The following is a 71,421-nucleotide window of genomic DNA, read 5'->3' on the forward strand; positions in this document are numbered from 1 at the left end:
AACGTGATGGGTGACCTAGGGAGAGTTAATCTCTCTCAGATCGGGTTTAGGCCCAATTTGGTCGTAATCCGTAGCGACTCCCAGGGCGGCGATGCGATCCAAGAGCTCGTTTAGGGAAGAGAGCTCCATTGGATCTAGCTGCTCAGCGAATTCCGAGCTGACATGAAGATTGCTTTCGATGACCCAAGAGGTCATCGTCGGTGCAGCAGCCGAACAGGCGGTCATAAGGAAACCACCTAGCCTGAGAGTTTGGCCGACAGCCAAAGCTCCCTTAGAAATGGTGCCATCTTTAAAGACGGGATGAGGCATCCTTCCTGATGGCGACGGCACAGAGGAACTCTCAATGAAAGCACCAATGTCGGTGTCAAAACCGGCGGATCTCGGGTAGGGGGTCCCGAACTGTGCGTCTAGGCGGATGGTAACAGGAGACAAGGGACACGATGTTTTTACCCAGGTTCGGGCCCTCTTGATGGAGGTAAAACCTACTCCTGCTTGATTAATATTGATGATATGGGTAGTACAAGAGTAGATCTACCACGAGATCAAGGAGGCTAAACCCTAGAAGCTAGCCTATGGTATGATTGTTGTTCTCTCTACGGACTAAAACCCTCCGGTTTATATAGACACCGGAGAGGGCTAGGGTTACACAGAGTTGGTTACAATGGTAGGAGATCTACATATCCGTATCGCCAAGCTTGCCTTCCACGCCAAGGAAAGTCCCTTCCGGACACGGGACGAAGTCTTCAATCTTGTATCTTTATAGTACAGGAGTCCGGCCGAAGGTATAGTCCGGCTATCCGGACACCCCCTAATCCAGGACTCCCTCAGGGGCCTTGGTTGGGGAGAAATAGGTACTTTGGTCTAATTTCCTAGATACATGTGCTCGTGTTACTCTAAGTGAATCCGAAGACAAACTGTCTTGGATTCTAGATAAATTTGGAGTCCATAGTGTCAAATCTTTTTACTCTGCTATGCAGGTTGGATGTAAAGTTCCTTACAGGTTCTTGTGGAAAGTTAAGATTCCTCTTAGAATCAGAACGTTTATCTGGTTAGCGTTAAAAATTACATATTAACTAGGGATGTCCTGTTACATAGGGGGGAAAGTGTGTGTCTGAATGCTTGTTTTGTGGGCAAAAATAAACGATTGATCATCTTTTCTTTGAATGTCCTCTAGCGAGATACATTTGGTGTGTGATGAAATGTAGTCTTGTTTTTGACTGTACCTACTTGGACACAATTTTATGCTTTAATGTTTGGCTTAAGTGCTTACTTCCCTAGAGAAGAAAGCTATACTCAGTGGGTGTGGCTGCTGTTCTTTGGGGGATTTGGAAAGCCAGGAATCTGACATGTTTCGAACATAAGTGGCCTTTTGATCCATCTTTTGTGATGTCCATGGTAGCCCATTGGAATACTGACTGAAGTTCATTTTAGGTGAAGGAGGACGCAAAACTGACGCTACGACAATCACAAAAAATTCTTGGAACGAGTTGCAACTGAAGTGTTTCAAGCGAGGAGAAGCTATGCATTATTGATTTCTCGGCTGGAAGATGTGCCTCGAGTCAGGAGAGTGTGGAGTGGCGTTATGCAAGCTCAATTATGTGTTGTGTTTTTCAGTTTAAGTGGTGATTGGTTGTTTAAGGTCTCCCCTAGTCTGTTGACTAGCTAGGTTTCGTGTGTGGGGGGGAGGGGGGAGGGGCTCGGTTAAATTGTTTCCTCTGGGTGGTGGCTACGTTTTGGTTGTAATGACTACTTAATTTTTGATATGAAATTGGGGGAGTGATCACTTTTAGTTAAAAAAACATAAGTTTGCCATATACTCACCGTTACAAACATAAGCGTAGTTCAGATGATTTTTTTTGTGCTCGAACCGCTCCTTCAAGATTTAAGTTCCAGACCTTGCCCAAGTGCTCATTATTTTTTGAATTAGTATCTTGAAAATGCTCATGAAGGTATGGTGCGCATATATGTGTATATGAGCATCCATGTTTGTAATGTGTTAACAAACGTAAAAAAGACCGTGTTCCACATAGGCCAAGTTTTAATGCACATTAGGATACTTTCATTAGGATTACATGAATCTAAGCTCGCAATTTTTTTCATCAATACATGCATTATTAGTTTTTTTAACACAGTACAAACGCAAGTGCTCGTACTTACGCGTATACACCTATGAATGCACACATGCATACCCTATCTCTATGAACACCTTCGATACACTGAGCCGGCATATCATCTTGAGATTTACAATGTCACTATAAACGCCTCATTTTCGACGGGAATGTCTCCTCCCACCGAAAACTTCTTAGTGGTGTGGTCGCAGGCTCGCAGCATCAAATATCCACGATTACGTAGCTAAGGCCTCGGTTAAATTGTTTCCTCTGGGTGGTGGCTACATTTTGGTTGTAATGACTACTTAATTTTTGATATGAAATCAGGGGAGTGATCAATTTTAATTAAAAAAACATAAGTTTGCCATATACTCGCCGTTACAGAGATAAGCGTAGCTCAGATGATTTTTTTTGTGCTCGAACCGCTCCTTCAAGATTTAAGTTCCAGACCTTGCCCAAGTGCTCATTATTTTTTGAATTAGTATCTTGAAAATGCTCATGGAGGTATGGTGCACATACATGTGTATATAAGCATCCACGTTTGCAATGTGTTAACAAACGTAAAAAAGACCATCTTCCACGTAGGCCAAATTTTAATGCATATTAGGATACTTTCATTAGGATTACATGAATCTAAGCTCGCAAGTTTTTTATCAATGCATGCATCATTAACTTTCGGAAATGTTAATGCCCACACGTGTGGGCGTTCACCATCCCAACCACACGCAAGCATCTCCGTTGCCAACTTTGTGCACGAATCTTGGAACAAACTGGCCGGTTTTCTGCGCCACGTAGGACGAGGCGCGTGTGCGGTGTGCGAGTCAGTTCGCCCCCGCACGTTGGTTGCCATCCCGCGGTCAGCGGTTGCCACTCGGAGGCGTGCGGTGGAACTGCTATGCGCCCGCACGCCACGCTCCAATCGCGGTTGACGTCAAACACGTCGCACACCTCTGCCCCCTCTCCCTCACGGTTCCATTTACTCACCCGCACCGCAGTTACTGGCACAACCCACTCGCATTTCAAACCATTGGAGGAGAAGGCGAGGGGAGAAGGTGACGGCGGAGGCGGAAGAATCGACGGTGTTCGCGGCCGTCGGTGGTGCTCGCCGGAACGGAGCGGCTTCGCCGGAGCGCCTGCGGGTTGAAGGTAATGCTCGCTACAACTCTCGCAATCCCTTCCTGCATTTTTCCCCCTTCCCTCCCTGTTCCATTCCTCGATCGAGATTCGTAGAGATTCAGGCGATTCGGCGATGCATCGGCGTTCCCGCCGGCGCCGAAGTCGTCTGCTAGCCGTTTTTGGTGGCACTGGGCAGTTTCATCGCGGCCGCGGCAGCGGCATCGTCGGTGTGGTTATGCCTGTTCGGAGGCACGCACTAGTCTTGCCTATGGATTGGGCAGGTGTCTCCCGGTTTGTTTGATGCGCATTGGTTTGAATTTGTGTTTGCAGTCAGTTCGTGGGAGAATTTTGAGGGTGAATTTGAAGTCGCGGTAGTTGCCATTGAACCCTAGATCTAGTTAGTTGGTTTTTGAAACTGCAGTATGAGGCAAACTTGATAGTTTCATTAACTATCATGATTGTGTGGCAACTAACTCCCTAAACAACTGTGATAGTTGCCACAAACGTGTTTCCCCTTGCGGCAAAAAATTACTGAAATGACTGTGTTAGTTGCCACATATAAGCTTTCGCATGGGGCAACTATTTTTATTGAATGACTGTGATAGTTGCCACACACGCTCTTCCATGTGGCAACTAAATTTGCTGAATTACTGTGATAGTAGCCACAAACATGCTTTTTCATTGTGGCATCTAATTTTTCTGAATGATTTGTGATAGTTACCACATTGTGATAGTTGCCACAATTGGTAGTCAATGCAGTTTGAGGAGCCAACTGCACTGGACGGCAACTAATGTGCACATCAAGTGTGCCTGTTGCCACTTGGATAGTATATTCATGTGGCAAATAGAATGTGAACACATTGTCTGTTGCCATTCTGCAGATAAGACAGTGTGGCAAATTGGATGCATAATGTGGCAACCAAATTTGCATATCAATTGTGTTAGATGCCATACATATGCTTGGCACGTGGCAAGTTTTTGGCTGACCACATCATGTTTGTTGCCATGCCGCAGTCAGTACAATATGGCAAATTCATTGTACTGTAGGCGCAATTTTTTTGTTTTGCCACAACGACTTTGTGATATCTGATCACACTGTGGCAATTTTCAGGTTCTTGATTAGATGTGGTTTCATCGATTTGTTGTAGTATGTGTTGCATTTCAGTATGACAATTTCACCCTAGCACATTTCTGCCGCTGAACAAGTGGCATTTGATTGGTGTATTTTTAGGACAGTGTGTGAGCTGCCACATCTTAGTTTTTCTGATGTGGAGGATTCTGTGACTTTCTATCGTACTATCTTGGGCTAACATGGCAACTTCAACATTTTTTGTTTTCAAGTGCATCTACCATATGTACACTTTTTTTTACTTGATAATGCAACCAACGTGCTTACTTGCCACGTTTATGTTTCCGACAATCATAGGAGGGGTGCTTGTGTGTTCATGTTATTTTTTCTGCATTCACTAGTTGACATTTTCTGTTAGGTGGCAACTGCTTACCTCTTGCATTTACATTTCCACCATGACAATTTGGTCTGTTCCTATCTTAGCAGAATGGCTCGTGGCGATCATCAAAACGATGATGATGATTTCATGGATCCACCACAGCGTAATCGAGCAACTGGACAGAGAAAAGAGGGTGATGAGGTAATTGTTCACACATCCCCCCTTCCTCCTGCTTTATGTTACTGGTTGACACCTCGAGCTTGCAGTCGTCTGACACGAACTAAAATTTCATGACATTGCAAAACATGGCAACAACTGATCACTTTTTGCAAAAACATGGCAACAACTGATCACTTTTTGTCTGTTTTTTGCAGAAGAAGAAACGTATTCGCAACAGAGCCTCCCAAGAACGACTGACTGCGTTGACTGACAAATTCACCGACAATCAGAAGGGGGCTGCTGCTGAGATGGGTATGCAGTCTATGATGGATGTCCGGTGCACGAACCTTGTCAACCCTGTATGCGACTGGCTTGGTGAGATCTACGACCCCGCCTCTAGGGAATTCGTGATTCCGGGACGTGGAAGACTACCGTTGAATGAGGAATCCGTGTTCTGCACTTTGGGTGTGCCTCGTGGACATATCAAAGTCCCGTACGAGGTCAACAATGAGATTGAGGAAGCGCTGTTCCCCCGTTTGTTTCCTGGGTCGGAATCCATGCCGAACATGTCTGCAGTGGCAGATTCGCTGCAGGCCATGACGACGCATGGAGATGTTTTCAAGATGAAGCTACTCATGTACCTCATCTCAGCTGTTTTCGCGCCGACCACCTCTCTTCGCCCAAGCAACAAATGCTTCCCCATCCTGGTGAATGATCCATCTTTACTACTTTATTTTTCTTTGATCTTTTTGGCTCCGATGTCATGTGTAAAGCTAGTGACTGCCAGCGTTTTCCGATGTTTTTTTCCATTTGATTTCTGATGCGGCAACCTTTTTTTGTCCTGAAATTTTGTGTGGTGCAGGCGGATCTGGAAAATGTGAAGAACATGAATTGGTGTAAGTTTATTGCCGACTTCCTGCATGATGCATTCTCAAGCAAGATGTACCAAAAGGGTTGTCGACTACATTTAATGGTATTTTTTTACCAGTTCTTTCTGTGAACACTGTTTTTTTAACACACTTTTATTCATGCATGGCAACCTGATCATAACAAGATGGCAACCTGATCATATAAAGATGGCAACTGCCATAATGACAATATGGCAACTGGCATAATGACAATATGGCAACTCCCATCATATTAGTATGGCAACTGTCATCATACTATGATGGCAACTGCCATCATAACAACATGGCAACTGCTATCACACTATGATGGCAATTAGCACATGTAGATGGCATCTTCTTCTTTTTCTTCTCTTCTTTCATGCACCTCAACTTGATTATGATGGGAACATATATTATCCTGTTTTCCTCCACACAGTACCCATGATGGCAACTGATATTTCTTTCTTTTTAAAATTGTTTTGCATCAGCTCATGTACGTCGACTGTCTTGATCTGTCCATCGTGGATTTCACTGGGACAGGAGGCCCACCGCCTGCGCACAAGTTTGCTGTTTCTGCATGGACTATCAACGCTGTCAAGGTTGTGCTTGCCGCAGATAAGGCTACTGACACCAAATATGGAAAACTACAGGTTAGTTCTGGTTTCTTTGCCCACACGGCATGCCTACAAATTTGCATGAGGCAACCGTCTGTGGGTCATAAGAGATGACTACCTTTGTTATCCATGGCTGTCTGAGTACTGTATCCATGTCTCATTCCACATGGCAACTCTTTTCATTCGTGCTTAAACTTACATTCTCTCTCTTATGTCCTAGCTTTTTTTCTTTTTTTTTGTTCTTTCCAGCTGATGGCCAAGCATGCTATAGACTACAGCGTGTTTGGGAGGCCTCAAAACTTTGGAAAGTGGATGGACGTGCACTTGGCTCCGTCTTGCCCTGCCGAGGTAATCAAAAGATCTACATCTATGGTTTGCCGTGGAGTATTTTTTGATGTCGTGCAAGTGATTGCAATACAGGTGGTCATTGATGCTTCTTTGTTTCGTGCACAGGAGAGGGCACCTGTTGAGCATCTAATAGGGCAGTTTGCATCTAGAATGACCGGCTTGCTCGGGAAGTTGGTTGAGGGGTGGACGTCCCTCAGTGGCTCTAACAGCGACGCGGTTGCGAGGCAGTTCACTTCATTTGTCCCAGAACGTACACACCGGCCAACCGGTTGCCGTGGCCGGTATGACTACAATAGTTCCCAAGAGCCTGCTGACACACAAGATGAACTAGGTGGAGATGCTGGTCTCAGTAAGGATGACGACGATGTCATGGAGAATGTGCAAGAGGACACCGATGATGATGATCATGCTGAAGTTCGCGCAAGTGGTAACAAGGGCAAGGATGCAACAGATATCCCCCAACCGGAGAAAGTCAAACAACATACGGCTGCGAGAGGCGAGGGGGTTTTGCCATCAAAGAGGGGGAGGGCTCCAGAGGGTGTTGGGCAGGGTTCTGCTAGCAAGAGGTCTAGGACCGACCCCGTAGCTGCCAGGAAGAGGTTTGACTTTTATTTTAGTTTTTTGCTTTGTCTATTTTCTTCGAACAGACTCATCCTTTTTTTGCACTTGTTTTTGTCAAGCGCGGCAACGAGTTTGCTGTCTGACAATTGCCACCGTTTTTCCCTCCATCTCATACGTGCAGCGAGCCGATAGCTGGTGGACGAGCAGTTATGAAGAAACAGGCGCCAACGCCAACCCGTGTTTCTGCTCGGTTGAACAAAGGCGCCCCCATTGCCGGTGACACCCCTTCCACCAGGTCATCTCCTCGCACGACGACGACCAACACCGGGGATCCTGTCATGTTGCCAGACCTGAGGAAGGCAGTCAAGAAGTAGGTTTTTTCATCCGCTTTCATTGACATAGCGCTATATTTTCTTGATTTTCCAATGCATCCGTTTAGCTTGTCACATTGTCTTCTGTCATCGCCCCCCACGTGGCAACTGCTATTCTCCAAATGATTTTTTCCTTCCTTTTTAAGTGTATGGCAACTCCTATCGTTTTTTACATGGCAACTGGAATCTAGGCCAAATGGTAACTTTAATGTACCTAATGGCAACTGCCATCTTTACCGTTGGCTTGTGAGCTCATCCCACACCTAGGTTTGAAATTGCATTCATGGCAGATCAGACATTTTTATCATTCTTCAAGTTGGCTAACATGTTAACTGCTGCTGGATGGCAACTGCTAATTATGACACATGGCAACTCACATTCCCCTTACATGGCAACTACCAGCTTTTCCACTTGTTTTTCATTTTTTTAAGATTTCTACCAAGGCAAACATATTTTTGTTCATTTTTTAATACCTTTTTCATGTGCTTTATTTTTATTTTTTTGCAGGGTGAAGAAGACTACTATGCGCGGGGCCAAGCATATCAGTAAGGACCCGCTCGAACGCCTGCATTCAAAGTTGTCAACAGGGGGCAACTCAGATGTACATGAGGCACCAGGTGACAATACTGCTGCTGCACCGTTGACCGCTCCCACCAACTCTGATGCAAGTGGCCGACCATCTCCGTCGGCTGCAGATGTGCAGGCTAGAACAACAGGCATCCGTACATCGGGGAGTGACGAGTCGGTATCTGCCAGGACAGCTGAAATATTGCCAACTCTTCTGGCAATGAAGGATGCTACTGTGAGCCATGCCACCCCATCAGCAAGCGTTGAAGTGGACGCTCCCGAGATGAACCTAAGCAAGGAAGATTCCCACTCATCTGACACTGATTCCAAGCACGTGCGTGGTGGCACTCCTGTGTCCACGACAGAAGCGGCTGAGGCGGCAGTTCACAAGGATATGCCATCTACAGGTGAGAGTCCTGGCACAACAGCTCCAGCTCTTGTCGGTGCAGATACTGCTAAGGCGACTGTTTCGCATGCTGGTCTTCCACCTAGGCGTCGTAGCCCCCGCAAGCAACCAACAGACATACCCAACGCACCGGCTGTAGCTAGGAGTAGGAGAGACGAGTCTGGTTATGTTCCTACGTCCACACTGTTCCCGCCACCTGCCAAAAGCAATGTGATGGAGAAACCGGAAGACCAGAGCACAACTGATGCAGGTGTCAAGCCGGGCACGAGTGACGCAGGTGAAAAACCGGAGCAGACTGCGCCTTTACCCGCAGTGGAAATCCCCAGCATAAATCTGCGCACTTCGAGGCTCCCAGTCAATGTCGGTGTCCCCTACAGCCAAACAAGAAGATTGTCATGAAAGCTGCGGCTGATACCGCTGACAACACGCCCCGCCCTGCAAATAAGGCCGATCATTCTGTAGCGGCCGATTCAGATATGTTTGTCGATCTTTCACCCTTGGATTCTGCCCCGCAAGTCGTTCGTGGTCCGGCCAGTAGGAATGAGAGGCAGCCAATGGCCTTTACCCCACCGAGCTTCAGCCTTGGCATCAGTCAAGATCAACCGGTGGTGCAAGATCCTATGCCAGTTGCCTTTGCTTTCCCAGGAGGCATGCCCGCAATGATGGCGCAGCCAATGGTCGAGGGCAGGAAGGCTGTCAAGTTCGCAGAGCCGATTGTGCAAGGTACACTTGTCATGTCCTTATGATTTTTCTTGTATACATCTTTGTAGTTTGACTTTTGTCCCAATCATATTTTTTGGGGGTTCTCACTTGTGATGGCAACTGACATGTGATGACATGGCAACTGGATTTGATGCACCATGTCACCTACATTTTTTTTGCTGCCATGCTGCATTTGACATTTGGGCAACAACGTGGCAACTGAAGTTGATTCAACATGGAAACTGTAGTTGCTATCACATGGCAAATACAGTGCATTACACATGGCAACTGGATTTGCCACACCATGTCACCTGCATTTTTTGTTTCCATGCTGCATTTTTTCATACGGCAATCACATGGCAAGTGGAGTTGACACAACATGGCAACTGTAGTTCCTGTGACATGGCAACTAGAGTCCAACTAGATGGCAACTACAGTGCAACTACATGGCAATTGTAGTTGCTATGACATGGCCACTGTAGTTGGACCACACATGGCAACTGCCCCACTTTTTCTACCTACATCTCACATCATGCACCCTATATTCTCACAATCCATCTGTTTTTGATTTTCTAGGTATCCTAACCCACTTTTTTTATCATTGCAGCCACCCCTGAGGAGATTTCGCCGTCACTTGACGAAGCTTACCGCATGATTGAGGAGGCAGCATTGCAGAGGAGGTCCTCACGAGGGCAAGGGCAATCAAGTTCCAACGTGCCTGCAGATACGGTATCTGAGGATACCATTAGGAGTGCCACTCCTAGTTCTGTGAGGCAGCAGAGGGTAGTTCACCCACCTCCCGCGGAAGACTATGAGCCCGAATTCAAGGCCACTAAGGAACAGACCCAGCTGTACGATATCATCAAGCGGTTTGGAAATGCGAGGGCCAGTAGCAAGCACATGAAGGAGCTGAAAGCGTAAATGACCACACCCCATAATCTCTCATTTTGCTTTGCTCCTTTTTTACCATTCATCTTCTTCGTAATTTCTATACACGATCCGCTTATGTTTTAGTTCTTTCATTTTTTTTACTTAGTAGGCATGATTCTTCCATGTCATATCGTTTTCATACAACTTATGTTTGGACAGAACCAAAGTCATTCAATGCGGAGCGACGTACGTCGAGCTGGGTGATCTTGCCGAGTTCGTGAGGCCAAACGGTAAAATGTCGACGAATGTAGTTGCATGCGGGATCGACTACATCAACAATCACACCGATGTGTGTGCCGACAAGATAATCATGCATTACAGTGTGACCTGTAAAATATGGGATGGCGACTTCCACCACAAAATCCTGAGGAAGAATTTTGCTCAACACGGTGAATTCAAGCTCACACTGAAGAAATATGTGAGTACTCCTTCCCTATCTGCAATGTTTTTTCACATGGTGTGGTTTGTTGCCATCATCTGCACTTATGTTTATGTGGCAGATGTTTTCATGTGGCAACAGCTGCCGTGCACACTGACTTCTTGATTTTTGCATCCCGTGCAAACTATGTGGCAACTTGATAGTAAAATACACGGCACATTTTGTTCATACATGGACGGCAACTTTCTTTCAACTACCCCCACCCATAACCAAACATTCTACGTGATTCTAATTTTTTTGTCCCTCTGTTGTTCTTTATGTGAACTCTGCTTCTCATTTATTCACTTTTAAATGCAGGTCATGTTCCCCATGTTCCAAGAGCTTGCACCACATGACCCACATGACAAGTGTGGTCACCACTATGCGATCTGTCTTGACCTGAAGAACCAACATTTTGAGGTGCTTGATTCAATCCGTTCGGAAGCTGATGCATACCTTACTACGCATGCCGAATTCTTCATTAACAACCTCAAAGAGACATGGAACCGTCACTACAAACATTCAAAGGTCCAGATCAGGCATTTCCCGACTGAGTATGTGGCGACTGCGAAGCAAGGGAACACGTAATTTCTTCCTTCCTTCATGTGCCATTTACATCAATCCAACCCCTCTTTTGTTGTCACATCTGAATTGAAGTCTATCTTTGTTACGTCTGTCCTTTTTGCGTGTTCACTTGACTCTTTTCCTCGTGCAGGACGGACTGTGGCTTTCACGCGCTGGAATACTTTGCAAAGTGGGAAGGCAGAATTGTCCCCCCTATCACAGCTGCAACGGTCGTTGAGCTCCGAAAAATCCACACATGGAACTGGTTGATGAATGAAGATTTCAACAAGCAGTCCGGAGCACGCGAGTTCGTGGAGGAAGCTGTTAAGAAAGTCATCAAGAAGTACAAGCGATCACGTGGCGTTACACACCGGACACATACCTTACATTCTGTTGCCGAGGAATGTAAGGTACTATCTCTTTGTTCTCGTCGAAAACTATGTTTGTGTGCTATGTTATGACTGCAACCCCGCGTAGCCTACTATGTAGTGGTGGTGTGTGAGCGACATTTGAATAGTTTCTGTAATATATGTGTGGACGTGAACCTATTTTAGGCGTTACAGCAGATATGTTTTTATGTTTATCATTATTACAATGGTTTCATCGTTCCTAGCACCGGTTTGCTGTTTCGAATGCGTCTATGATGTTTTAAAAAAGATGGCAAATGTAGTTCATCAGACATGGGTAGTGAAAGTCATCGTCGTTTTTCATTTTGGCTGTTTTGCTTCTTCTTTTTCATCGCTAACTGCACCGGCTAGCATGGGTAGGTTGATCATGTAGCCACAACCTTTGCTGCGGTTTATGCACGTTACGCTTTTTCCAACTTGTTTCCCATACATTGCACACAACACACTATGTGTCTCTAAACCGCGTCGTATTGTCATGGAAATATATGCCATGCAGAGTCATTACAAATTCCATGGCATATTTTCAGTACAGCTAACATGGCAGATACAGTACAAACAACATGGCAGATCCAGCATAATTAACATGGCAGATACAGTACAACTAACATGGCAGATCCAGTACAACTAAAATGGCAGATCCAGTACAACTAGCATGGCATATTTAGTATAAAATAGCATGGCATATTTAGTATAAAATAGCATGGCATATTTAGTATAAAATAGCATGGCAGACTAACTACACATAGCATGGCAGATTAACTACACATAACATGACAGATTAAGTACCCATAACATGGCAACTGCATTTATCCATTCAATGAATTTTCCTTCCACTTCTGATGCCCCTCAAGAGTCATTCTCCCAATTTTTTTTAAAAAAATTCTCATCATCTAGGGTACAAAACAAAATGCCCACAAGGACCATGTCACATCGCCCCAATTTTTGCTCATGGATTGCCCGCCCCTTTCTTCGTTTTCTTGTGTTTTGCTTGGATCTCCAATCCCGACTTGTACCTTATCTCTCTTGGACGACCCTTTGTGATAGAACGGGGTGGGTTCCTGACCTGGGTCTGTGTGCTTGCTGTTCCAGATCCTATCTCCGAGTTTTCAGATGATGGCCCCGTGGATGAAGGCACACTTGATGTGCGGGGGAACCGGTGTAAGGCTTCCTTAGCTTTCCTCTTCTTGATCTCATCAAGCTCTCTTTTCAGTGCTTTCCTGTGTTTTTCTGCGACTCTCGCTGTCTCATCACTCTTGCACGCTTCATCAATTAGCTCAGCATAGTTCTTTGTCAGCACAACGTGCCTCACGGCTTCCATGGTTGACTCGGGTCTCTCGTCATGCACAGCCAGAACTGCATGTGTTGTCTACGGTGCCAACGCGTCGTCAGTGTCCCATGTCCATCACCGCCTTATGAAATGGCGGGGCATCCGTGTCACAGTGTTCATGTCCATTACTTTTAGTATGTGACAGCACACAATGCCGTCCTGTTCGAACTTGCAGCATTGGCAGTAGTACTCGCCTTCGCCTATCGAGGCTTTGACGAAGTAGTTCCTTCCTTTGTCTGGGTCTTCAGGTTCTGAATCTGACATGCCCAAAATAGAACACACCTTGAACGTATGTTCGTCCACCTGGAAAGCCGTGAACATGCTGGCACGCTTTATTTCTTCCTGGAATCTGCAAGTTTTGTGTGTTTTCTGTTAAACTATCGTGCGCTCTTTTCTTGTACCACCTTATGCTATCATGGAAATAGAAATACATTTTGTTTGAACATGGCAAACATAGTTCATTGAACATGGCAAATATAGTACGTTGAACATGGCAAATGCAGTACACTAGACATGGCAAATGCAGTACACTAGACATGGCAATTGTAGTACACTAGACATGGCAACTGTAGTACATTTTCAACTGGACATCGTCATTTTTCCACACCAACATTCCCCAATGGAAGCACATTGCATAAAACATGGCAACTGCCCTTTTATTTAAACATGGCATCTACAGTTGAGTAAACATGACAATTGCATTTCAACAAACATGGCAGATGCATTTTATTAAACATGGCAACTGCATTTCAGCATATGTGTCGCCAATATAACATTTTTTCCAGTTGACATTGGCATTTGCATGCCAACATGCCCCAATGGAAGCACAGTGCATTAAACATGGCAACTGCACTTCATTCAACAAGGAAAATGCACCCGGGCAAGCATGGCAAAATAGAATTTTCATTGAACATGGCAACATGCAGCTGAGTAAGCATGGCAAACAGTATTTCATTAAACATGGCAACTGCATTGCACTCTATAAGGCACCTACTGACTTGGTGCTTTTTCTGCAAATAAGACTGTAACACAATTGACTTACTTGTTAAAGATATTGTTGGTGTATATCTTGCTCATTTGCCTCTCTATCGGTAAATACGTTAGCAATTTTGGCTGCTTTAGTGCCGTGGTCGCTTCTTGCTGTAGCTCAGATCCCAGAATTTTTTGTTGCAAAGTTGTGTACTGCTTGGCAAACTGTAGCAATGAGTTGCCAGGGCTGACGTACCGCTTCAAAACAGCATTGAACCCCTCGCTGCGCTGCGTAGTCTGCAGAAAGGGGAAGAAGCATTGCATGAAGTAGGCCGGCACCCAGTACATTCGCTTCTCCCACAGGCTAACAAGAGTCTCGTTGTCTTGGACTTGATGTGTTTCAGTCATGGCCATCCAGCTCCTTTCAAACTCCTCCACCGTCAAGTTGTGGTCCATGCACAGCTCGAATGCCTTGTGCAGCTCTGGACGGTCAGCAAAGAACGGTCCTAGCGTCTCCTCAGCCTTCTTTATAATGTGCCACCTGCAGTGTCTGTGCACTGCCAACGGAAAGACCTCCTCTATGCCTGCACGCATGCTGAAACCTTGGTCTGTTATTATGTTCATCGGAGCAAGTCCATCCATGCACTCCAAGAAGGTCTTGAACAGCCAAACGTAACCATCCGTGTCTTCGTTCCAGACGAGCCCGCAGCCGAACTGCAACGACTGATTATGGTTATTTATTCCTATGAACGGAGTGCATGGCATCTTATACATATTGGTGAGGTACGTCGCGTCGAATGAAATGCAATCTCGGAAATGTTTGTAGGCTCTCCTTGCAGCACCATCCACCCAATACATGTTCCTGACACGGTTCTCATCGTCCAACCTTATCCTGTAGAAGAAATCTGGATCTTCCTTCGCTTTCTCATCGAAGTAGGCCATTGTGGCCTCTATGTATGCCAACTTGCTCTCTCTACGGTACTTGGCATGTAGGTTTGTGACGTCAGCTGGTATGTACAGCATGCTACTCAGAGTCCCCTTTTTGCTGTGGATGAGAGATAGTATATGTACCATTCTTGATGGACCGACGTTACAATTATGTAGCAGCTTTACGAATTGCCTTTCGACGGGGGTGAACCCTCTGTGGGCGGTCAGAAATTTTACCAGGTCAAACTTCTTTATGAGTTGGTGGTTGTGCTCGTCAAAATATTCATTGACCACCCACTGTGCTCCATCTACGTTTAGCTTACACCGGACAGGGCACTCAGTCTTGAGAATGATACCTCTCTTTCGTTCCGGAACGACAGGCGCAACAACTTTCCCCTTCTTATTCCTCCGTGCCTTATGGCACCTCATCTCACCTCTGCTGTACTCGTTAGTTTTCTTAATTTTCCTATAGTACTCGGTGTTGACCGCAAATCCATGGAACTTTGCATATGTCTGGTGGTATTCCTTTGCTTCTTCGAACGATTCAAATCTCTGCCCAATGTACGGTGGTTGAGGTACCACGATCTCTGATTGCCCACCATCTTCATCCTCTTGTGCGTCGTCATCAGTTTCATCATTCACTTCAATATCGGCGGCAGTTCCATCTACTTGAGTGTTGCCAGTGCTTGTGTTCAAAGGGGTGCTTGTCGGCATTGCTGGAATGATTGCCATTCCCGACTCTGACTCGAAATTGTTTGCGGCATGATTGTCTGATGGCTGGTGGAACGCGTCTTCCGTGCGCTCAGAGCTCCCCGCAGTAGATGTCCCCACGCCGCTGTTCAGTGTAGTTGTAGGCCCTGTAATAGAAAAAACAAGTACGAGAGTAAGATTTTTGTTTGGATAACATGTGTATCACAATGGATCACACCATCTTCGAGTGATTTGGCATGACATCATTTCAAACAGCAAGCCGTGAGTCTGCGCGTGGACATGTATGGCAGCTATAGTTGTCCAGTCATGGCAGCTACTGTTCAACAAACATGGCAACTATTGTTTTGCCTACAAATGACTACAAATAACAAATGTAGCGCTGTTTTTTGTGATTCAGTTTTTTCCTTACCTTGTTGTGTTGCATTTGACCATCTTGTGTGGTCCGTGACACCATAATGACGTGCTCCACCTGCAATTTGTGAAGCTTGCCACGAGACGTTTGTCAGGTTACCACCAGCGTAATAACCTGTAAGCATAGTAGTGGTTGGTCAATTCATGGCAAATGCAGTTTGTGCTAGCACGGCAACTGCAGTTGCCCCTGATGTGGCAAATGCAGTTTTACTGGCATGGCAACTGTAGTTGCATCGGTATGGCAACCGCAGTTGTTCCTTCATGGCAACTGCAGTTGCCATGGCATGGCAAATGTAGTTGCACTGGCATGGCAACTGCAGTTGTTCCTCCATGGCAACTGCAGGTGTCCAGGGATGGCAACAACAGTTGTCCAGGGATGACAAGTGTAGTTTTTAATTCATGGCAATTGTAGATGTCCAGTCATGGCAATTGTAGTTGTCAACTATGCTCCTTCTGCTAATTGAGCATCCGCAACTTCACTTTTTTTATGGACTCACCTGTGTATGACGTCGATGGCAGGTACATGGGTGCTGCCTGATGCCACGTGCTGCATGAAGGCTCTGCATTTTCACCCGTCATAACTCGTGAGTCCTTTTGCCAGTTTTTTTGCATGTTCATTTTTCATGTCCACAGCAGTATGTGCTCTTTTTTCGTTTTGCATTACCTTGATTAGTCATACTAGCTAGTTGAAGTTGGCTGTCCGTACATTTGTCAGTGTTAGCGCCTTGTGACTGAACTTGCCACGGGGCCCCCCTAAGAGTGTTTTGGTCATAAGAACCTGCGAAAAAATGATAGTGTATGACATAAGTAGAATGTCATCTTCATCGTTGCGAAGATGGAAACTGTTCTCCTCTTTTGTTATCACGCATCATACCTATGCCTGCATACTGTTTTAGTAGTGGCATCAACGGCCCTGCAGAGATGAGTTGACTGTACTCTGATGCATGCCAAGGGGGCGTTTCTGGCCTTTGAGAACCCCAAGCATCAGCGCCATCTTCGTGATTCATTCTTTCCGTGTCTCGCTTCTTTTCGATGTGTTCTCAATCACTGGATGAACAAGAAGGCATCAACAATCCACAAGAATTGTATTCTTCTGCTGCTTGCACATAGAAGATAGGGATGGCAAGCAACAGATCAAAATAGGTGGCAGCTACTGACAACGAAAGGTGGCAACTGTCGTTATACACAAGTGGCAATTAATTTTTCCCACCCTCTTCATTCCAAAAATTGTCCTTCCTACCCTTTTTTAGGGATTCCTACTCATCCATTTCATACCCAACTACTTGCGTCAATTAAACTATGAACTTAAGTTAATCTCAAACGTAGTACATGGCAGATCTAGTGTATTCTGCATGGCAATTGCGAATATACACTGAACCATGCAGTGTTCTACCCCTATAGCATGGACCCAGTACAAGATCGGGAGATTTTCAGCCTTAAGAATGAGAAGGATGAGATCGGGAGATTTCACCTGCTTTTAGATGATCGTCTCTGGAGGGCTGGGTTGGAGTAGGGGGCTGGGGGTGGGGAGGGTTGGGGTGTGGTTTGCGGTGGGAGCGCCCTACGGATCTGCCCTGGTTGCCATGGCAACCACAGATGGCCGACGACGGAGGTCGGGGTTCGAGAGGTGGGGGGCGATGGAGGCAGACGAGAGAGGGGATGGATCGGAGGCCGGAAACGGCTGAGTCGTGTGGGCAGCGGGTCGTCTGGCCTGGACGGGGCAATGCGGGCGGGGTTGCCACACACCGGACGTGCGGGCCGTGTTTTTGTGCGCGCGGACGTGGTCGTGCGGGCCGGTTCCCGTCCATGCCACACGAGGCGTGCGGGCGGGTTCCCGTCCATGCCACACGTGTGGCAGTTATTCGGACCCTTAATTTTTTTAACACAGTACAGACGCAAGTGCTCGTGCTTACGTGTATACACCTGTGAATGCACACACGCACACCCTATCTCTATAAACACTTTTGATACATTGAGCCGGCATATCATGCTGAGATTTACGATGTCACTATAAACGCCTCATTTTCGACGGGAACTCCTCTCAGCGAAAACTTCTTGATGGTGTGGTCGCAGGCTCCCAGCATCAAATATCCACGATTACGTAGCTAAGCACGAGTTTCATGGATTAAGCTCCGGATCGACCGTGGATCAAGCGACGCACTGTTCCTTGTCGCGAGAAACCGAAACCAATATTTTCTCTCCGTCGATCACACGCGTCCACGTTTCCATCAGACGGACCACAGCGCGCCAATCTTCCTTCTTCTCCTTGACCCATAACAACTGTTGATACGAGCGGAGTGAGCAGTTACGAGCGGAGTGAGGCGAGGCAGGAGGAGAGATGAGCGGGGACGAGGTTGCGAAGGCCAAGGCTGCCGCCGCGGCCGGCGGCGGCGTAGGGGAGTACGGGACGTTCCACGGTCCGCCCAGCTACCCGCCCCCGCGCCCGCCCGTCGGGTACCCGCAGCCCGCCCCGCCGCCCGGCCTCCACGGCCAGCGAGAGCCCAACTCGCGCCACCGCGGCGGGTACCAGGCCGGGAACGGTAAATGTCCCGATCCTTGCTTCTAATCCGCGGTTCTCTCGGGGAGGGAGGCGCGGAGGAGGGAGATGTCGGGGCGAGGTAGTAGAATTTTGGTGTTGCGATCGGGATCGATTCCCCCGGGATTTAGTTGATCCGACGCGGGTCGTTGAATGCCGATCGGACTTGGGCGTGGGACCGGCGGGATCAAAGGCGGAATTCTCCCCGCGAGATCGCTGGCAGGATGCAGTCGGGGTCACAATTTTGGGATGTTTGATCTAATTCTGTTTCGTTTCTTGGTGTCAAAACTCTGATGGAATCAGAATTCCTGTTACAGCCCTGCAATGTTTCTTTCAGTTTCTTGATGTCTTGATCCAAATTGGCATGTATTGTGCTGTCCTGTTTGATGTAGGCGATGTCCTTCGGTCGTATGCTAGTTGTTTCATTACCAGATGATTTCTACCCAGTTGCTCTATATCAAATCTGGAAACAAAGGATTAACTATGACTGAACCACCCTGACTATAGATTGTGTAATAAGTGGTGGTAAAGCTAGCACATTTGCATTTCTTAGCATGGCATGGAGATCAATTGTCTCATCAGCTTCCCCCGGTTAGCATCGATGCATTTCTTAGCACAACATGGGGTTTGAATGTTTGATAGATCTGAAAATCTGATACAAGATAGTTCTGCCCTTCTGATTCCATTGACCATTTGGCAAATATACAGAAGTAACAGATGTAGCAGTCTACTAGTCATGTTCTTGTCTTTGTCCTTGATGATTTTAGGGAGTCCCCATGCATACGTTGGCTGAATATGACTATCGTAATTTTTCCTAGTTATTTCACTTGATGTTTATAATAAGAATTTTACGTGCACACTCAATTTTCTATTTCTGTTTTCAGCTCAAGATTACGAAGCTGGTGCCCGTGGACATAGACATGACCGCCTTCCATGCTGCGGTATTGGTATGGGCTGGTTTCTGTAAGTGATCATTGTTTTAACTTTTGCCTTCTGATCTTAGTTTCATGTACAGCCGCATTGTACCTGGATAATTACTCTGACATAGATTATTGTGAACTATGCTGTTGCTTTAGCTATATCTAAATAATCCTAACGACAAATTTCTTGTTCTGAAGATTCATACTCGGTTTCTTTCTTGGTGCCATCCCCTGGTATGTCGGAGCATTTCTGTTGTGGTGTTCCAGAGTGGATTACAGGGAGAAACCAGGATATGTGGCATGCACAATAGCGGTGAGTAAAGAATTTAGTGTTGAGTTAACAACAAGCCTTGCTTGTTCCAATTGCTGATATGGCGCTTGTGCTTTCTATACCATGTGTCACTGAACTTGTGCTATGATTGTCAGTATCTAGGAATGTACAGGCTATGAGAAGGTGCTATTTTCATGTTGTTGTTTCTGCGTTTTGAAATGTTTTTATGACATGCTGATGTGGTTCTTAACAATGGTCCAAACATATGGAGCTCAGGATTATATATGAAATTTCTGCATGTTTGTCTTCTTTGTACCTCATTTATCTGTTTGCAGAAACAATATTATACCAGAAAACCAAGAATTGTTGAGCATAACATATTGCCTATTATGTCACTATTATTCTTGCATGATTTATGAACTTTTTCATGTGTAAGTTTGGATCATGTATCAGGAGCACTTAGTGAATAAAGAATCATATTGATGTTCATGTTAGCTCAAACAGAAAAGGCTAATGAGAATAATTAGTTTGGTACAATGAAGTTGGATCTGATTATTCAGAAGTATTTAAATATCAGATTCAAATGATAAAGTATAGCTAATCCAGTCACATATAGGGTATCTAATTAGGTGGGTGTTTCGGCATACTTCAGCAGTTGCACAACATATCATTTTAAGTTGTGCATGAACTTTTGGACACTTAAGTAGCTGAAGCATATCTATGGAGTGATTCAGAGAACATGGGCACCCTCATCAAAGAATGCATTAAATTTTGACATATATGCAGCTAGGGTATATCTGTGTTATTACAATAACAAAGACTGATCCAGAGAGTAAGCACACTTGATAACAACATGCATGATGGTAGTGTCATATACTAGTTAGTATAGTTTTATGTTATGTAAAGGCTTCATGTAGAAATCTTCTGGTGAAGTCCAGAGTAGACCACTTTTCTGGCAGTGACATGCCACCTTTATTTTTCAAATTCTGATGATTCTAATGAGAACCATTTGCTGTAACAGGCTGTCCTTGCTACAATTGCCGTCATCATCGGGGCAACTGCTGGAGCTCACGTTTATTGATGTCAGTCTACATTGTGTCACTGTACATATTGTACATTTCATGGATGAAGATGTCATGTCGCGTCTTCTGCACTGTATTTGATTATTAACTTTGAATATTCAATGTATGACAAGGAGAACTAAGTCCTTGTTATGGTCACAAATAAATCAGATTGAGACTACCTTGCCTTGTGAATGCTCAATAACCTTGATTTTGAAAACAAATGACGTAAGCTTCGCTTGGCGAGCAATGGCTTCCTTGTACTGTACTAGCAATGGCTTCCTTTTACTGCACTTATCTTCTGAATAATAAGCCCCAGGTTCTGTGGTTCAGCCAGCAGGGCAATTTGCCAAAGGAACCACCATTGTGATATTCTGAGTAACTTTCTTTTTTGGTTGCTCTCTGCTCAACGCCATTCTACGCACGTGTACATCTGCATTTGGCATTATTCAAGTGTTGAAATGTGATGCCACAAATCACAGTTCTTACGGTTCTACTCCCTCCATTCACGTATATAAGATGCTCAGGATATTTCAATATGAACTACATGCGAACTGAAATGAGTGAACAAACACACTAAAACGGGTCTGTATACATCTGATTCAGAAAAAAAGTTAGAACATCTTATAATTTGTGAACGGGGGGAGTACATTTTACGCTTCCTTGTATTATGGTTCTGAATATACCATATGTTTTTCTGGTTCAAGGATAAAGAGAACTTGCATGTCTTGCCAGAGGCAAAGCAACACAACAGTAGAACGCCTGATCCTTCAGTTGAAGGTACTCCCTCCGTCCCATAATATAAGATTGTTTTTAAAGCTATGTTAGCTTGAAAACTGATCTTATATTGTGGGACAGAGGGAGTAGTATATAATGTAGTACTCACATTTCATACTGACAGTTACTTTTGATAAGCGTCGACTGACTAAAAGGTTTGCAGGAACTGGATAGCTTCATGAAAGCTTTTAAAAGCATACTTGACTACAGAACAGGAGAGAACAGGAGACAGAGATCACAATGACATTGGTTTCGCTACGTTTCTTTCACATACAGGGACTTGAGGTGCTTATACATGAGCTTGCTCTCATTCACAGCCAGATGGAGCTCGGAATCATCCATCCACCATTGCTGCAGCCCATGAGCTTTTAGAAACTTCTGTGGCCCTTTCGCAATCACAAAAACCTTGGCACGCGCCTCGGGGTGACCATCGCCGCGCTTCTCGGCAGTAACAGTTGGTACGCCACTACGGTCAACATAGAAGCAGCAAATGTAGTCGCTGTTGTTGATGTACAGGTTCGGCACCCATCTCTTCACCTCCTTGATCAGATTTTCTTCTCCAATTTCAGAAACAGTTTCCTCCTGTCCCGGGTGAGAACTTTCAACGGCATTCGAAGAGCTGCCGCTGATGTATCGCTTCAAGACCTTGTCGACTTTATCCTGAAGCTTCCTCAGGCCCAGGCCGAGTGACACTGATGGTGGGTTAAACAAATGGCATTCTACGAAGACTCCGTCCTTCGCCAAAGTCTTACCAACCTGCATAGCATATCCTGCCCCTAGGGAATGCCCTGCAACGCACACATTGTTGCTTCCATGCTTATCGATTGCCGACTTGAGAACCTCCAGTGTTCCAGCGAACCTGACAGAACCCCTCAAGCTCTCCTGGGCAAAGTACCTGAGGTCATCCTCCAAGTCTCTCGCAACGGTCGACTGCTTCAGGACAGTTCCCCTCAGTGCCAGGACAGCCTTTGGAGCGCCATCAGGTCTCCGCATTATCCAGTCTGATAGTGCAGCAACCTGGTCCCATTCTAGAAGTGCCCCATATATGGATCCGTCTCTGGAATCAATTAGAAGGCGCACCAGCTTGTACTTAAATGGCTTCCACCAGTTAGGAGCAATGGCAGTTTCACCAGTTCTGTTCTCTTGCCTGTCAAACTCCAGTACATACGCGGCCTGCACTAAACATGATATTGCAATTCTTCTGTAGTTGGGATTTTTCCTGCGGAGTCATTATATTTGTTCATCAGTACCACACACATCACTAGTCTTGTTATAGAAAGGCATGGCCTCCAGCAATGGCTGAAGTGACCAAAAATACAAGCAGAGCAAGATATCGGAAGCCTAACATTTCTTAGATTAAACACTAAATTTAGCTACATTTCAACAGCATCTATTTACATAACATCTACTACAAATTATATAGAGAGCAAGAACCATGCCATCCTTTTATTTACTAATCTTTTTTCTTAACAAATTATACTAAGGCCTTAAAAGCTCACGACACAATTCCCTGTCATACAACTAATAAAGTCCAACGTGGCAAAAACTTAAAAGTTACATAATGCATCAATACTGATTCTCCTTCAGTCAACGTGTTCGCAACTTGGACCAGCGAGAAAAACATGCTTTCTACACTCATGACACTTAGATGTTGAAAATTTAGAGTAAAACATCGACACTGACAACATACACTGGCACAAAAGAAATCCTATAGGGCTTGGGTCCTATGAAAATGTGTGGTTGGGCCCCTATTCTGAGCAGTATAACATGTCACATCTATTTTGATCAAGTACACTGTCCCTTATCACCAACAATAGGTACTGCTTCCACATGTAATTCTTTGAACAGGATCCAATCTCACACTCATAGGGCATGAGTTCTATAGGATTGCTTCCCCATTGGCCAATCGGCCCAACTAGTTTGTTGTGAAAACTCTTTACGCCCCATTACCCATATGGATGCCAACCAGAGTCATTTGAAACATCTTTTGCAACCCAGTAGACTCAGCTTGGACAGAGGGTGAGGCGAGAAACAGGCAGACTGTTGGTCATAGACCTAGAATTCTTCCGGAATCCAGGTGGCATTTCAGCAAACCGGAGACGACGAGGGGTGGCTTTGACGGCGTGCTCAGACAGACTACGCTAAGGATCCCTAAACCTAGACTTGTAAATCAAGACGACAAAGTTCAGATTCGGAATACCCCGCACACAGATTGTTACCAACAGCACGCGGCGGCGGCGGACAGTACGCGCTATCGTGCCATGCGTTGTTCTAGGGGGGGAGGGGAAGAGAGGAGGGAGTGGGAGTGGGAGCGAACCAGGCAGAGCGGCCGGGGCTGGAGAGGTTGCGAGGCCCCGTGGCGTGGAACTCCCACGCCGGCGGCTTGGCGGCGGCGCCGCCTCCGTTGCTGCCCATCGCCTGTGCCTCTTGGGCGGAGTGGCGGTGCATTAGCGGTGAACGAAAGGGCGCCGAGGAAGGAAGGCGTGGGGTACTCGGTTTCGTCAACGGCTGGGTTCCTCCACACGGCGATTTCTTCTTTGTTCTTCTGCTACTGCTCACGCGCGACGCGCCAGCCACCGGTCATTTCTTACTGCAGACCTCTTTTGTCTGCTTACGAGCTCAAGCGTGCGTTGGGGATCCCCTTGTACTGTATTATTTTATGAAAGAAAGAAAGTTACGGCAATTTATTTAGGACATGTACAACGGTTTTATTTTAACAGTGCCACATAGGATAAATGATAAGGTAGAGGAGAGAGAAATCATAAGAGAAGGCTTGCCTTATCTTATTTAAGAAAAGACAAGAGATGATCTCTTATCATAATTTGTCTCAACATGTTTTTAGAAACAACTAATTATTGAAGATAAGACTAAGAGATGAGTCATTGTAGACATATTTTTTTATCATCTCTAATTTACATGTAAAATTTAAGATAAAACTATCTTATCAACCATTGTACATGCCCGTATTTACTTATTTATTTATTGACGTACAGAAATGGTAGCGTGGCATCCTTGAAAAAGAGTGAAGGCATTGGGCCAAACGGTCTCCTACCGTCCTACGGTTAAGGAAAGTGACAAGATACTGCGCTGGAATCCAACAAACTTTGGCAGCTCATCAGAGGCCAAAAATCTCTACTCTTATAAAAGATTCAGTTGGCGATGATAATGTGTCCGACATCCATTATTTATGACCATTAAATCTGCATCTAACGACTATGAGGTAAGTTGTGGCATTTTTACAACAATAGCCCACTTCTTTGCTCCAATTTGCAGAAAACCCCTTATTATCTTGAAAGCAATCACACCTCATCAAAACAGCTTGAGAAATATATTTTGAGTGAACATAATATATTTTTAGTGGTATATGTATATCAAAACAAGAGTGTTTTCTTTCAAGTTTATGAACAAGTATTATTCTACTTTAAATCCGTTGCAACGCACGGGCACATTGCTAGTATGTTGATGAATCCTGTGCGATACATCATCCATTTCAGTCAGTAGGATGAGCGTTGGCATGGCTTCATTTTTGCGTAAATAGATTGAGGGTCTTAGGGCATCTCCAGCCGTTGGCCCCCCCAGGAGGCGCCTAAAATCGCCGCCTGGGGGTGAGCCGGCGCAAAAATTGGCCTGGGGGCGAGTTGGTCCCCAGCCGCCCCCAGGCACGTTTTAAAATAAAAGAAGTTCGGTGAAGTTCGGCTTAAACACGATAAAATTCGGCCAAACACGATAAATTTCGGCCAAACACGATAAATTTCGGCACATTTCGGCGAAGTTCGCGGATTTTCATTACATAGCACATATACATAAACTAATCTAAAGGAAAAACTGGCTGAAGTCGCCGCCGTCGCCGCCGCCGTCGTCGTCGGCCTTCTCCTCCTTGACACGGACGCCCCTGCTGGACCCCTGCCCAGCGTCGCCATGGCGGACTGGTGGCGGCGCATCGTCGTCGTCGTCGTCGCTGATGACGACGACTTTGCCTTCGTCGCGACCGCGTCGACGCTCCGCGAAGCAAAGCAGGACGGCGCGCGGGCGTTCCTTCGCCTTTTCCAGGCGCTCCTTCTCCATCGCTATGGAGTCCCTGCGCGCCCATTCCAGGGCCGCGTCGTCACCGGCGCGAGCCCCGGCTCCGTCTTCACCGGCGCGAGCCCCGGCTTCGTCTTTGGCTTGACGAAGCGCGGAGGAGGAGCCGACGAGTAGGCGCGCCGGCCGCCCTCGTTGATGACGATGCCGGCGCTGCGAGTGCGCCGGCCGAGCGGCGTCTCAGCCACGGGCTCGGCCTTGACGCCGAGCAGGGCCGGAGAGCCGGAGGAGTGCGATGAAGATCGGGAGGAGGAAGAAGAGGAGGAGGACCCGAACCTCCTTGGCGCCCATGGCCCGACGCGTCGGTGCTGCGCCGGGGCGGCCGCCCTCGCCGGGTACGCCAACGGCGGGTCGTTGCCGCCCTCGAGGTACGTCAGCACGCCCTCGAGTGTGCGGCCGGGGACGCCCCACCACAGGTGGCGCCCCTTGCTGTTCTGCCGACCGCCAACCACCGGCGCGCCGTTGATGGACGCCAAGCGCTGCTGCTGGCGGCGCTCGAAATACGCCGCCCAAGCCGCGTGGTTGTCGGCGGCGTACTGGGGGAGGGAGAGTTGGGCGTCGGTGAGGGAGGCGCGCACGACCTCGACTTCCTCGACGAAGTACTTCGGCTTCGCCACGGCGTCGGGCAACGGGGGAATGGGCACTCCCCCGGCGCTGAGCCTCCACCCCGTCGGCCCGGCGCGCATGTCCGGCGGCGCCGGGATGTTCGCCTGGAACAGGAGCCAGGACTCCTGTTCGCGGAGCGAACGGCGGCCGAAGCCGTTGGCCGCCGCCTCGTCTCCAGGGTAGCATTCCGCCATGGCGACGGGCTCGGGAGAGGTAGAGAGATAGAGGAAGGGGCTGGGCGGCGGCGCTCGGGAAAGGTAGGGAGAGGGAGGAGCTAGGCGGCGGCGAGGGGCGGGGCTGGTGTGGGCACAGGCGAGTGCAGGCCATCGGCTATATAGCCGCGCCGCACCCGTGTGTACGCGTGCGAGGGAGGGGAGGCGTCGGCGCGCCGTCCCGTGACGCGCCTCCCGCGAGGAATCAATGGCAAGGCTGACCGGCGGCAGCCTTGTCATTGATTCCCCGCGGGAACCGAGACCGTTGGGGGAAGACGAGGCGCCGTGTCGCTGACGCAGCGGGCCCGCGGCTGTTTCGCGCCAAAACAGTTCGCCCCGGCACCCCCCAGCGCGCCGGGTTCGGTCTGGGTCCGCCGGCTCTGTTTTCGACACAGGCCGGCAAAAATCGGGCTCCTGGGGACGCGACTAGGCCGTTTTTTTTACGCCGGCGCGAAAAAATCGCCTGGGAAGGCCTTCCTAGGGGCGCGGCTGGAGATGCCCTTAGAACTTGCACGTGCGAGTGGATAGGCAACCTAGTGTACCGGCGCTGGGTCGTCTGTTCGAGCTTGGTATTTCGTGTTAGTTTTCGCTTTGTACGATACTAGTTGTTGGGGCGCCACCCGGTGACGCCGCCTGAGACGAAGTTGGGGTGGTGCCAGGTTAGGAAGTGCCCTTCCCAATTTCTTATTTGTACCAAGGTGTGTTATTCCATCACACTTGAATACATGCATATTTAGTACTAGTACGTGCAAGTATGTAAAACTTTAAGATATAGATGTGCAAAATCAACACGCTTAGAGAATGTATTCTTAAAGGTTACATGACATCCTCTGACAACTGGGAGATGGGGAAGCCATGCAGCTCAGTGATGGTGGAAGCCATGCAGCTCAGTGATGCACACTCGATCGATCTGTCAAGGACGGTGGACGTCGATGGCAACATGGTGGCCATGGATCTGGCCGGAGAAGCGCCTCACCTTTGGCCACCATGGAAGAACACCTCTTCATCCTAATTTGAACTCTTTCGCAAAACAAATCTCCTATTAGTTCAGACATTATGCAAAGTGCTCTAGAACAAAAACCAAAGCAACATTTTGTCCACAATATTTGGTCTAAACTCTAAAGTGATCCAGTAACAAAGAATATGCTAATGGTGCACTAACAAAATCTCTTATACCATTTGGATATTACAAGGAATAACCAGTGGTTATACTACATACTTCACAAAAAATGGCAATATGGGCATATGCATCCAAACGACCATTGTTAGAAAGAAGCATATATACACATAAGTGGGCAAACGACGAACAAACAATTGTATGGATACATGTGGACAGAGACGGAAAAAGGTAACGACCTGGTCCCATTGCGGCATTTCTGTCATCTGTGTCTTGTAAAGAAACGAACGGGACTGCAGCCGCACCCAACATAGATGTAAGCACATATGACACATGCACAGAAGAAGATCAAGGGATAGAAGAATCACCAACCTATAAACCCAGGCAGCAACTTGCAGAAAGATCATCACCTGCAAATAAGAAAGTGGAGCACCAGAGCAGCCAGATTAGTCAAAATCTAAGAGAAAAGGACTAAAATAATGAGCTCCAGAGAACAACAGTCAAGAAATAATCTTTCCAATTACTGGATGGAACTTTGTGTCACAAACTGAAGAAATGGAAATAAATCCGACTTCATGACGTTCAATATATCATGTGTGCCTTAGATCATATAATAATGTGGAAGTAACTACAACAGAGAGGAAGACAACACACACCTTAGGATAGAAGATGAGCTTAATAATGTGGAAGTAACTACAACAAAGAGGAAGACAACACACACCTTAGGATAGAAGATGAGCTTGACGACAAGGTCTAGGCCGTGGAGAGAAGGAGCGGCAACAACCACCACCAGATGAGCTCGACCACCACCAGGAGCAAAAATTCAAAAAAGTTCATCAAGGACATGAACTAAGCACTAATATTTACAATATAGTATCACCATGAACATGAACAGTACGTGTAGACTAAATACTTTCCGATTACGAATACAGTGAATATTGAAAGTGCCAGAACTTTCATTCCAAACTTCCTAAGCAAAATTATCATAATGAACGACATACAAAAGTGCCTACGAATTAACAAAAATGTATGTCAATTAACAAAAAATTCCTAAGCAAAATCATCACAGCTGTGACAAGATAGAGAATATCGCCTGACTTTTCTCAGCTTTTGTGAACAAGTGCATAGCTCTAAGAATCTCTCTACCTTAAATGTAACCATCACCTCCTATGCATATATGTTCAGGACAAACACCTAGATGTAAGTTTCTGCAGATCGATACCTCTTGGGATGGGTCTGCAATGGAAAAGACCATAACAAAACTGTTAAAAATATCCAATTCTGGGATTAAAGACCAAATTGGTAATCCCAATGGATATTTAACAAATGTTTCTAAAGGCATATGTCGTATCATGTGGCCTGAAATAGATGAGGGCATACATACCCATGAACGGTTGTCCTTTCTTCATATGCAGTGAATTACCAAGATAATAAATACTGGACGTATTCCAAGTTTGTAGTGCTATAAACATGATTGGTACAGCCTCCGGGTCCGGGGTCACTCGTGTCAATCTTCTTGGATTTTCTGCGATCGTCTTGTAGGCATAGAGAAACAAAATCTGCACAAACAAAGAAGAGAAGCTCTAAAAGTAGAGCACTGAAATAGGGGGGAATCAGGAAGACATAGAGAAACAAAATCTGCACAAACAAAGAAGAGAAGCTCTAAAAGTAGGGCAATGAAAGAGGAGGGGAATCAGGAAGACATCTAAATCCATAATTCTAAAGCTAAATATATCAGCATCAGATATGAGGAGGCTTTGACCTATAGTTCTTTCTCCCCTTACAATAGAGGTGACACCAAAACTTTCAGCTATTACTAAAGCACATCAAACGAATTGATTAAATCGGTAACCAAAATAGTAAGAAGCATTTATGATACTATATACTTATAAAATACTATAGGGAAGGAAGGAGTACTGCAGTTTGTTTTGGATATGTCTATAATTTAGGGAGTCTTTACAAGTGATGTAGTTCAAGCTACTCACTTTAATATATCAGCTATGGTACAGATAAACCTATATAGAATGCTTCTGCACAATTTGATAAAAGAGATTAAATACTGGTTTAGCTATTGTTGCCTCGATTTTAAACATAAATGTACCTAAAACCCAAGATATGAGTGTGTAATTTACTTGGCCGAGTTAGATACATGATGTACTTGTCAGATTATTGGAAAGATTTTGTAACGAGTCTACTTCTACAGGTGGCCTATTTTTTCTGTTGGATAAACACTGGATTAACTATTGAGTTATGTAGTCTTCTCAGTTGATGTTTTTCTCAGTTAGCTGAACAAAAATGTCTAGCATATAATAATGTATATATGAAAATAATGCTGATAAAGTATACTATCATGACAAACTTTATGGTGTAATTTCCTTCATATTACGTGAGTCTCCTTATCTAACATATGCAATGCAAAAGATTGGGCATTACCATGTAAGTTTTGCTACATCATGAACTTACTGGACGTATTTAGATAAATTAACACTCCGCTTTACTGGATCGAGTTTCCTAAACACTTCATTGTGTGCCAAAGATTTAATGAACCATGCCATTGCTACATGAAAAACCACAAAGAGAACCTTAGCAAAAAAGATACTTAAATGATTAAATCACAAATAGCAACATATTTAACATCCCCTGAACTAAATATACTTAAATAGTCTTGATGCCAAGTTTACATCAATAACCACTTTTCTTTGTAACAAAAAGAGGATGTCAAGCAAGACACTTCTTACATCCCTTTAGAATATTGCTACATCAGTGCATGCTAACAGTAGCATGAAAAAAGCAATTGGCCTAGCTGGTATATGTATGTTCTGACCAAATCTGAATAAGTATAATGCTCTAATGCTTAATGTTATTTTCACATACGAACCTATTCTGTCAACAGTCCAACCATCCAAGTATGGATTCATATATGCATGTACCCTGCATACCATGAATGAATTTAGTAATAAAGCAAACAGCCAGCACTTGTGGCAGAGGCTATTGTGTCCAATTGATTTTGTTTGTATCCGTAGCGTTTATGGCCGGCCACAAAATCGATCGGCGGAGGCTATTGTGTTCGTGAGTGTCCAAGTTATTGGAGCCAGCTCTGTGCAACGATCAAAATTCGAATCGGAGGTCGAGTACGCATTGCTGCTGTACAAAGCATCAGCCAACAGTATGCCGGAAGTAGAAGTCAGCTTGCTTCGTCATCATCGTCGCCATAAGTACTCTGGTGTGGCGCTGTGCTAATAAATTGTACGCATGAACTAATTCCACCCCTTGATCACCACCGTCAACCAAACAGGAATATTTGTCATCAGACTGATGAAAAGCGAACTTGAATCTGACTTGGGATCGAGGGGGTGGAATTTGGTTAGAGCAAGAACACCACCGTCGTCCCACAGGGAAGAGCGTGTGCACCTCCGTCGTGCATCTCCTCCTTAATCCTCTTTTGTTCGTCGGGTGGACAGGCGGCGCCGCTAGAGCAGGACGGAGCCGGACGCCTGTACGGCCTACGTTGCTCTGCCGAGAAAGACGTTGATGGCGTTGTGGACCACCACCGCTGCTCGAGCTACTCCAGCCGAGTCCGGAGCTCCTCCTTGGGTCGCCGCTGCAAGCGTGGGGATGGAGGCAGAGGGAACATTAGGCTGTGGGGAAGGGGGAAAGAGGAGGCAGAGTCTGATTCAAAGGGAGGGAGATGGTGAAGCTACAAGCGTGAACAAGATAGATAGCGGCGCTACTGACCTTTGAGCCGGGATGGTGGCGGCGTCGGGCGCCGGCGGCGGCAGCGGTGGCCGGAACGACGGAAACCCTAGCAGGTGGGTGGAAAGAAGGAGAGAGGATGCGTGTGGGATTAAAAAGTCGAACCATTCGCGCTCCTGCCCAACCCATTCGCTAGCTCCATCCGATTTTCTTGTCGTACCTGTGTCAACGTGGACATCGCGAGGCTACGCTCTTGATGCGTACGTTAATGCTTCTCGATACACGGGACCCATTAATTGTTGGCATTTTTCTATAAAGGGTGGCATTGGATGCAAGTTGCTCACGGTGACGAGCACAACACATGTTCGATAGTGGCTGCAGCGCCGACAGCCCGCAACCCAATGGTGGCAGTGGGCAACGCCACCTCTTTTTCGATCCTCGAAGGCTAGGGAGAGGTTTTGAGAGATGATTTGGAGATGACATCGTCCATTTCTGGCAGTGCAGCTGCTAGATAGCGGTAACGGGGATGGGGAGGACGGTCAGTTGGAGTCAGAGGATCTTCCTGTTCTATTTTAGTGATAGGTTTTGGAACAACTTTTTGAGGCACGAGAGAGTTTCTGTGGAGCTCAAATAAAAGGAGATAGATGTTTTTTGGTGATAGGTCAGATGTTTATAACTACATGTATGACAGTTTCCCTTAGAGCAACTTAGTAGGTCCTGTAAAAACAATATACGGCCCCCCCTGACACGAATTTACGACATCACATGACATCGAACCGAATAGATCTCATAAACTCATACCGTAAAAAAAATTCTGGCCAGAACGACGGCCACACGCATGCTCCGGTCAATCGCTCACACATGCACAACCAGAACGCATGACCGCCTGCTCTAGTGCTGCTCTTGCTGCTCGCGCTCGATGGCGCCGGGCTGCCTGGTTCGGCGTTGACCGATTTATGAGTTCCCTAAAAAATGACTTGAAAACTGCAAATATGAGGTATGCATGTGATAATATACGGGACCTGTAATTTTTCGGTTATGATAAGTGCCACACATTAGGTACGTGGCACTCCGACCTGACATGTTTGGCAATACTAGTCACATAAATATGGCAAAATTCAATGACAAACGACAAGTTTCTGTCAAAAAATAAATTGAAGCATGAAAGTTGCTATACTTGCTAACTAAACTTGTCATATTCATGTCATTAAACTTACATTCAAAAACGTTTGAAGTTGCATGCACTCGTATACGTGTGACATTTATTAGGATCCATTTTTTTCTCAAATACCTCCGTCTCATAATGTAAGGCGTTTTTTTACACTACTATAGTGTCAAAAAAAGTCTTACATTATGAAACGAAGGGAGTATTTTTTAAGGAATTTATTCTATGTGTTTTTAACGTACACTACAAATTTAAAGGCCTGACCACTTTGGGTGGTTGCTTTGGCAAACGCTGCCCAACCGCGCCGCCTTTTGCCCCTACTTGGTACTCCCTCCGGTCTTTTTTACTCTGCACATTGGTTTTGCCGAAAGTCAAACTTTACTAAGTTTGACCAAATTTATATTAAAAATTATTAGTATCTATAATATTTAATAAATGTAATATGAAAATATATTTCAAGATGAATCTAATGATATTGGTGTTGTTATGTGAATGTCTATAATTTTTTTATATAAACTTGGTTAAAGTTGGATAAGATTGACTTCGGACAAACCTAATATACAGAGTAAAAAGGACTAATTGTACTCTCATGATTATTCGCACGCAGCTACGCGACGGCGGCTGGCTGGCGGAGAAACAAATTTGCGACGGCACGCTTGAAGAAGAGAGTTGCAACGTAGCGGCGGCGCGGAGGAGGCCTGCTGCGTGTGGCCTACCGGGACGCATCGGCCTCGAGATCGCAAGGTATCTCTCGCTCACTTGATCACCCGAGAGCACTCGAGAAGAACACAGCGCCCGACGAATTTCCCCTTTCGATTCGGCCCCCTCTTTTATTTACCTAAAAATTGCTGAATTAGGTGTGGTTTCGTATCCCCTCCATTTGTTAAACTCTCCACCTGTGATTAAATTCGGTTTTAAAAAATCGGTTATCCCAATCTATGAGAGTTGGAACAGACGGGGTCATCCCCACGCGCTCTAAATCGTCTCGTGCGAACCGATTTTCAGATGAGGCTGGTCGGCTTGACGGGTGGAATTGCTTCGGGGAAGAGCACCGTCTCTGGCCTCTTCAAATCCGCCGGCGTCCCTGTCGTCGACGCCGACATTGTGGCTCGGGTAAGCATCCAGCATCCAGCATCGGTATGCCGAAATATGCGCTTGCTGCTGCTAGATAGTACAATGCTGTGCCTTTGCAAGCAATGTTGTTGTTTTACTCGATTCAGTCACAACTAGGGTAGTACAGAATAGAATGTGGCTAATTACTTTTGTATAGCATGCAAGTAGGCTGGTCACATCAGCTTTTTGGGGATTAATAGTTCTGTAAAAAAACTCCATCCTCGTCCTAATCAATGTGATCACTGATCAGTACAAAACTGTTTCTATTTTATTGTGTCGTTACTCCCTGAGAACTGACGGCAACACTTGGTAATCTGGCAGTATTGACTTTAACTATGTGACAAAGTTCTATAACATGGAATCAAACTGCTCAATTTAGCTTTATGTTGAGGCCAAAGACATATACTGGTTTTCACAGTGGTGTTTTTTCATCCCTGCTGCTACTTGCAGACTCACAGTAACAGGACAGAACTGGGAGTTTTGTTGGGCGGTTAAGAAATGTGAGTGGAATGACCCCATACCCCCTTCTTTGTTATTCAGTGTGGATTATAGGATGGGAAATCATGTGCATTTATAGGCTAAAGAAGTAGCCACCGAGAGAATACTTATTTTTTGTTGCTATATGGCTATAAGAAGGAAGTTAGAGCCTTAAATTCCTAATGCCATGCTCAAACCCATGGGAATAGATTGGCGTGAGTTGAGGTAAAAAAAATATGCATTCTCTGTCTAATTGGAACTCTGAATCTGTCAGCATTAACATCTTACTATAGCTGGGATATCTCTTGAACAAAAATATTACAGTGACTGGTACGACGCAAGATTAACTATGTTTTATTTTTGACCATAAGAACTGACAGGTTTATTATAGCGTTTTAAGGTATTTATCTTCATTTGAAGCCACTGCCACTTGAGCAAACGTGATTTTAGCCAATTGTATGTATGCATTGCTTATTGCTATTATAAATGTCTATGGGATGACAAAAATCAATGGTACAGCATTATTACAATCCCTGGTATGATGCGATATGAATTATGTTTGACGAGGGGCTTTGGACCAGTTGGGTGTACATCAGTACATGGCACTTTGCTTTCATATTTAGTACTTGAGCTTCAAACTGCAAAGTATGCCTTTTGCTGTTGTAAACTTATTAAGTTATTATGTGTAGTGAAATTCTACCAGACACTGATAATTGACTTTCTTGTTTTTGTTTGAACTTTATGCTGATTACGGAGACATGCATTTACAGAATGTAGTGCAGAAAGGTACTGGAGGTTGGAAGAAGATTGTAAAAACTTTTGGAAATAACATATTATTGGAAAATGGAGAAATCGACAGAGCTCTCTTAGGTCAGATTGTTTTCTCTGATCCAGCAAAAAGGAAACTTCTAAACCGGTACAACTCCTACCAACATAAATATTGCATCCTGTTTCCTTTCTTTTCGCTATGGTTACTGAATAGATATGTGATCCAGATTATATATATGGTAATTACTACAAAATTACTGTTTTAAGAAACAATTCCACCTATTTCTGGTATCACGTCTTGCCTTGTTCTGGTTTCTAGAAAAATGCCATACTTCCATTGGATATTCAGTTCACATCAACTGAGTGCATAGATTTCGAGTTATGTTTCATACATGGATGATGAAATGTGATAAGGTTCACCTTGAACAATACTAATTATGTCATATATAAAATAAAAATACCACCGCAAAAGTGGGTACAGCAAGATACTTACATTTCCTAGCATGCTTATACTTTGTCATCAGTAGTCCCTGCGATATTAAGGATTCTTGTTTTTCAACATTATTCCTTGATCCTGGGCCCTGATTAAATTTTGGTTTGTTCATTGTGGCTACTTTCAGTCTTCTGGCCCCACATATTTCATTTGGTATATTTTGGGAGATACTAAAACTGTGGGTGAAGGGATGCACGGTTATCAGTGTCGACATCCCGCTGTTGTTCGAGACAAAGATGGACCGATGGACGAACCCAGTGGTTGTTGTATGGGTGGATCCCAAAACACAGATTGAGAGGCTCATGTTAAGAGATGGGTGCAGCGAGGAACAAGCTCAGAACAGGATCAGCTCACAGCTTGCGCTGGACTGGAAGAAGTCCGAAGCCGATATAGTGATCAACAATTCTGGCTTACTGGAGGACACAAAAGAACAGTTCCGAGAAGTGTTGAAGCAAGTCTCTGCTCCCTTGACATGGAAGGAGCGCATGAGATCCAGGGATGGCTTTCTGTCTATCGTCATGTGCACGGCAGCGGGGGTTTTACTTGCTCGGAAGAATCTGGCATGATCTTTGCATCATTAGGAAGTTAGGACTGAACTAGGTTGATTTTTTTGAAAATTTGGGAGTGTCGTTGCAGAGCACTAGACCATCAAGATTATGGTTTTGTGTCGTGTCATGTTTTTTAGTTGCCACAAGTGCTGAATTTTGAGTGAATTTTGTTTTTTGTAACCGCAATTGCTTGTCGTTGCAGAGCACTGCTTGCTTGTGTTGTCTCTGTTGTAAACCTTGATTCACTATGGAATAATGGTATGGCTTTTGAGGGGCGGTTAGACATTGACTGATACCAGAGAACAGCAAGAGAGAATATATTTTGCTTATAGTCAAGACTTGACAAATAATCACTCTATTAATATTTTGCTTATACGACAAGATCTCAATAGACAACCCTTTCTTTTGAGCATTTGTGAGTAAGGTCTTCGGCATAGGCCGGTGATGTTGGCGTTCAGATACACTTGAATGTAAGGATGCAGGCGGACGCATCCGCATTTATCATTTTTACATTAGCATGTTTATTAAAGTAGCATTGATTAGCTTATTTTTGGCCTCGCAGACGGCGTCCGCCTGCATCCTACTTGGATGTGGCTTCAATGAGAATTTTGGTTGTAATTTCACCTTTGTTTAGTGTTGTTTATACATCTACGGGTTTAGTTGCCCCCATCATCCGGTTGTGTTTTAGTTTATCTTTATCTAATACAAGATGAATTTGATCTTGATAAGTATTTTCAATATGAAGCATTGACAATCAAAACAAAACAACATGGAAATTGATGACCGACCAAAGTTGACATGCATTTGGAGATCAATGATGGTGACAGGCAAATGACATTTGTTTAAAGTTTACGTGACTGAATGAAAGAAACATAAGGCGTTAAGTTTGAGCGAGAGAGTGGTATGAATGGTTGTCTAAATATTCAAAGTTTGCGTGACCGAATGAAAGAAAAAAAAGGCGTTACGTTTTTAGAAAATTCATTTAAGATATGTCGACAAAGAGTACTTACCTACTGTAGCCTAGTTGGTCAAGTGTCGATAGCCAAAACCAATGGCAAGTCCGGAGCCGAAAGAATAGACCTTTAGAGGTATGAATGAACCATGCTCCACTACTCTAAGCCAACTCATGTCAACCTATCCTAAAAGCTTGGAGACTTCAAATGACACCACTCAAAGTTTTTGAATGAAAGATAGGATTTTTGGTAGTTCACATGTCTTAACTTGCAGGCTCCAACCGCTCTCTTGGGAGGGTTCACTATATTGGAATTTGAGTTTGGCTACCTACCATTCTCAGAATGTCTGGCGGGCGGATATGACTAGGAGTATGAACTGGCCTTTTGATGCAAACTTCACTAGCGTTGAGGTTCTAGGCAAAAATCACTAAGAGAAACCAAACGGGAGTAGGAAGGTTATGTAACATCCTAGAAGATTCAAACCTGTCAATCAAAGTGTCCGAACCGCAATTAGTCTACCTGATGCACTCTCTCTCGAAGACTCGAAGGGTTCAGAGATAAGCCTCTCGACGGCCAGGCCCCCTCAAGGTGTTGAGAATCGAGACCGAAAGGCTTACGAGCGCAAGGTCAAGGGTCCCGACCTTCACATCCAAAATGCTAGGTCGAGACCCTTGACCCTTTGCCGCACGAGCCAGGTACCCGCTAGTGGACTACCACACCGCGTGCGTCATCACTGGTGGGGACGACTACATGACCACGAGGCACCCCCCGCAACCTGGTAGAATCCCCGTGTGCCCGACTCAACAACCTCTTGACTGGATGCATCTAGAACTAGAAGGACCTTGAGAAACTGGTCGTCAATTCTCAATCTTCCGAAACTATTCCTTTGGATTTTTAGGGAGTTTTCCTGAAAATACAAAAACACCAGAAAATAGAAAATAGAACTCGCACTGGATTAATATGTTAGTCCAATAAAATTTAATAAAAATTATTCCTAGTGTGTTTGTAATTGATATCAATATAGCATGAATCATACAAAAAATATCCATACGTTTGAGATGTATCAACCCTCTCTCTCTCCCTCTGCATAATTCTGCACCGTCGCAAGGCTGCTCCACCTTCTTTTCCTTCCGTTGTTCTTCCTCCTGGACAACGAAGTGTTGTTGAATCTTTGCCACGATATGCGCGGATATCACAGAGGTATCGTGCTTTCGGTGATTCTCACGTCTGGGAGGTAATACCTAGTTGCGGTAATCTGCACGTCATCACCAACGTTTTCTTCTCTGTTGCGTTCGTCGGTGAGATTGATCTACCCCTTGCACCTTCATAGTAATCATAGGCTTGTATGTAAGCGTGATTTTTATTACTCTGTACTATATTCCCCAACAAAGCCCCGCTGAAGGAAAGGGCTAAAGACCACCGTCTCCCCCCTTCGAGGTTCAGGGGCCGTCTCCCCCTTCTTGCACTCTTCATCATCGATTGAGCTACAGCTCTTCGATCTCTACCGGCTTTTGTATTTTCAAGGCCGCCATCCTTGAAAGGCGGCAAGCTGCCAGATCTTATTCCCTCTCCTGTGGGAAACTCGCCATACTTGGAATCCCTGACGCTCTCTCTGTCGTGTCAGACAGGGAACTTCTGCTCCTCCAAGCAAGTGGCCTTTACAAATTCATCCCCTAAGATGATAGGGATGAATGCAGCGGGTCCATGAAGGCTAGTTCCATAGATGGAGCATAAGGGGAATACAATAGAAGTGTCCTAACAGTGCAAACCACACTTGAAACTGAGATACAACATGGGAGAAGGACAAAGAAGACAAGAGGTGATGAAAGCTAGATGACTTCTCTACGTCCCTGCTCACCCCCCCCCCCCCCCCCCCCGAGCACATATTCAAAATCAGGAGAGAGAGGCCCAAACTCATCTACCTTCGAGGCTATCATGTCAATGCCAGCGCGGTCCCACAAATTGACAAGTTCTAAAAGACTCCAGGCAAGCAAGTCACACAACACTCGGAGGCTACCGACGAGGATGTGTTTCACAGAGTTGTTAGTGAAGGAAATATGCCCTAGAGGCAATAATAAAGTTGTTATTTATATTTCCTTATATCATGATAAATGTTTATTATTCATGCTAAAATTGTATTAACCGGAAACATAATACATGTTTGAATACATAGACAAACATAGTGTCACTAGTATGCCTCTACTTGACTAGCTCGTTAATCAAAGATGGTTAAGTTTCCTAACCATAGACATGAGTTGTCATTTGATTAACGGGATCACATCATTAGGATAATGATGTGATTGACTTGACCCATTCTGTTAGCTTAGCACTTGATCGTTTAGTATGTTGCTATTGCTTTCTTCATGACTTATACATGTTCCTATGGCTATGAGATTATGCAACTCCCGTTTACCCGAGGAACACTTTGTGTGCTACCAAATGTCACAACATAACTGGGTGATTATAAAGGTGCTCTACAGGTGTCTCTGAAGGTACTTGTTGAGTTGGTGTATTTCGAGATTAGGATTTGTCACTCCGATTGCCGGAGAGGTATCTCTGGGCCCACTCGGTAATGCACATCACTATAAGCCTTGCAAGCATTGTAACTAATGAGTTAGTTGCAGGATGATGTATTACAGAACAAGTAAAGAGACTTGCCGGTAACAAGATTGAACTAGGTATTGAGATACCGACGATCGAATCTCGGGCAAGTAACATACCAATGACAAAGGGAACAACGTATGTTGTTATGCGGTTTGACCGATAAAGATCTTCGTAGAATATGTGGGAGCCAATATGAGCATCCAAGTTCCGCTATTGGTTATTGACCGGAGATGTGTCTCGGTCATGTCTACATAGTTCTCGAACCCGTAGGGTCCGCACGCCTAAAGTTCGGTGATGATCGGTATTATGAGTTTTTGTGTTTTGATGTACCGAAGGTAGTTCGGAGTCCCGGATATGATCACGGACATGAAGAGGAGTCTCGAAATGGTCGAGACGTAAAGATCGATATATTGGAAGGTTATATTCGGACACCAGAAGGGTTCCGGGGGTTACCGGATAAATACCGGAGTACCGGGGGTTACCGGAACCCCCCGGGGGGCTTAATGGACTTACATGGGCCTTAGTGGAAATAGAGGGCAGCAAGGGAAGTGTGGGGTGCGCCCCCCAAGGCCCAAACCTAATTGGTTTAGGGCAAGGGGGGCTGGCCCCCACTTTCCTTCTCCTCCTCTCCCTTTCCATCCCCTCTCCTAATAGGACTAGGAAAGAGGGGGCAAACCTACTTGGAGTAGGATTGCCCCCCTTGGGCACGCCTCTCCCCTTGGACGGCCCTCTCCTCCTCCCCTCCTTTATATACAGGGGTAGGGGGGCACCCCAAAGACACAACAATTGATCATTGATCTCTTAGCCGTGCGGTGCCCTCCTCCACCATAATCCACCTCGATCATATCGTAGCGGTGCTTAGGCGAAGCCCTGTGTCGGTAGCATCATCATCACCGTCACCACGCCATCGTGTTGACAAAACTCTCTTGTGAAGCTTTGCTGGATCGGAGCTCGCGGGACGTCATCGAGTTGAATGTGTGCAGAACTCGGAGGTGCCGTGCGTTCGGTACTTGGATCGGTCGGATCGTGAAGAGGTACGACTACATCAACCGCGTTGTGCTAACGCTTCCGCATTCGGTCTACGAGGGTACATGGACACACTCTCCCCTCTTGTTGCTATGCATCACCATGATCTTACGTGTGCGTAGGATTTTTTTTTGAAATTACTACATTCCCCAACAGTTAGACAATGTATGGCCCAAAAGGGCCCCTGATCAGAGGCTGAGATATCTTCTCAAGTCTAGCAAACATCCCAAAGAAGGTGTTATCTTGGAGGACCCGAGAGGCTACGAATGACTGCCTGGGGTGTGATCCAGCATGACCCAAAGGCATCAACCCAAGAACGATCTGACCCGAGCCATGTAACCCTAACTTGTCCATGTATATAAGACAAGAGAGGGATCTTCTCGGGGGATCAAACACATTCTAGAGAATCCTAGAGCTAGGTTTCCCCACCTACCTCCATCTTCCTCCTCTCTATCGCCAGACCGATAGCTTGTAATCCAAGAAACATATCTCCCCAGATATGTTCGCGGACGTCAATGAGGAATCGAGCAACACAAACACCAAAGGCAGGAGTAGGTATTACCTGCTCTCGGAGGCTCTGGACCTGGGTAAATTCCTTGTTTCGTGCCTCACCATATCGATCTGCTGCTTGCAAGCCCCTCCGTACAAATACTTTGTCACTCGAGACACCACCGGTACAAAACACTAATACGTCTCCGTCGTATCCACTTTTCCAAACTCTTTTGCCCTTGTTTTGGACTCTAACTTGCATGATTTGAATGGAACTAACCCGGACAGACGCTGTTTTCAGCAGAATTGCCATGGTGTTATTTTTGTGCAAAATAAGAAGTTCTTCGAATGACCTGAAACTTCACTGTTTTGGAATTAATAAAAAATATTGGCGAAAGAATTAGCAGCAGGGGGCCCACATCCTAGCCACAAGGGTGGGGGGCGCCCTCCGACCTTGTGGGCCCCCTGGACCTCCACCGACCTCAACTCCAACTCCATATATTCACTTTCGAGGAGAAAAAAATCAGAGAGAAGGATTCATCGCGTTTTACGATACGCAGCCGCCGCCAAGCATTGTTCTTCCTCGGGAGGGCAGATCTGGAGTCCGTCCGGGGCTCCGGAGAGGGAAATCGGCCACCATCGTCATCATCAACCATCCTCCATCATCAATTTCATGATGCTCACCGCCGTGCGTGAGTAATTCCATTGTAGGCTTGCTAGACGGTGATGGGTTGGATGAGATTTACCATGTAATTGAGTTAGTTTTGTTAGGGTTTGATCCCTAGTATCCACTATTTTCTAAGATCGATGTTGCTATGACTTTGCTATGCTTAATGCTTGTCACTAGGGCCCGAGTGCCATGATTTCAGATCTGAACCCTTTATATTTTCATGAATATATCTATGTTCTTGATATGATACTGCAAGTTATAGTCACCTACTACGTGTTATGATCCGGCAACCCTGGAGTGACAATAGTCGGGACCACTCCCGATGATGACCGTAGTTTGAGGAGTTCATGTATTCACTAAGTGCTAATGCTTTAGTCTGGTACTCTATAAAAAGGAGGCCTTAATATCCCTTAGTTTCCAATAGGACCCTGCTGCCATGGGAGGGTAGGACAAAAGATGTCATGCAAGTTCTTTTCCATAAGCACGTATGACTATATTCGGAATACATGCCTACATTATATTGATGAACTGGAGCTAGTTTTGTGTCACTCTATGTTATAACCGTTGCATGATGAATGCCATCCGACATAATTATCCATCATTGATCCATTGCCTATGAGCTTTTCACATATTGATCCATGCTCGGTTACTTTTCCGTTGCCACCGTTACGATTGCTACAAAACTGCTACTGTTACTTTTGCCACAGTTACCGTTACTTCCATACTACTTTGCTGCAGATATTAAGTCTTTCAGGTGTGGTTGAATTGACAACTCAGCTGCTAATACTTGAGAATATTGTTTGGCTCCCCTTGTGTCGAATCAATAAATTTGGGTTGAATACTCTACCCTCAAAAACTGTTACGATCCCCTATACTTGTGGGTTATCAAGACCTTTTCTGGCGCCGTTGCTGGGGAGCATAGCTCTATTCTCTGAGTCACTTGGGATTTATATCTGTTGACCACTATGAGGAATTTGAAAGATCAAAGAACAAAGATGTTTCCATCAACTACGAGGGGAGAGGTAAGGAACTGCCATCTAGCTCTGCCCTTGATTCTCCTTCTGTTTTGAGTAAACTTGCGACACCTACACATGCTATTGATTCCGATATGTCGCATGATATTGATGATGCCACTTCTGCTATGCATGATGCTTATGCTGAAACTACTTCTCTGCTTGATGATATTGTGCCACTAGGTGAATTTCTTGATGAACAACTTGCTAGGGTTAGAGAGAATGAAATTACTGATGAAGGAAATATGCCCTAGAGGCAATAACGAAGTTGTTATTTATATTTCCTTATATCATGATAAATGTTTATTATTCATGCTAGAATTGTATTAACCGAAAACTTAGTACATGTGTGAATACATAGACAAAACAAAGTGTCCCTAGTATGCCTCTACTTGACTAGCTCGTTAATCAAAGATGGTTAAGTTTTCTAACCATAGACATGTGTTGTTATTTGATGAACGAGATCACATCATTAGAGAATGATGCGATGGACAAGACCCATCCGTTAGCTTAGCATAATGATCGTTAAGTTTTGTTGCTATTGCTTTCTTCATGACTTATACATATTCCTCTGACTATGAGATTATGCAACTCCCGGATACCGGAGGAACTCCTTGTGTGCTATCAAACAAACTGGGTGACTATAAAGATGCTCTACAGGTGACTCCGAAGGTGTTTGTGTTGGGGAACGCAATATTTCAAAAAAAAGCCTATGATCACGCAAGATCTATCTAGGAGATGTATAGCAATGAGAGGGGAGAGTGTGTCCACGTACCCTCGTAGACCGAAAGCGGAAGCGTTTAGTAATGCGGTTGATGTAGTCGAATGTCTTCGCGATCCAACCGATCCAAGCACCGAACGTACGTCACCTCTGTGTTCAGCACACGTTCAGCTCGATGACGTCCCTCGAACTCTTGATCCATTTGAGGCCGAGGGAGAGTTCCGTCAGCACGATGGCGCGGTGACGGTGATGATGAAGCTACCGGCACAAGGCTTTGCCTAAACACTACGACGATATGAGCGAGGTGTGTAACTGTGGAGGGGGGCACCGCACACGGCCAAGAGAAAACTTGTGTGTCTTTGGGGTGCCCCCTGCCCACGTATATAAATGAGGGAGGGAGAGAGGCCCCCCTAGGGGCACGCCAAGAGTATGGAGTCCTACTAGGACTTCCAAGTCCTAGTAGGAATCCCTTTCCTTTTCGGAGTAGGAGAGAAGGAAAGAGGGAAAGAGAGAGGGAGTAGGAAAGGGCAAGAGGGGCACCGCCCCCTTCCGCTAGTCCAATTCAGACCCATGGGGGCGCGCCACCTCCCCTTGGCCTTCCTCATCTTTTCCTGTATGGCCGAATAAGGCCCATTACTTCTCCCGGTGAATTCCTGTAACTCCCCGGTACTCCGGAAAATATCCGAATCACTCAGAACCTTTCCGATGTCCGAATATAGCCTTCCAATATATGAATCTTGACCCCTCGACCATTTCGATACTCCTCGTCATGCGGTGATCTCATACGAGACTCCGAACAATCTTCGGTCATCAAATCACATAACTCATAATACAAATCGTCATCGAACGCTAAGCGTGCGGACCCTACAGGTTCGAGAACTATGTAGACATGACCGAGACACATCTCTGGTCAATGGCCAATAGCGGAACCTGGATGCTCATATTGGCTCCTACATATTCTACGAAGATCTTTATCGGTCAAACCGCATAACAACATACGTAGTTCCCTTTGTCATCGGTATGTTACTTGCCCGAGATTCGATCGTCGGTATCATCGTACCTAGTTCAATCTTGTCACCGGCAAGTCTCTTTACTCGTTCGGTAATGCATCATCCCGTAACTAACTCATTAGTCACATTGCTTGCAAGGCTCATAGTGATGTGCATTAGTGAGAGAGCCCAGAGATACCTCTCTGATACATGGAGTGACAAATCCTAATCTCGATCTATGCCAACTCAACAAACACCATCGGGGACACCTGTAGATCATCTTCATAATCACCCAGTTATGTTGTGACATTTGATAGCACACAAGGTGTTCCTTCGGTATTCGGGAGTTGCATAATCTCATAGTCAGAGGAACATGTATAAGTCATGAAGAAAGCAATAGCAATAAAACTAAACGATCGTTATGCTAAGCTAACGGATGGGTCTTGTCCATCACATCATTCTCTAATGATGTGATCCCGTTCATCAAATGACAATATATGTCTATGGTTAGGAAACTTAGCCATCTTTGATTAACGAGCTAGTCTAGTAGAGGCTTACTGGGGACACTATGTTTTGTCTATGTATCCACACATCTCTCAAGTTTCCGGTTAATACAATTCTAGCATGGATAATAAACATTTATCATGATATAAGGAAATATAAAATAACAACTATATTATTGCCTCTAGGGCATATTTCCTTCAGTTTCCCACTTGCACTAGAGTCAATAATCTAGTTCACATTATCATGTGATTTAACACCAATAGTTCACATCTTTATGTGATTATTTCACATTGCTATGTGACCAACACCCAAAGGCTACTAAGGTGTGATCATGTTTTTCTTGTGAAAAAAGTTTAGTCAACGGGTCTGCCACATTCAGATCTGTATGTATTTCGCAAATTTTTATGTCTGCAATGCTCTGCATGGAGCTACTCTAGCTAATTGCTCCCACTTTCAATATGTATCCAGATTGAGACTCAGAGTCATCCGGATCGGTGTAAAATCTTGCATCAACGCAACTATTTACGATGAACTCTTTATCATGTCCATAACCAAGAAATATCTCCGTAGTCTTCTAAGGATAATTTTGACAGTTGTCCAGTGATCCACTCCTAGATCAATATCGTACCCCTTGCCAAACTCATGGCAAGGTACACACTAGGTTTGGTACACAACATATCATACTTTATAGAACCTATGGCTGAGCCATAGGAGATGACTTTCATTCTCTTTCTATTTTCTGTCTGGTCGTGTTTTGAGTCTTACTCAACTTTACACCTTGCAATACAGGCAAGAACTCCTTCTTTGACTGTTCCATTTTGAACTACTTCAAAATCTTGTCAATGTATGCACTCATTAAAAAAATCTTATCAAGCGTCTTGATCTATATCTATAGATCTTGATGCCCAATATGTAAGCAGCTTTGCTGAGGTCTTTCTTTGAAAAACTCCATTCAAACACTCCTTTATGCTTTCCAGAAAATTCTACATCATTTCTGATCAACAATATGTCATTCACATATACTTATCAGAAAGGCTGTTGTGCTCCCACTCACTTTCTTGTCAATACAGGCTTCACCGCAAGTTTGTATAATACTATATGCTTTGATCAAATCATCAAAGCGTATATTCCAACTCCGAGATGCTTGCACCAGTCCATAGATGGATAGCTAGAGTTTGCACATTTTGTTAGCACCTTTAGGATTGACAAAACATTTTGGTTGTATCATATACAACTCTTCTTTAATAAATCCATTAAGGAATGCAGTTTTGACATCCATTTGTTAGATTTCATAAAATGTGGCAAGTCCTAACATGATCCGGACAGACTTTAAGCATCGAATACGAGTGAGAAAATCTCATCGTAGTCAACACCTTGAACTTGTCAAAAACATTTTCGACAAGTCGAGCTTTGTAGATAGTAACACTACTATCAGCGCCCGTCTTCCTCTATAAGATCCATTTATTCTCAATGGCTTGCCGATCATCAGGCAAGTCCACCAAAGTCCACACTTTGTTCTCATACATGGATTCTATCTCAGATTTCATGGCCTCAAGCCATCTGTCGGAATCTGGGCTCATCATCACTTCCTCATAGTTCGTAGGTTCATCATGGTCTAGTAACATGACTTCTAGAATAGGATTACCGTACCACTCTGGTGCAGATCATACTCTGGTTGACCTACGAGGTTCGGAAGTAACTTGATCTGAAGTTTCATGATCATCATCATTAACTTCCTCACTAATTGGTGTAGGCATCACTGGAACTGATTTCTGTGATGAACCATTTTCCAATTCGGGAGAAGGTACAATTACCTCATCAAGTTCTACTTTCCTCCCACTCACTTCTTTCGAGAGAAACTCCTCTAGAAAGGATCCATTCTTAGCAGCGAATATCTTGCCTTCGGATCTGTGATAGAAGGTGTACCCAACAGTTTCCTTTGGGTATCCTATGAAGACACATTTCTCCGATTTGGGTTCGAGCTTATCAGGTTGAAGCTTTTTCACATAAAGTGTCGCAGCCCCAAACTTTAAGAAATGACGGCTTAGGTTTCTTGCCAAACCATAGTTCATACGGTGTCGTCTCAACAGATTTAGATGGTGCCATATTTAACGTGTATACAGTTGTCTCTAATGCATAAACCCAAAACGATAATGGTAAATCGGTAAGAGACATCATAGATCGCACCATATCTAATAAAGTATGGCTATGACATTCAGACACACCATTATGCTATGGTGTTCCATGTGGCGTGAGTTGCGAAACTATTCCACATTGTTTCAAATGAAGACCAAACTCGTAACTCAAATATTCGCCTCCACGATCAAATCGTAGAAACTTTATTTTCTTGTTACGATGATTTTCCACTTCACTCTGAAAATTCTTTGAACTTTTTCAAATGTTTCAGACTTATGCTTCATTAAGTAGATATACCCATATCTGCTCAAATCATCTTTGAAGGTTAGAAAATAACGATACCTGCCATGAGCCTCAACACTCATCGGACCGCATACATCAGTATGTATTATTTCCAACAACTCTGTTGCTCGCTCCATTGTTCCGGAGAACGGAGTCTTAGTCATCTTGCCCATGAGGCATGGTTCACAAGCATCAAGTGATCCATAATCAAGTGATTCCAAAAGTCCATCAGTATGGAGTTTCTTCATGCGCTTTACACCAATATGACCTAAACGGCAGTGCCACAAATAAGTTGCATTATCATTATTAAACTTGTATCTTTTGGCTTCAATACTATGAATATGTGTATCACTACTATCGAGATTCAATAAAAATAGACCACTCATCAAGGGTGCATGACCATAAAAGATATTACTCATATAAATAGAACAACCATTATTCCCTGATTTAAATGAATAACCGTCTCGCATCAAACAAGATCAAGATATAATGTTCGTGCTTAACCTGGCACCAAATAACAATTATTCAGGTCTAAAACTAATCCTGAAGGTAGATGTAGTGGTAGCATGCCGACGGTGATCACATCGACTTTGGAACCATTTCTCACGCGCATCGTCACCTCATCCTTAGCCAATCTTCGTTTAATCCATAACCCCTGTTTCGAGTTGCAAATATGAGCAACAGAACCAGTATCAAATACCCAGGCGCTACTAGGAGCATTAGTAAGGTACGCATCAATAACATGTATATCAAATATATCTTTCACTTTGCCATCCTTCTTATCCGCCAAATACTTGGGGCAGTTCCGCTTCCAGTGACCAATCCCTTTGCAGTAGAAGCACCCAGTCTCAGGCTTAGGTCCAGACTTGGGCTTCTTCACTTGACCAGCAACTTGCTTGCCGTTATTCTTGAATTTCCCCTTCTTCCCTTTGCCCTTCTTCTTGAAACTAGTGGTCTTGTTAACCATCAACACTTGATGCACCTTCCTGATTTCTACCTCCGCAGCTTTTAGCATTGTGAAGAGCTCGGGAATCGTTTTCGTCATCCCTTGCATATTATAGTTCATCACAAAGTTCCAATAACTTGGTGATAGTGACTAGAGAACTCTATCAATCACTATCTTATTTGGAAGATTAACTCCCACTTGATTCAAGCGATTGTAGTACTCAGACATTCTGAGCACATGCTCACTGCTTGAGCTATTCTCCTCCATCTTGTAGGCAAAGTACTTGTCAGAGGTCTCATACCTCTCGACTAGGGCATGAGTCTGAAATACCAATTTCAGCTCTTGCAACATCTTATATGCTCCGTGGCGTTTAAAAAGTTTTTGAAGTCCCGGTTCTAAGCCGTAAAGCATGGCGCACTAAACTATCAAGTAGTCATTATACCGAGCTTGCCAAACGTTCATAACGTCTGCATCTGCTCCTGCAATAAGTCTGTCACCTAGCATCACGTGGTGTCTCGGAACGACGAACTGTAGCAACGATGCATACTCAGGGAGAATACTTGTACCTTGAAATTTAATGAGCGATCATCTTATAATGCTACCATCGTACTAAGCAAAATAAGATGCATAAAGGATAAACATCACATGCAATCAATATAAGTGATATGATATCGCCATCATCATCTTGTGCCTTTGATCTCCATCTCCAAAGCACCGTTATGATCACCATTGTCACTGGCTTGACACCTTGATCTCCATCGTAGCATCATTGTCGTCTCGCCAACTATTGCTTCCATGACTATCGCTACCGCTTAGTGATAAAGTAAAGCAATTACATGGCGATTGCATTTCATACAATAAAGCGACAACCATATGGCTCCTGCCAGTTGCCGATAACTGTGTTACAAAACATGATAATCTCATACAACAATTTATATAATCACATATTGACCATATCACATCACAACATGCCCTACAAAAACAAGTTAGACGTCCTCTGTTGTTGCAAGTTTTATGTGGCTGCTACGGGCTTAGCAAGAACTGTTCTTACCTACGCATCAAAAACCACAACGCGATATAGTGATTTCTTTTTGATCGTCAGAAAGAACCCTGTTCATTGAATCCGATTCAACTAAAGTTGGGGAAACAGACACCCACCAACCACCTATGTGCAAAGCAGGTCAGTAGAACCAGTCTCATGAACGCGGTCATGTAATGTCGGTCTAGGCCGCTTCATCCAACAATACCGCTGAATCAAGAAACAACCAGTGACGGCAAGCAATATGTATATACCCACTCCCACAACTCCTTTGTGTTCTACTTGTGCATATAACATCTACGCATAGACCTAGCTCTGATACCACTGTTGAGGAACGCAGTATTTCAAAACAATTCCTACGATCATGCAAGATCTATCTAGGAGATGCATAGCAAAGAGAGGGGAGAGTGTGTCTACGTACCCTCGTAGACCGAAAGCGGAAGCATTTAGTAACGCGGTTGATGTAGTCGAATGTCTTCGCGATCCAACCGATCAAGTACCGAACGCATGGCACCTCCACGATCTGCACACGTTCAGCTCGGTGACGTCCCTCGTACTCTTGATCCAGTTGAGGCCGAGGGTGAGTTTCGTCAGCACGATGGCATGTTGATGGTGATGATGAAGTTACCGACGCAGGGCTTCGCCTAAGAACTATGACAATATGACCGAGGTGGAAAACTATGGAGGGGGGCACCGCACACGGCTAAAGATCAACTTGTGTGTCTATGGGGTGCCCCCTCCCCCGTATATAAAGGAGGGGAGGAGGAGGAGGGCCGGCCACAAGGGGTGCGCCCAAGGGGGGGATTCCTACTCCTAGTAGGAGTAGATTTCCTCCTTTCCTAGTCCATGTAGGAGAAGAAGGAAGGAGAGGAGAGGGAGAAGGAAAGAGGGGGGCGCCGCCCCTCCCTAGGCCAATTCGGACCAGCCCATGGGGGGGCGCGCGGCCTCCCCTTGTGGCCCTTCTCTCATCTCCACTAAGGCCCATGAAGGCCCAATACTTCCCCCGGCGAATTCCCGTTACTCTCCGGTACTCCGAAAAATACCAGAACCACTCAAAACCTTTCTGATGTCCGAATTGTTGGGGAACGTAGCAGAAATTCAAAATTTTCCTACGTGTCACCAAGATCTATCTATGGAGAGACCAGCAACGAGGGGAAGGAGAGTGCATCTACATACCCTTGTAGATCGCTATGCGGAAGCGTTCAAGAGAACGGGGTTGATGGAGTCGTACTCGTCGTGATTCAAATCACCGATGATCCTACTACGCTACATTTGGAGCTATTCCAAATAACTGTTCTACTATACGAATCCAGTTTACTACTCAGAATAATCTGGATTAGTGTCAAAGTTTGCATCGGCGTAACCCTTTACGACGAACTCTTTTACCACCTCCATAATCGAGAAAATTCCTTAGTCCACTAGTTACTAAGGATAACTTTGACTGCTGTCCTGTGATCCATTCTTGGATCACTCTTGTACCCCTTGACTAACTCATGGCAAGGCACACTTCAGGTGCGGCACACAGCATAACATACTGTAGAGAGCCTATGACAAAAGCATAGGGGACGACCTTCGTCCTTCCTCTTTCTTCTGCCGTGGTCGAGCTTTAAGTCTTAACTTCATACCTTACAACTCAGGCAAGAACTCCTTCTTTGACTGATCCATCTTGAACACCTTCAAGATCATGTCAAGGTATGTGCTCATTTGAAAGTACCATTAAGCATTTTGATCTATCCTTATAGATCTTGATGCTCAATGTTCAAGTAGCTTAATCCGGGCTTTCCATTGAAAAACACTTTTCAAATAACTCTGCATGCTTTCTAGAAATTCTACATCATTTCTGATCAACAATATGTTAACAACATATACTCATCAGAAATTCTATAGTGCTCCCACTCACTTCTTTGGAAATACAAGTTTCTCATAAACTTTGTATACACCCAAAACTTTGATCATCTCATCAAAGTATACATTCCAACTCCGAGATGCTTACTCCAGTCCTTAGAAGGACTGCTGGAGCTTTGCATACTTGTTAGCATCTTTCAGGATTGTAAAAACCTTCCGGTTGTATCACATACAACCTTTCCTCAAGAAAATCGTCGAGGAAACAATGTTTTGACATCCTATCTGCAAGATTTCATAAATAATGCAGTAATCGCTAATATAATTCCAACAGACTCTTAGCATCGCTATGAGTGAGAAAGTCTCATCGTAGTCAACTCCTTGAACTTGTCGGAAAACATCTTAACGACAAGTCGAGCTTTCTTAATGGTGATACATACCATCATTGTCCGTCTTCCTTTTAAAATCCATATGTACCTAACAGCCTTACGACCATCAAGTAGTTCTTCCAAAGTCTACACTTTGTTTTCATATATGGATCCTCTCTCGGATTATATGGCCTCGAGCCATTTATCAAAATCCGGGCCCACCATCGCTTCTCCATAGCTCGTAGGTTCATTGTTGTCTAGCAACATGACTTCCAAGACAGGATTACGTACCACTCTGAAGTAGTACGCATCCTTGTCGTCCTACGAGGTTTGGTAGTGACTTGATCTGAAGTTTCATGATCACTATCATAAGCTTCCACTTCAATTGATGTAGGTGGCACAGGAACAACTCCCTATGCCCTGCCACACACTAGTTGAAGAGACGGTTCAATAACCTCATCAAGTCTCCACCATCCTCCCACTCAATTCTTTCGAGAGAAACTTTTCCTCGAGAAAGGACCCAATTCTAGAAACAATCCCTTATTGCTTTCGGATCTGAGACAGGAGGTATACCCAATTGTTTTGGGTGTCCTATGAAGATGCATTTATCCGCTTTGGGTTCGAGCTTATCAGCCTGAAACTTTTTCACATAAGCGTCGCAGCCCCAAACTTTTAAGAAATGACAGCTTAGGTTTCTCTAAACCATAGTTCATATGGTGTCATCTCATCGGAATTACGTGGTGCCCTATTTAAAGTGAATGTGGTTGTCTTTGATGCCTAACCCATAAACTATCGTGGTAATTCGATAAGAGACATCATGGTATGCATCATATCCAATAGGGTGCAGTTATGATGTTCGGACACACCATCACACTATGGTGTTCCAGGCTGTATTAGTTGTGAAACAATTTCCACAATGTCTTAATTCTGTGCCAAACTCGTAATTCAGATATTCATTTCTATGATCATATCATAGACATTTTATCCTCTTGTCACGACGATCTTTCAACTTCACCCTGAAATTACTTGAACCTTTCAATAATTCAGACTCATGATTCATCAAGTAAATATACTCAACATCTACTCAAATCATCTGTGAAGTAAGAACATAACGATATCCACTACATGCCTCAGCACTCATTGGATTGCACACATCAAAATGTATTACTTCCAACAAGTTGCTTTCTAGTTCCATTTTACTGAAAACGAGGCTTTCAGTCATCTTGCCCATGTGGTATGATTTGCATGTCTCAAGTGATTCAAAATCAAGTGAGTCCAAACGATCCATCTGTATAGAGTTTCTTCATGCATATCTACCAACAAACATGGTTCGCATGTCTCAATCCTTTTCAAAAACGAGTGAGCCCAAAGATCCATCAATATGGAGCTTCTTCATGCGTTTTATACCAATATGACTCAAATTGCAGTGCCACATTTGTGTGGTACTATCATTACTATCTTATACCTTTGGCATGAAAATGTGTATTACTACGATCGGGATGGTATTATTCAAATAAACAGAGTAACCATTATTCTCCTTAAATGGATAACCGTATCACGATAGACATAATCCAATCATGTCTATGCTCAACGCCAACACCAAATAACAATTATTTAGGTTTTAATACCAATCTCGATGGTAGAGGGAGCATACGATATTTGATCAACCTTGGAAATACTTCCAACACATATCGTCATCTCACCTTTTAGCTAGTCTCCATTTATTCCATAGCCTTTTGTTTCGAGTTACTAACACTTAGCAACCGAACCGGTATCTAATACCCTGGTGCTACTAGGAGTACTAGTAAAGTACACATTATAATGCATATCCAATATACTTCTGTCGACCTTGCCAGCCTTCTCATCTACCAAGTATCTAGGGTGGTTCTGCTTCAGTGACTGTTCCCCTTATTATAGAAGCACTTAGTCTCGGGCTTGGGTTAAACTTTGGGTTTCTTCACTAGAATAGCAACTGATTTGTTGTTCCATGAAGTATCCCTTTCTTGCCCTTGCCCTTCTTGAAACTAGTGGTTTTACTAACCATCAACGATTGATGCTCCCTTTTGATTTCTACTTTCGCGGTGTCGCGAATAGCTCAAGGATCATATCTATCCCTGATATGTTATAGTTCATCATGAAGCTCTAGTAGCTTGGTGGTAGTGACTTTGGAGAACCATCATTATTTCATCTGGAAGATCAACTCCCACTCGATTCAAGCGATTGTTGTACTCAGACAATCTGAGCACAAGCTCAACAATTGAGCTTTTCTCCCTTAGTTTGCAGGCTAAGAAAATCGTCGGAGGTCTTATACCTCTTGACGTGGGCACGAGCCTGAAATCCCAATTTCATCCCTCGAAACATCTCATATGTTTCGCGACGTTTTAAAACGTCTTCGGTGCCTCAACTCTAAACCGTTTAACTGAACTATCACGTAGTTATCAAAATGTGTATGTCAGATGTTCGCAACATCCACAGACGACGTTCGAGGTTCAGCACACTGAGCGGTGCATTAAGGACATAAGCCTTTTATGAAGCAATGAGGACAATCCTCAGTTTACGGACCTAGTCCGCATAATTGCTACTATCAACTTTCAACTAAATTTTCTCTAGGAACATATCTAAACAGTAGAACTGAAGCGCGAGCTACGGCATAATTTGCGAAGACCTTTTGACTATGTTCAGGATAATTAAGTTCATCTTATGAACTCCCACTCAGATAGACATCCCTCTAGTCATCTAAGTGATTACATGATCTGAGTCAACTAGGCCGTGTCCGATCATCACGTGAGATGGACTAGTCAACATCGGTGAACATCTTCATGTTGATCGTATCTACCATACGACTCATGCTCGACCTTTCGGTCTCTTGTGTTCCGAGGCCATGTCTGTACATGCTAGGCTCGTCAAGTCAACCTAAGTGTTTTGCGTGTGTTCTGAGGCCATGTCTGTACATGCTAGGCTCGTCAACACCCGTTGTATTGAACGTAAGAATCTATCACACCCGATCATCACGTGGTGCTTCAAAACGACGAACTTTCTCAACGGTGCACAGTTAGGGGGAACACTTTCTTGAAATTTTAATGAGGGATAATCTTATTTACTACCGTCGTTCTAAGCAAATAAGATGTATAAACATGATAAACATCACATGCAATCAAAAGGTGACATGATATGGCCATCATCACTTTACTCCTTTTGATCTCCATCTTCGGGGCTCCATGATCATCATCGTCACCGGCATGACACCATGATCTCCATCATCGTGTCTTCATGAAGTTGTCTCGCCAACTATTACTTCTACTACTACAGCTAACGGTTAGCAATAAAGTAAAGTAATTACATGACGTTTATGTTGACACGCAGGTCATAAATAAATTAAGACAACTCCTATGGCTCCTGCCGGTTGTCATACTCATCGACATGCAAGTCGTGATTCCTATTACAAGAACATGATCAATCTCATACATCACATATCATTCATCACATTCTTCTTGGCCATATCACATCACATAGCATACCCTGCAAAAACAAGTTAGACGTCCTCTAATTGTTGTTTGCATGTTTTACGTGGCTGCTATGGGTTTCTAGCAAGAACGTTTCTTACCTGCGCAAAACCACAACGTGATATGCCAATTGCTATTTACCCTTCATAAGGACCCTTTTCATCGAATCCGATCTGACTAAAGTGGGAGAGACAGACACCCGCCAGCCACCTTATGCAACTAGTGCATGTTAGTTGGTGGAACCGGTCTCACGTAAGCGTACGTGTAAGGTTGGTCCGGGCCGCTTCATCCCACAATGCCGCTGAATCAAGATTGGACTAGTAACGATAAGCATATTGAACAAAATCAACGCCCACAACTACTTTGTGTTCTACTCGTGCATAGAAACTACGCATAGACCTAGCTCATGATGCCACTGTTGGGGAACGTAGCAGAAATTCAAAATTTTCCTACGTGTCACCAAGATCTATCTATGGAGAGACCAGCAACGAGGGGAAGGAGAGTGCATCTACATACCCTTGTAGATCTCTACGCGGAAGCGTTCAAGAGAACAGGGTTGATGTAGTCGTACTCGTCGTGATTCAAATCACCGATGATCCTAGTGCCGAACGGACGACACCTCCGTGTTCAACACACGTACAACCCGGTGACGTCTCCTACGCCTTGATCTAGCAAGGGGAGAAGGAGAGGTTGGGGAAGACTCCATCCATCAGCAGCACAACGGCGTTGTGGTGGTGGAGGAGCGTGGTACTCCAGCAGTGCTTCGCCAAGCACCGCAAGAGACGAGGAGGGAGAGGGGTAGGGCTGCGCCAAGAAGGAGAGGAACACATGTGTATTGGGCAGCCCAAACCTCAAGTATATATAGGGGAAGGGGAGGGGCTGCGCCCCCACCTAGGGTTCCCTCCCTAGGGGTGGCGGCAGCCCCCTAGATCCCATCTAGGGGTGGCCAAGGGGAGGGGAGAGGGGGAGGCGCACCAGGGTGGGCCTTAGGGCCCATCTGCCCTAGGGTTTGCCCCCTTCCCCTCTTGGAGGCGCCTTGGGCCTTGGTGGGGGGCGCACCAGCCCACCTGGGGCTGGTCCCCTCCCACACTTGGCCCATGCAGCCCTCCGGGGCTGGTGGCCCCACTTGGTGGACCCCCGGGACCCTCCCGGTGGTCCCGGTACGTTACCGATAAAACCCGAAACTTTTCCGGTGACCAAAACAGGACTTCCCATATATAAATCTTTACCTCCGGACCATCGCGGAACTCCTCGTGACGTCCGGGATCTCATCCGGGACTCCGAACAACATTCGGTAACCACATATATCTATTTCCTATAACCCTAGCGTCATCGAACCTTAAGTGTGTAGACCCTACGGGTTCGGGAACCATGCAGACATGACCGAGATAACTCTCCGGTCAATAACCAATAGCTGGATCTGGATACCCATGTTGGCTCCCACATGTTCCACGATGATCTCATCGGATGAACCACGATGTCAAGGACTTAATCAATCCCGTATACAATTTCCTTTGTCTAGCGGTACGATACTTGCCCGAGATTCGATCGTCGGTATCCCGATACCTTGTTCAATCTCATTACCGGCAAGTCTCTTTACTCGTTCCGTAACACATCATCCCGTGATCAACTCCTTGATCACATTGTGCACATTATGATGATGTCCTACCGAGTGGGCCCAGAGATACCTCTCCGTTTACACGGAGTGACAAATCCCAGTCTCGATTCATGCCAACCCAACAGACACTTTCGGAGATACCTGTAGTGTACCTTTATAGCCACCCAATTACGTTGTGACATTTGGCACACCCAAAGCACTCCTACGGTATCCGGGAGTTGCACAATCTCATGGTCTAAGGAAATGATACTTGACATTAGAAAAGCTTTAGCATACGAACTACATGATCTTGTGCTAGGCTTAGGATTGGGTCTTGTCCATCACATCATTCTCCTAATGATGTGATCCCGTTATCAATGACATCCAATGTCCATGGTTAGGAAACCGTAACCATCTATTGATCAACGAGCTAGTCAACTAGAGGCTTACTAGGGACATGGTGTTGTCTATGTATCCACACATGTATCTGAGTTTCCTATCAATACAATTCTAGCATGGATAATAAACGATTATCATGAACAAGGAAATATAATAATAATCAATTTATTATTGCCTCTATGGCATATTTCCAACACGAATATAGCCTTCCAATATATCGATCTTTACGTCTCGACCATTTCGAGACTCCTCATCATGTCCATGATCTCATCCGGGACTCCAAACAAACTTCAGTCATCAAATGACATAACTCATAACACAAATCGTCATCGAACGTTAAGTGTGCGGACCCTATAGATTCGAGAACTATGTAGACATGACCGAGACTCATCTTCGGTCAATAACCAATATCGGAACCTGGATGCTCATATTATTTCCTACATATTCTACGAAGATCTTTATCGGTCAAACCGCACAACAACATATGTTGTTTCCTTTGTCATCGGTATGTTACCAGCCCGAGATTCGATCGTCGGTATCATCTTACCTAGTTCAATCTCATTACCGACAAGTCTCTTTACTCATTCCGTGATGCAACATCCCGTAACTAACTTATTAGTCACATTGCTTGCAAGGCTTATAGTGATGTGCATTACCGAGAGGGCCCAGAGATACCTCTCCGACAATCGGAGTGAAAAATCCTAATCTTGATCTATGCCAACTCAACAAACACCATCAGAGAGACCTGTAGAGCATCTTTATAATCACCCAGTTATGTTGTGACGTTTGATAGCACACAAAGTGTTCCTCTGGTACTCGGGAGTTGCATAATCTCATAGTCATAGGAACATGTATAAGTTATGAAGAAAGCAATAGCAATAAACTAAACGATCATAGTGCTAAGCTAACGGATGGGTCATGTCAATCACATCATTCTCTAATGATGTGATCCTGTTCATCAAATGACAACTCATGTCTATGGCTAGGAAACTTAACCATCTTCGATTAACGAGCTAGTCAAGTAGAGGCATACTAGTGACACTCTGTTTGTCTATGTATTCACATATGTACTAAGTTTCTGGTTAATACAATTCTAGCATGAATAATAAACATTTATCATGATATAAGGAAATATAAATAACAACTTTATTATTGCCTCTAGGGCATATTTCCTTCAGTCTCCCACTTGCACTAGAGTCAATAATCTAGTTCACATCGTCATGTGATTTCACACCAATAGTTCACATCTTTATGTGATTAGTTCACATCTTCATGTAACTAATACCCAAAGGGTTTACTAGAGTCAATAATCTAGTTCACATCGCTATGTGATTAACTCCCAAAGAGTGATCAAGTTTTGCTTGTGAGAGAAGTTTAGTCTACGGGTCTGCAACATTCAGATCCGTATGTATTTTTGCAAATTTCTATGTCTACAATACTCTGCACGGTGCTACTCTAGCTAATTGCTCCCACTTTCAATATGTATCTAGATCAAGACTTAGAGTCATCTAGATCGGTGTCAAAAGCTTGCATCGATGTAACTCTTTCCGACGAACTCTTTTTCACCTCCATAACCGAGAAATATTTCTTTAGTCCTCTAAGGATAATTTTGACCGCTGTCCAGTGATCTACTCCTAGATCACTATTGTACTCCCTTGCCAAAATCATGCTAAGGTATACAATAGGTCTGGTACACAGCATATCATACTTTATAGAACCTACGACTAATGCATAGGGAATGACCTCTCATTCTCTTTCTATTTTCTGTCGTGGTCGGATTTTGAGTCTTTACTCAACTTCACACCTTACAACTCGGGCAAGAACTCCTTCTTTGACTGATCCATTTTGAACTCCTTCAAAATCTTATCAAGGTATGTACTCATCGAAAGTCTTATCAAGCATCTTGATCTATCTTTATAGATCTTGATGCCCAATATGTAAGTAGTTTTACAGGTAATTCTTTCTTTGAAAAACTCCTTTCAAATTCTCCTTTATGCTTTCTAGAAAATTCTACATCATTTCCTATCAACAATATGTCATTCACATATACTTATCAGAAAGGCTGTAGTGCTCCGACTCACTTTCTTGCAAATACAGGCTTCATCGCAAGTCTGTATAAAACTATATGCTTTGATCAACTCATCAAAGCGTATATTCCAACTCCGAGATGCTTGCACCAGTCCATAGATGGATCGCTAGAGCTTGCACACTTTGTTAGCATCTTTAGGATTGACAAAACCTTCTGGTTGCATCATATACAACTTTTCTTTAATAAATCCATTAAGGAATGTAGTTTTGATATCCATTTACCAGATTTCATAAAATGCGGCAACTGCTAACATGATTCGGACAGACTTTTAAGCATCGATACGAGTGAGAAAATCTCATCATAGTCAAAACCTTAAACTTGTCAAAAACCTTTTGCGACAATTCGAGCTTTGTAGATAGTAGCACTACTATCATCGTCTGTCTTCCTCTTGAAGATCCTTTTATTCTGAATGGCTCACCGATCATCGGGCAAGTCAAACAAAGTCCATACTTTGTTCTCATACATGGATCCCATCTCAGATTTCATGGCCTTAAGCAATTTCGCGGAATCTGGGCTCATCATCGCTTCCTCATAGTTCGTAGGTTCGTCATGGTCTAGTAACATGACTTCTAGAACAGGATTACCGTACCACTCCGGTGCGAATCTTACTCTGGTTAACCTATGAGGTTTGGTAGTAACTTGATCAGAAGTTTCATGATCATCATCATTAGTTTCCTCAATAATTGGTGTAGGAATCACTGGAACTGATTTATGTGATGAACTACTTTCCAATAAGGGAGCAGGTACAATTACCTCATGAAGTTCTACTTTCCTCCCACTCACTTCTTTCGAGAGAAACTCCTTTTCTAGAAAGGATCCACTCTTAGCAACAAAGAACTTGCCTTTGGATCTGTGATAGAAGGTGTACCCAACAGTTTCTTTTGGGTATCCTATGAAGACACACTTCTTCGATTTGGGTTTGAGCATATTAGGTTGAAACTATTTCACATAAGCATCGCAACCCCAAACTTTAAGAAACGACAGCTTAGGTTTCTTGCTAAACCACAGTTCATATGGTGTCGTCTAAACGGATTTTTAGACGGTTCCCTATTTAATGTGAATGCAGTTGTCTCTAATGCATAACCCCAAAATGACAGTGGTAAATCGGTAAGAGACATCATAGATCACACCATATCTAGTAAAGTACGGTTACGACGTTCTGACACACCATTACTCCGTGGTGTTCCAGGTGGCATGAGTTGTGAAACTTATTCCACATTGTTTTTTAATGAAGGCCAAACTCGTAACTCAGATATTTGCCTCCGCGATCAGATCGTAGAAACTTTATTTTCTTGTTACGATGATTCTTAACTTCACTATGAATTTCTTTGAACTTTTCAAATGTTTCAGACTTGTGTTTCATTAAGTAGATATACTCATATCTGCTTACATCATCTATGAAGGTCAGAAAATAACAATACCTACCACGAGCCTCGACACTCATCAGATCGCATACATCAACATGTATTATTTCCAATAAGTCAGTGGTTCGCTCCATTGTTCCGGAGAACGGAGTCTTAGTCATCTTGCCCATGAAGCATGGTTCGCAAGCATCAAATGATTCATAATCAAGTAATTCCAAAAGTCCATTCGCATGGAGTTTCTTCATGCGCTTTACACGAATATGACTTAAACGACAGTGCCACTAGTATGTTGCACTATCATTATCAACTTTGCATCTTTTGGCATCAATATTATGAATATGTGTATTACTACGATCGAGATTCAATAAACCATTCACCTTGGGTGTATGACCACAGAAGGTTTTATTCATGTAAACAGAATAACAATTATTCTTTGACTTAAATGAATAACCGTATTGCAATAAACATGATCCAATCATATTATTCTCAACTCAAACACCAAATAACATTTATTTTAGGTTCAACACTAATCCCGAAGGTAAAGGGAGTGTGCGATGCTGATCTTATCAACCTTGGAATTACTTCCAACACACACCGTCACCTCGCCCTCAACTAGTCCTTGTTCATTTTGTAACTCCTGTTTCAAGTTACTAATCATAGCAACTGAACCAGTATCAAATACCCAGGGGCTACTATGAACACTAGTAAAGTACACATCAATAACGTGTATATCATATATACTTTTTTTCACTTTGCCATCCTTCTTATCTGCCAAGTATTTAGGGCAGTTCCGCTTCCAGTGACCATTTCCTTTGAAGTAGAAGCACTCGATTTCAGGCTTGGGTCTAGCATTGGGCTTCTTCATGGGAGTGGCAACTTGCCTGCCATTCTTCTTGAAGTTCCCTTTCTTTCCCTTGCCCTTTTACTTGAAACTAGTGGTCTTGTCAACCATCAACACTTGATGCTTTTCTTGATTTCTACCTTCGCCGATTTCAGCATCGCGAAGAGCTCGGGAATCGTTTTACGTCATCCGTTGAATATTATAGTTCATCACTAAGTTTCAGTAACTTGGTGATAGTGACTAGAGAACTCTGTTAATCACTATCTTATCTGGACGATTAACTCCCACTTGATTCAAGCAATTGTAGTACCCAGACAATCTAAGCACATGCTCACTGGTTTAGCTATTCTCCTCCATCTTGTAGGCAAAGTACTGTCAGAGGTCTCATACCTCTTGACAGGGGCATGAGTCTGAATAACTAATTTCAACTCTTGGAACATCTTATATGCTCTGTGGCGTTCAAAACTTTTTTGAAGTTCCGGTTCTAAGCCGTAAAGCATGGCACACTAAACTATCAAGTAGTCATCATACCGAGCTTGCCAAACGTTCATAACGTCTGCCTCTGCTCCTGGAATAGGTCCGTCACCTAGCGGTGCATCAAGGACATAATTCTACTATGCAGCAATGAGGATAATCCTTAGATCATGGAGCTAGTCCGCATCATTGCTAATAACATCTTTCAACATAGTTTTCTCTAGGAACATATCATAAATAAAACGGGGAAGCTATACATGAGCAATTGATCTACAACATAGATATGCAAATACTATCAGGACTAAGTTCATGATAAATTTAAGTTCAATTAATCATATTACTTAAGAACTCCCACTTAGATAGACATCCCTCTAGTCATCTAAATGATCATGTGATCCATATCAACTAAACCATGTCTGATCATCACGTGAGATGGAGAAGTTTTCAATGGTGAACATCACTATGTTGATCATATCTACTATATGATTCACGCTCGACCTTTCGGTCTCAGTGTTCCGATGCCATATCTGCATATGTTAGGCTCGTCAAGTTTAACCCAAGTATTCTGTGTGTGCAAAACTGGCTTGCACCCGTTGTATGTGAACGTAGAGCTTATCACACCCGATCATCATGTGGTGTCTCGGCACGACGAACTGTAGCAACGGTGCATACTCAGGGAGAACACTTGTACCTTGAAATTTAATGAGAGATCATCTTATAATGCTACCATCGTACTAAGCAAAATAAGATGCATAAAGGATAAACATCACATGCAATCAATATAAGTGATATGATATGGCCATCATCATCTTGTGCCTTTGATCTCCATCTCCAAAGCACCGTTATGATCACCATTGTCACCAGCTTGACACCTTGATCTCTATCGTAGCATCGTTGTCGTCTCACCAACTATTGCTTCCATGACTATCGCTACTGCTTAGTGATAAAGTAAAGCAATTACATGGCGATTGCATTTCATACAATAAAGCGACAACCATATGGCTCCTGCCAGTTGCCGATAACTGTGTTACAAAACATGATCATCTCATACAACAATTTATATAATCACGTCTTGACCATATCACATCACAACATGCCCTGCAAAAACATGTTAGACATCCTCTACTTTGTTGTTGCAAGTTTTACGTGGCTGCTACGGGCTTAGCAAGAACTGTTCTTACCTACGCATCAAAAACCACAACGTGATATAGTGATTGCTTTTTGATCGTCAGAAAGAACCCTGTTCACTGAATCTGATTCAACTAAAGTTGGAGAAACAGACAACCGCCAGCCTCCTGTGTGCAAAGCACATCGGTAGAACCAGTTTCATGAACGCGGTCATGTAATGTCGGTCCAGGCCGCTTCATCCAACAATACTGCCGAATCAAGAAACAACTAGTGACGACAAGCAATATGTATATACCCACACCCACAACTCCTTTGTGTTCTACTTGTGCATATAACATCTACGCATAGACCTGGCTCTGATACCACTGTTGGGGAACGCAGTATTTCAAAAAAATCCTACAATCACGCAAGATCTATCTAGGATATGCATAGCAACAAGAGGGGAGAGTGTGTCTACGTACCCTCATAGACCGAAAGCGGAAGCGTTTAGTGACGCAGTTGATGTAGTCGAACGTCTTCGCGATCCAACCGATCAAGTACCAAATGCATGACACCTCCACGATCTGCACACGTTCAGCTCAGTGACGTCCCTCGTTCTCTTGATCCAGTTGAGGCCGAGGGTGAGTTTCGTCAGCACGACGGCGTGTTGACGGTGATGATGAATTTACCGACGCAGGGCTTCACCTAAGCACTACGATAATATGACCGAGGTGGAAAACTGTGGAGGGGGGCACCGCACACGGCTAAAGATCAACTTGTGTGTCTATGGGGTGCCCCTCCCCCGTATATAAAGGAGGGGAGGAGGAGGAGGGCCGGCCACAAGGGGCGCGCCCAAGGGGGGGATTCCTACTCCTAGTAGGAGTAGGTTTCCCCCTTTCCTAGTCCATGTAGGAGAAGAAGGAAGGAGAGGAGAGGGAGAAGGAAAGAACGGGGCACCGCCCCCTCCCTAGTCCAATTCGGACCAGCCCATGGGGGGGGCCTCCCCTTGTGGCCCTTCTCTCCTTTCCACTAAGGCCCATGAAGGCCCAATACTTCCCCTGGCGAATTCCCGTAACTCTCCGATACTCCGAAAAATACCCGAACCACTCAGAACCTTTCCAATGTCTGAATATAGCCTTCCAATATACCAATCTTTACATCTTGACCATTTTGAGACTCCTCGTCATGTCCGTGATCTAATCCGGGACTCCAAACAAACTTCGGTCATCAAATGACATAACTCATAATACAAATCGTCATCGAACGTTAAGCATGCAGACTCTACGGGTTCGAGAACTATGTAGACATGACTGAGACTCATCTCTGGTAAAAAACTAATATCGGAACCTGGATGCTCATATTGGTTCCTACATATTCTACGAAGATCTTTATCGGTCAAACCGCATAACAACATACGTTGTTCCCTTTGTCATCGGTATGTTACTTGCCCAAGATTCGATCGTCGGTATCATCATACCTAGTTTAATCTCATTACCGGCCAGTCTCTTTACTCGTTCCGTAATGCAACATCCCATAACTAACTTATTAGTCACATTGCTTGCAAGGCTTATAGTGATGTGCATTACCGAGAGGGCCCAGAGATACCTCTCCGACAATCAGAGTGACAAATCCTAATCTCGATCTATGCCAACTCAACAAACACCATCGGAGACACCTGTAGAGCATCTTTATAATCACCTAGTTACGTTGTGATGTTTGATAGCACACAAGGTGTTCCTTCGATATTCGGGAGTTGCATAATCTCATAGTCATAGGAACATGTATAAGTTATGAAGAAAGCAATAGCAATAAACTAAACGATCATAGTGCTAAGCTAACAGATGGGTCATGTCAATCACATCATTCTCTAATGACGTGATCCCGTTCATCAAATGACAACTCATGTCTATGGCTAGAAAACTTAACCATCTTTTATTAACGAGTTAGTCAAGTAGAGGCATACTAGTGACACTCTGTTTGTCTATGTATTCACACATGTACTAAGTTTCCGGTTAATACAATTCTAGCATGAATAATAAACATTTATCATGATATAAGGAAATATAAATACCAACTTTATTATTGCCTCTAGGGCATATTTCCTTCATACCGGGACCCCCCTAGGGAAGTTGATGGGCCTAATGGGCCATAGTGGATGAGAGGAGGCAGCCCACGGGAGGAGTGATACGTCTCCAACGTATCTATAATTTTTGATTGCTCCATGCTATATTATCTACTGTTTTGGGCAATATTGGGCTTTATTATCCACTTTTATATTACTTTTGGGACTAACCTATTAACCGGAGGCCCAGCCCAGATTTGCTGTTTTTTTGCCTATTTCAGTGTTTCGAAGAAAAGGAATATCAGACGGAGTCGAAACGGAACGAAATCAACTGGAGAAGTTATTTTCGGAAGGAAAGCAACCCAGGGAACTTGGAGTGCACGTCAGGGGAGACACGGGCTGCCCACGAGGGTGGGGGGCGCGCCCACCCCCCTAGGGCGCGCCCCCTGCCTCGTGGGGCCCCCGTGGCTCCTCCGACGTACCCCTTGCACCCATATATACCTACGTATCGTAAAACTTCCAGAACAGAGATTAGATCGGGAGTTCCGCCGCCAGAAGCCTCCGTAGCCACCAAAAGTCAATCGGGACCCTGTTCCGGCACCCTTCCGGAGGGGGGATCCCTCACCGGTGGCCATCTTCATCATCCCGGCGCTCTCCATGACGAGGAGGGAGTAGTTCTCCCTCGGGGCTGAGGGTATGTACCAGTAGCTATGTGTTTGATCTCTCTCTCTCTCTCTCTTGTGTTCTTGATTTGGCACGATCTTGATGTATCGCGAGCTTTGCTATTATAGTTGGATCTTATGTTTCTCCTCCCCCTCTTCTCTCTTGTAATGAATTGAGTTTCCCCTTTGGAGTAATCTTATCGGATTGAGTCTTTAAAGACTTGAGAACACTTGATGTATGTCTTGGTGATCAACTTGCGGGTTTCGTGACATTGGGAACCTATGCATAGGGGTTGGCACACGTTTTCGTCGTGATTCTCCGGTAGAACTTTGGGGCACTCTTTGAGGTCCTTTGTGTTGGTTGAATAGATGAATTTGAGATTGTGTGACGCATATCGTATAATCATACCCACGGATACTTGAGGTGACATTGGAGTATCTAGGTGACATTAGGGTTTTGGTTGATTTGTGTCTTAAGGTGTTATTCTAGTACGAACTCTAGGGCTGTTTGTGACACCTATAGGAATAGCCCACCAGATTGATTGGAAAGAATAAATTTGAGGTGGTTTCGTACCCTACCATAATCTCTTCGTTCGTTCTCCGCTATTAGTGACTTTGGAGTGACTCTTTGTTGCATGTTGAGGGATAGTTATGCGATCCAATTATGTTAGTATTGTTGAGGGAACTTACACTAGCGAAAGTATGAACCCTAGGCCCTATTTCCTATCATTGCAATACCATTTACGCTCACTTTTGTCACTTGCTACCTTGCTGTTTTTATTATTTCAGATTACAAATACCTTTATCTACTATCCATATACCACTTGTTTCACCATCTCTTCGCTGAACTAGTGCACCTATACAATTTACCATTGTATTGGGTGTGTTGGGGACACAAGAGACTCTTTGTTATTTGGTTGCAGGGTTGCTTGAGAGAGACCATCTTCATCCTACGCCTCCCACAGATTGATAAACCTTAGGTCATCCACTTGAGGGAAATTTGCTACTGTCCTACAAACCTCTGCACTTGGAGGCCCAACAATGTCTACAAGAAGAAGGTTGTGTAGTAGACATCAAGCTCTTTTCTGGCGCCGTTGCCGGGGAGGTGAGTGCTTGAAGGTATATCTTTAGATCTTGCAATCAAGTCTTTTAGTTTCTTGTTTTATCACTAGTTTAGTTTATAAAAGAAAATTACAAAAAAATGGAATTGAGTTTGTCTCATACGCTTCACCTTTTTAATATCTTTCATGAGTATGACGGAAAGGAAAATTTTGCTCAAGTGCTAGAAGAAGAAATCTATAAAATGTTTGGCACTAAATATTTGAATGACGAGCATGATTGCAATGTTGTTAGTATGAATTCCTTGAATATCCATGATGCTAATGATATGCAAAGCCACAATCTTGGCGAAGCTATGTTTGATGGAGATGATATTTTTTGTCCCCCAAGTTTTGATGAGCAAATTTATTATGATGAAAGCATGCCTCCTATCTATGATGATTATTGTTATGACACGTATGCATTAAAGAATAATGATAACCATGAAACTTGTCATCTTGATCTTAATTTTCAATCACATGATAGTTATTTTGTTGAGTTTGCTCCCACTATTATTCATGAGAAGAAATTTGCTTATGTGGAGAGTAATAAATTTTCTATGCTTGTAGATCATGAAAAGAATGCTTTAGGTGCTGGTTATATTGTTGAATTCATTCATGATGCTACTGAAACTTATTATGAGGGAGGAACATATGCTTGTAGGAATTGCAATAATATCAAGTTTCCTCTCTATGTGCTTAAAGTTTTGAAGTTATGCTTGTTTTACCTTCCTATGCAAGTTGATTCTTGTTCCCACAAGTTGTTTGCTCACAAAATCCCTATGCATAGGAATTATGTTAGAATTAAATGTGCTAGTAATATTCTTCATGATGCTCTCTTTATGTTTCAATTCTTATCTTTTATGTGAGCATCATTGAAATCATCATGCCTAGCTAGGGGCATTAAACGATAGCGCTTGTTGGGAGGCAACCCAATTTTATTTTAGTTCCTTGCTTTTTGTTCCTGTTTAGTAATAAATAATTCATCTAGCCTCTGTTTAGATGTGGTTTTATGTGTTTAATTAGTGTTTGTGCCAAGTAGAACCTTTGGGAAGACTTTGGGGAAAGTCTTGATCATGCTGTGAAAAACAGAAACTTTAGCGCTCACGAGAATTGCTGCCATTTTTATTTGGAGAGTACTATTTAGTTAATTATTTTTGAAGATGATTAATAGATAAATTCCTCAGGTCCAGAAATTTATTTGATAATTTTATGAGTTCCATAAGTATATGTTTGATCCAGATTACTACAGACTGTTCTGTTTTTGACAGATTCTGTTTTTCGTGTGTTGTTTGCTTATTTTGATGAATCTATGGCTAGTAAAAGAGTTTATAAACCATAGAGAAGTTGGAATACAGTAAGTTTAACACCAATATAAATAAAGAATGATTTCATTACAGTACCTTCTGATGGTGATTTGCTTTCTTATACTAACGGAGCTTACTAGTTTTCTGTTGTGAAGTTTTCAAGTTTTGGGTGAAGATTCGATGGACTATGGAATAAGGAGTGGCAAGAGCCTAAGCTTGGGGATGCCCATGGCACCCCAAGGTAATATTCAAGGATAGCCAAGAGCCTAAGCTTGGGGATGCCCCGGAAGGCATCCCCTCTTTCGTCTTCGTTCATCGGTAACTTTACTTGGAGCTATATTTTTATTCGCCACATGATATGTGTTTTGCTTGGAGCGTCATGTCATTTTCTTTAGTTTTGCTTGCTGTTTGAATAAAATACCAAGATCTGAAATTATTAAATGTTATAGAGTCTCCACATAGTTGCATAATTATTCAACTACTCATTGATCTTCACTTATATCTTTCAGAGTAGTTTGTCATTTGCTCTAGTGCTTCACTTATACCTTTTAGAGCATGGTGGTAGTTTTATTTTGAAGAAATAGATGAACTCTCATGCTTCACTTATATTATTTTGAGAGTCTTAAATAGCATGGTAATTTTCTTAAAATCCTAATATGCTAGGTATTCAAGAATAATAAAATTCTCTTATGAGTGTGTTGAATACTAAGAGAAGTTTGATGCTTGATGATTGTTTTGAGATACGGAGGTAATAATATCAAAGTAGTGCTAGTTGAGTAGTTGTGAAATTGAGAAATGCTTGTGTTGAAGTTTGCAAGTCCCGTAGCATGCACGTATGGTAAACGTTATGCAACAAATTTGAAACATGAGGTGTTATTTGATTGTCCTCCTTATGAGTGGCGGTCGGGGATGAGCGATGGTCTTTTCCTACCAATCTATCCCCCTAGGAGCATGCGCGTAGTGCCGAGGTTTTTGATGACTTGTAGATTTTTGCAATAAGTATGTGAGTTCTTTATGACTAATGTTGAGTCCATGGATTATACACACTCTCACCCTTCCATCCTTGCTAGCCTCTTCGGTACCGTGCATTGCCCTTTCTCACATTGAGAGTTGGTGCAAACTTCGCCGGTGCATCCAAACCCCGTGATATGATACACTCTGTCACACATAAACCTCCTTATATCTTCCTCAAAACAGCCACCATACCTACCTATTATGGCATTTCCATAGCCATTCCGAGATATATTGCCATGCAACTTTCCACCATTCCGTTCATCATGACACATTCATCATTGTCATATTGCTTTGCATGATCATGTAGTTGACATCGTATTTGTGGCAAAGCCACCGTTCATAATTCTTCCATACATGTCGCTCTTGATTCATCGCAATCCCGGTACACCCTCGGAGGCATTCATATAGAGTCATACTGTGTTCTAGTATCGAGTTGTAAATAAATAGAAGTGTGATGATCATCATTAATAGAGCATTGTCCCCCCAAAAAAGAGAAAGGCCAAATAAAAAAAGGAAGGCCAAATAAAAAAAAGAAAGGCAAAAAAAGAAAGGCCAAATAAAAATTAAAAATAATAATAATAAAAAAGGGGACAATGCTACTATCCTTTTTCCACACTTGTGCTTTAAAGTAGCACCATGATCTTCATAGTAGAGAGTCTCTCATGTTATCACTTTCATATACTAGTGGGAATTTTTCATTATAGAACTTGGCTTGTATATTCCAACAATGGGCCTCCTCAAGTGCCCTAGGTCTTCGTGAGCAAGCAAGTTGGATGCACACCCACCAGTTTCTTTTGTTGAGCTTTCATACAATTATAGCTCTAGTGCATCCGTGCTATATTATCTACTGTTTTGGGCAATATTGGGCTTTATTATCTACTTCTATATTACTTTTGGGACTAACCTATTAACCGGAGGCCCAACCCAGATTTGCTGTTTTTTTTGCCTATTTCAGTGTTTCGAAGAAAAAGAATATCAGACAGAGTCGAAACGGAACGAAATCAACTGGAGAAGTTATTTTCGGAAGGAAAGCAACCCAGGGAACTTGGAGTGCACGTCAGGGGAGACACGGGCTGCCCACGAGGGTGGGGGGCGCGCCCCCTGCCTCGTGGGGCCCCTGTGGCTCCTCCGACGTACCCCTTGCACCCATATATACCTACGTATCGTAAAACTTCCAAAACAGAGATTAGATTGGGAGTTCCGCCGCCAGAAGCCTCTGTAGACACCAAAAGTCAATTGGGACCCTGTTCCGGCACCCTGCCGGAGGGGGAATCCGTCACCGGTGGCCATCTTCATCATCCCGGCGCTCTCCATGACGAGGAGGGAGTAGTTATCCCTCGGGGCTGAGGGTATGTACCAGTAGCTATGTGTTTGATCTCTCTCTCTCTCTCTCTCTCGTGTTCTTGATTTGGCACGATCTTGATGTATCGCGAGCTTTGCTATTATAGTTGGATCTTATGTTTCTCCTCCCCCTCTTCTCTCTTGTAATGAATTGAGTTTCCCCTTTGGAGTAATCTTATCGAATTGAGTCTTTAAAGACTTGAGAACACTTGATGTATGTCTTGGTGATCAACTTGCGGGTTTCGTGACATTGGGAGCCTATGCATAGGGGTTGGCACACGTTTTCGTCGTGATTCTCTGGTAGAACTTTGGGGCACTCTTTGAGGTCCTTTGTGTTGGTTGAATAGATGAATTTGAGATTGTGTGACGCATATCGTATAATCATACCCACGGATACTTGAGGTGACATTGGAGTATCTAGGTGACATTAGGGTTTTGGTTGATTTGTGTCTTAAGGTGTTATTCTAGTACGAACTCTAGGGCTGTTTGTGACACCTATAGGAATAGCCCACCAGATTGATTGGAAAGAATAACTTTGAGGTGGTTTCGTACCCTACCATAATCTCTTCGTTTGTTCTCCGCTATTAGTGACTTTGGAGTGACTCTTTGTTGCATGTTGAGGGATAGTTATGTGATCCAATTATGTCAGTATTGTTGAGGGAACTTACACTAGCGAAAGTATGAACCCTAGGCCCTATTTCCTATCATTGCAATACCATTTACGCTCACTTCTATCACTTGCTACCTTGCTGTTTTTATTATTTCAGATTACAAATACCTTTATCTACTATCCATATACCACTTGTTTCACCATCTCTTCGCCGAACTAGTGCACCTATACAATTTACCATTTTATTGGGTGTGTTGGGGACACAAGAGACTTTTTGTTATTTGGTTGCAGGGTTGCTTGAGAGAGACCATCTTCATCCTACGCCTCCCACAGATTGATAAACCTTAGGTCATCCACTTGAGGGAAATTTGCTACTGTCCTACAAACCTCTGCACTTGGAGGCCCAACAACGTCTACAAGAAGAAGGTTGTGTAGTAGACATCAAGGAGGCACCCCCCTTGCCCCAATCCGAATTGGACAAGGGGAGGGGGCGCGGCCGCCTCTTTCCTTCTTCCTCTCTTTCCCCCTCTCCGTTGGAAGGAAATGGGGGGGGGGTGAATCCTACTAGGAACGGAGTCCTAGTA

General features: G+C 44.1%; 6 protein-coding genes across 7 annotated transcripts; 3 read left to right on the top strand and 3 right to left on the bottom strand.

The window, feature by feature from the left end:
* The first annotated feature begins 9,235 nt into the window (after positions 1-9,235).
* Positions 9,236-10,761, top strand: LOC147979090 (uncharacterized). The gene is made up of 3 exons (XM_087546730.1): positions 9,236-9,308; positions 9,895-10,204; positions 10,377-10,761. Exons 1-3 carry the CDS (start codon positions 9,236-9,238, stop codon positions 10,759-10,761), a joined length of 768 nt encoding a protein of 255 aa, XP_087402856.1.
* A 3,210-nt stretch (positions 10,762-13,971) lies between these two features.
* On the bottom strand, positions 13,972-17,793 carry LOC147979091 (protein FAR1-RELATED SEQUENCE 5-like). The gene is made up of 6 exons (XM_087515029.1): positions 17,698-17,793; positions 16,826-16,976; positions 16,616-16,729; positions 16,449-16,511; positions 15,950-16,066; positions 13,972-15,686 (listed from the first exon to the last, which is right to left on the bottom strand). The coding sequence occupies exons 1-6, from the start codon at positions 17,791-17,793 to the stop codon at positions 13,972-13,974; spliced, it is 2,256 nt and encodes a 751-aa protein (XP_087371155.1).
* Positions 17,794-18,188: 395 nt separating this feature from the next.
* LOC125543514 (large ribosomal subunit protein eL20z) lies at positions 18,189-21,007 on the top strand. 2 transcript variants are annotated; one of them, XM_087546731.1, is made up of 4 exons: positions 18,189-18,491; positions 19,372-19,450; positions 19,606-19,720; positions 20,308-20,624. In XM_087546731.1, exons 1-4 carry the CDS (start codon positions 18,290-18,292, stop codon positions 20,383-20,385), a joined length of 474 nt encoding a protein of 157 aa, XP_087402857.1. In that variant the 5' UTR covers positions 18,189-18,289; the 3' UTR covers positions 20,386-20,624. The 2 variants fall into 2 exon arrangements, with proteins under 2 accessions (XP_087402857.1, XP_048562840.1); XM_048706883.2 differs by lacking the exon at positions 20,308-20,624 and adding an exon at positions 20,700-21,007 and having other exon boundaries at positions 18,200-18,491.
* Positions 21,008-21,626: 619 nt separating this feature from the next.
* LOC125543512 (GDSL esterase/lipase At4g10955) lies at positions 21,627-24,079 on the bottom strand. The gene is made up of 2 exons (XM_048706882.2): positions 23,834-24,079; positions 21,627-22,735 (listed from the first exon to the last, which is right to left on the bottom strand). Exons 1-2 carry the CDS (start codon positions 23,962-23,964, stop codon positions 21,772-21,774), a joined length of 1,095 nt encoding a protein of 364 aa, XP_048562839.1. The 5' UTR covers positions 23,965-24,079; the 3' UTR covers positions 21,627-21,771.
* Positions 24,080-24,967: 888 nt separating this feature from the next.
* On the bottom strand, positions 24,968-31,461 carry LOC125543511 (uncharacterized). The gene is made up of 8 exons (XM_087515030.1): positions 31,267-31,461; positions 30,410-31,132; positions 28,916-30,088; positions 28,253-28,767; positions 27,904-27,941; positions 27,771-27,824; positions 25,686-27,434; positions 24,968-24,985 (listed from the first exon to the last, which is right to left on the bottom strand). The coding sequence occupies exons 7-8, from the start codon at positions 26,652-26,654 to the stop codon at positions 24,968-24,970; spliced, it is 987 nt and encodes a 328-aa protein (XP_087371156.1). The 5' UTR covers positions 26,655-27,434; positions 27,771-27,824; positions 27,904-27,941; positions 28,253-28,767; positions 28,916-30,088; positions 30,410-31,132; positions 31,267-31,461.
* Positions 31,462-32,995: 1,534 nt separating this feature from the next.
* On the top strand, positions 32,996-36,073 carry LOC125543510 (dephospho-CoA kinase). The gene is made up of 4 exons (XM_048706880.2): positions 32,996-33,133; positions 33,395-33,502; positions 34,750-34,895; positions 35,368-36,073. Exons 2-4 carry the CDS (start codon positions 33,395-33,397, stop codon positions 35,804-35,806), a joined length of 693 nt encoding a protein of 230 aa, XP_048562837.1. The 5' UTR covers positions 32,996-33,133; the 3' UTR covers positions 35,807-36,073.
* The last annotated feature ends 35,348 nt before the right edge of the window (positions 36,074-71,421 follow it).

This window comes from Triticum urartu, chromosome 3A, assembly GCF_056163025.1.
Source record: "Triticum urartu cultivar PI428250 chromosome 3A, HENAU_Tu73, whole genome shotgun sequence".
NCBI lineage: Eukaryota > Viridiplantae > Streptophyta > Magnoliopsida > Poales > Poaceae > Triticum > Triticum urartu.

Coding starts and splice junctions, on each gene's coding strand:
- LOC147979090 (XM_087546730.1), top strand. CDS start 9,236: ATGCCCGCAATGATGGCGCAGCCAATGGTCGAGGGCAGGAAGGCTGTC. Junction 9,309..9,894: donor CGCAGAGCCGATTGTGCAAG/GTACACTTGTCA, acceptor TTATCATTGCAG/CCACCCCTGAGGAGATTTCG. Junction 10,205..10,376: donor CACATGAAGGAGCTGAAAGC/GTAAATGACCAC, acceptor ATGTTTGGACAG/AACCAAAGTCATTCAATGCG.
- LOC147979091 (XM_087515029.1), bottom strand. CDS start 17,793: ATGGACGGGAACCCGCCCGCACGCCTCGTGTGGCATGGACGGGAACCG. Junction 16,977..17,697: donor AAACACGGCCCGCACGTCCG/GTGTGTGGCAAC, acceptor CACATCGAAAAG/AAGCGAGACACGGAAAGAAT. Junction 16,067..16,448: donor GCCATCGACGTCATACACAG/GTGAGTCCATAA, acceptor CTATGCTTACAG/GTTATTACGCTGGTGGTAAC.
- LOC125543514 (XM_087546731.1), top strand. CDS start 18,290: ATGAGCGGGGACGAGGTTGCGAAGGCCAAGGCTGCCGCCGCGGCCGGC. Junction 18,492..19,371: donor CGGGTACCAGGCCGGGAACG/GTAAATGTCCCG, acceptor TTCTGTTTTCAG/CTCAAGATTACGAAGCTGGT. Junction 19,721..20,307: donor ATGTGGCATGCACAATAGCG/GTGAGTAAAGAA, acceptor GTATCTAATTAG/GTGGGTGTTTCGGCATACTT.
- LOC125543512 (XM_048706882.2), bottom strand. CDS start 23,964: ATGCACCGCCACTCCGCCCAAGAGGCACAGGCGATGGGCAGCAACGGA. Junction 22,736..23,833: donor AGCCCCGGCCGCTCTGCCTG/GTTCGCTCCCAC, acceptor ATGACTCCGCAG/GAAAAATCCCAACTACAGAA.
- LOC125543511 (XM_087515030.1), bottom strand. CDS start 26,654: ATGACAAGGCTGCCGCCGGTCAGCCTTGCCATTGATTCCTCGCGGGAG.
- LOC125543510 (XM_048706880.2), top strand. CDS start 33,395: ATGAGGCTGGTCGGCTTGACGGGTGGAATTGCTTCGGGGAAGAGCACC. Junction 33,503..34,749: donor ACGCCGACATTGTGGCTCGG/GTAAGCATCCAG, acceptor ATGCATTTACAG/AATGTAGTGCAGAAAGGTAC. Junction 34,896..35,367: donor AAAAGGAAACTTCTAAACCG/GTACAACTCCTA, acceptor GGCTACTTTCAG/TCTTCTGGCCCCACATATTT.